This window comes from Pelophylax lessonae (genome assembly GCF_965119305.1).
Source record: "Pelophylax lessonae genome assembly, chromosome: 13".
Taxonomy (NCBI): Eukaryota; Metazoa; Chordata; class Amphibia; order Anura; family Ranidae; genus Pelophylax; species Pelophylax lessonae.
In genome coordinates, this window is record NC_138780.1 from 15,325,798 (window position 1) to 15,389,332 (window position 63,535).

At 43.7% G+C, this 63,535-nt stretch overlaps 1 protein-coding gene across 1 annotated transcript; it reads left to right on the forward strand.

Moving 5' to 3' along the window:
- Positions 1 to 17,535: 17,535 nt before the first annotated feature.
- CIART (circadian associated repressor of transcription) lies at positions 17,536 to 39,581 on the forward strand. Its single transcript, XM_082275256.1, has 6 exons — positions 17,536 to 17,577; positions 26,008 to 26,577; positions 31,101 to 31,176; positions 35,678 to 35,756; positions 36,984 to 37,116; positions 39,028 to 39,581. Exons 2-6 carry the CDS (start codon positions 26,023 to 26,025, stop codon positions 39,550 to 39,552), a joined length of 1,368 nt encoding a protein of 455 aa, XP_082131382.1. The 5' UTR covers positions 17,536 to 17,577; positions 26,008 to 26,022; the 3' UTR covers positions 39,553 to 39,581.
- The last annotated feature ends 23,954 nt before the right edge of the window (positions 39,582 to 63,535 follow it).

The following is a 63,535-nucleotide window of genomic DNA, read 5'->3' on the forward strand; positions in this document are numbered from 1 at the left end:
TTTTCTACATTCTGTTATAAAAATTTGCAAAAACATATATATATATATATATATATATATATATATAGCATACATATATGCATGCAATATATATTTTTTTCAACATTCTCAGGCTTTTTCTACTTTCTGTTATAAAAATTAGCAAAAAAAAAAAAAGAATATATATATATATATATATATATATATATATATATATATATACTGTATTTTCTGGCATATAAGACTACTTTTGAACCTCAAAAAAATCCCCCAAAAATGGGGGGTCGTCTTATACGCCGAGTATAATATCTCCAAGGTAACCTAAGTATAAGTATTACTGGTAGATCATGTAATAGGGGGGTCGTCTTATTCGCCCAGTCGTCTTATATGCCGGAAAATATGGTATATATATATATATTGCATGCAAAAGATATTTTTTTTTTCAAAATTTTTAGGCTTTTTCTACTTTCTGTTATAAAAATTTGCAAAAAAAAAAAATTATATATATATATATATGTATATTGCATGCAACACACATATATATATATATATATATATGTATATATATATTTTTTTTTTTTTTCAAAATTTTTAGGCTTTTTCTACTTTCTGTTATAAAAATTTGCAAAAAAAATTATATATATATATATATATATATATATATATATATATATATATATATATATATGTATATTGCATGCAACACATATATATATTTATATATATATATATATATATATTTTTTTTTCATAATTTTTAGGCTTTTTCTACTTTCTGTTATAAAAATTTACAAAAAAAATAATATATATATATATGTATATTGCATGCATAAATATATATATATATATATATATATATATATATATATTTATTTATTTATTTTATTTTTTTTTACTTTTCAGGCTTTTTTTGTTTGAAACCCAGTGGTGATCAAACACTACTAAAAGAAAGCTCTAATTGCGTGAAAAAAAAAATGATACAAATTTCATTTGCGTAGAGCGTTTCATGACCCAGTAATTACCAGTTAAATTAGCACAGAGCTGAATAGCAAAAATAATTGTCTGGTCACGAAGAGGGTAAAAATCTTCCGCGGGTCAAGTGGTTACGGAATCATCCACCAATCAGAAAGCAAAGAACTGGCTCAGCCACGCCCATTGACGTCATATTGACGTCATAAGCCCGCCATATCCATGCCATTTAAAATGACATAACAGGCAGACATCCCCAGTCTAAATATTAAAGTGACAGCAATCCAAGTAGCGTGTATTGCAGATATAACAGGGACAAGCAATGGTCACAAATTAGAATAAATTTTGTGCTGCAAAATTGTGGATGAGAAAGTATAAAACGGAGCCGGCGGCATTCTCTACACAGCGGGCCGGCCGCCGGTGTCATGGCAATGCATTGCGGGTAAACCAATTTGGGCGGCAATACAGGACAAGACAATGTGGCGGTTACGAGGCAGAGCACAAAAAAAAGGGAAAGAGCGATGTGTAAATGTAAAAAGTGGACAGGGTGACAAAAATAAGGAGGGCAGAAGCAAAACATCCTGGCTGCATAGAAAGGGAATAGAGAATACGTAAATTCTAAGAAAAAATAAAAAAGCACAAAAATAAAAAAGGAGGGAGGGGGGAGAGACAAAAATTAAAAAGCAGGGAAAAAAAAAAACATGAAGTAAAAACATAAAAAATAAATAAAAAAACAAAAATAAAAAAAAAATAGAAATAGATAACAAATGAAAATGAAATACAAATTAAAACAAAATAAAAACCAAAGAAAAAAAAGGGATAAAGTAAACATAAAAACAAAAATATTACAAAAAAAATAAAAATAACAAGAAAAAAAAGGGGGGGGGAACAAAAATGAAACTAGAAACAGAAAAAAACAAAAATGAAAGGGAATAGAGAATGAAAGAAAAAAAAACACGAAAATAAAAAAGGAAAGGGAGGGGGAATGAAATGACAGGAACAGAAAAAAAAAGTGGAAAAATGAAAAATAAATAAAAACAATAAAAATAAAATAAGATAATGAATGAAAATAAAACAAAAAAAATAAAAATGACAAACAAAAAGTAAAAACTGAAAATATAGAAAACATTATTCAGAAAAATGAAGAAAATAAAATAAAATGAAAAAGAAAAAAAAATTAAACAGCAGGAAACAAAAAATAAAAAGGAAATATAAAATGAAAAAAAAAAAAAAAAGCACAAAAATAAAAAAGGAGAAGGTGGAGGGGGAAGATGGAGAGACAAAAATGAAATGGCAGGAACAAAAACAAAAACATGAAGTGGAAACATGAAAAATAAATAAAAAACAAAAATTAAAGAAAAATGTACATAAAAATAGATAAATGAAAAATAAAAACAAATGAGAATAAATTAAAAACCAAAGAAAAAAAGTGATAAATTAAAAAAAAAAAAAAAAAATGATTCAAAATACAAAAAAAGTAAAATAGAAACATAAAAAGGGGGGGGGGACAAGAATTAAACAAGAAACGGAAAAAAAAAAAAAAACAAGAATGAAAAGAGAATAAAAGAATAAAAAAAAAAAAAACATGAATATAAATAAGGAGAGAATTAATGAATGAGGAGGGAAATTAAATGGCAGGAACAGAAACAAACAAACAAAAAATTAAAAATACATAAAAACAAAAATATAATATAAAATGAAAACTGAAAATAAAAATAGATAATAAATGAAAATAAAACAAAAAAATAAAAATGACAAACAAAAAGTAAAACCTGAAAATAAAAAAATATTCAGAAAAATGAAGAAAATAAAATAAAATGAAAAGGAAAAAAAAAAAATTAAACAGCAGGAAACAAAAAATAAAAAGGAAATATAAAATGAAAAAAAAAAAAAAGCACAAAAATAAAAAAGGAGAAGGTGGAGGGGGAAGATGGAGAGACAAAAATGAAATGGCAGGAACAAAAACATGAAGTGGAAACATGAAAAAGAAATAAAAAACAAAAATTAAAGAAAAATTTACATAAAAATAGATAAATGAAAATTAAATACAAATGAGAATAAATTAAAAACCAAAGAAAAAAAAGTGATAAATTAAAAAAAAAAAAATGATTCAAAATACAAAAAAAGTAAAATAGAAACATAAAAAAGGGGGGGGACAAGAATTAATCAAGAAACAGAAAAAAAACAAGAATGAAAGGGAAACGAGAATAAAAGAATAAAAAAAAAAAACCATGCATATAAATAAGGAGAGAATTAATGAATGAGGAGGGAAATGAAATGGCAGGAACAGAAACAAACAAAAAAAAAGAGTAGTAAAGTTAAAAATACATAAAAACAAAAATATAATATAAAATGAAAACTGAAAATAAAAATAGATAACATTGTTTTTTTTTTTTGTTTTTTTTTCATTTTCATTTTTGCAATTCTCTTGTTTTTTTCTACCACCTGACGTTTTAGCCCCCCCCCCCCCCCCCTCTATTTTTTTTTTTTTTAAATAATTTTTTGTGTTATTTTCAGTTTTCACTTATCTGTTTGTCATTTTTGTTTGTTTTTATTTCATTTTCATTCATCTATTTTTTTTTCTATTTTTTTTTGTTTTTTATTTCATTTTTTTCTATTACCTGCTTTTTAATTTGTGCTCTCACTCCCTTTTTTTTCCTTTTAATTTTATTTTATTTTCTTCATTTTTCTGAATATTATTTTTATTTTCAGTTTTTACTTTTTGTTTGACATTTTTATTTTTTTTGTTTTATTTTCATTTAATTAAAAATAGATAAATGAAAAATTTATTAAAAATTAAAACAATACAAAAATGACAAACAAAAAAAGTTGAAACTGAAAATAAAAACAATAAAAAAACACCAGCAATTATTAAAAAATAAAAAAATATAAATATACAAAAAAATAAAAAAATCCTTAACAGAAAGAGAAAAAAAGGATGGGGGGGGGGGGAGAAGAGTAAACAGGAGGAGTAGGGGTAGATCAGGAACAGAAGGGGAGGGGGAACAGGTTATTATATAGGATTTATATAGCGCAGCGCTTTACAACCTGAGGGTAGACAGTACAGATACAATACACTTTAATACAGGAGGAATCAGAGGGGCCTCGCTCTTTAGAGCTTACAATCTAAGGTTATAAAGAAGCAGCCACAGAGATGTGTGAATAACAGAACTGGTTTAGATTTCCTCGGATTAGGAGAGAAACTTTGTAGAAAGTTCAACTATGAAAATCCACAACCACCAAAAAGTCATTTTTCGTCAAGGAAGCATAATAAGAATAGATTGGGATTACGGCCTCCTGGTTGTGCGGTGTTAAGTGTGTATATCCAGTACGTCTCCCCGCATAACAGACACTCACAGTCATTGTTTTGCATTGTCTATTTATCACGCTTTCAAATTGCGCAGGCTTGTGAAATGGCGTCAAACTTCAGTGTTGAAAAATCTCCATAGGCAACGCTTTATAATCTCCAACCGCGCCCCTTCCGGTGACTCTCCAGCAGCAATAATCGGAGATTCAGACGAGTTGCTGTTTTCGCAGAACGTCGGCAGCGTAAATGCTACGGTACACAAAGTAACGAGTGGACATTGTTAGTCCGCCCGTTACTAACCAACAACATGGCCGCCTCCGAGGCAGCGACAACTTTTTTTCCTCTTTACCCGGTGTTTCTGATCACAGCCAACTCATCGTGTACCGGAGTGTAAACGCTGCCGACGTTCTGTGAAAACAGTGACTCATCCAAATCTCAGAATATTGCTGCAGGAGAGTCACCGGAAGGGACGTGGTTGGAGAGATTTCGGTGAGTTGGAGTTTTCGGCAGAACACCGGTGTTCCGTCAGAATGGGCGACCCGTCAGATTAGGCAACGGAAGTGACGTTCCGTCAGCTAAACACTTACTGAGCATGCGTAGCAGCTTTACTAATGTGACCGAACACCGGCAGTCAGACGGCGGCAGCAGACATCTTACTACACCCAGCTACTACACACTACTACTACACCCAGCTACTAAACACTGCTACTACACACTGCTACTACACACTGCTACTACACACTGCTACTACACACTGCTACTACACACTACTACTACACATTGCTACTACTAAAGCCAGCTACTACACCCGGCTACTACTACAGCCAGCTACTACACACTAATACTACACCCAGCTACTACTACAGCCAGCTACTACACACTAATACTACACCCAGCTACTACTACAGCCAGCTACTACACACTGCTACTACACCCAGCTACTACTACAGCCAGCTACTACACACTAATACTACACCCAGCTACTACTACAGCCAGCTACTACACACTAATACTACACCCAGCTACTACACCCAGCTACTACTTACTACAAACTACTACTACACCCAACTACTACACCCAGCTACTACTACACCCAGCTACTACACACTGCTACTACAGCCAGCTACTACACACTACTACTACACACTGCTACTACTACAGCCAGCTACTACACACAGCTACTACTACAGCCAGCTACTACACACTAATACTACACACAGCTACTACTACAGCCAGCTACTACACACTAATACTACACCCAGCTACTACTTACTACAGACTACTACTACACCCAACTACTACACCCAGCTACTACTACACCCAGCTACTACACACTACTACTACACCCAGCTACTACACACTACTACTACACCCAGCTACTACACACTACTACTACACCCAGCTACTACTTACTACACACTACTACTACTACACACTACTACACCCAGCTACTACTAAAGCCAGCTACTACACACTGCTACTACACCCAGCTACTACACACTACTACTACACCCAGCTACTACTTACTACACACTACTACTACTACACACTACTACACCCAGCTACTACTACAGCCAGCTACTACACACTAATACTACACCCAGCTACTACTACAGCCAGCTACTACACACTAATACTACACCCAGCTACTACTTACTACAGACTACTACTACACCCAACTACTACACCCAGCTACTACACACTGCTACTACAGCCAGCTACTACACACTACTACTACACACTGCTACTACTACAGCCAGCTACTACACACAGCTACTACTACAGCCAGCTACTACACACTAATACTACACACAGCTACTACTACAGCCAGCTACTACTTACTACAGACTACTACTACACCCAACTACTACACCCAGCTACTACTACACCCAGCTACTACACACTACTACTACACCCAGCTACTACACACTACTACTACTACTACAGCCAGCTACTACACACTACTACTACACCCAGCTACTACACACTACTACTACACCCAGCTACTACTTACTACACACTACTACTACTACACACTACTACACCCAGCTACTACTAAAGCCAGCTACTACACACTGCTACTACACCGAGCTACTACTACAGCCAGCTACTACACACTACTACTACACCCAGCTACTACTTACTACACACTACTACTACACCCAGCTACTACACACTACTACTACACACTGCTACTACACCCAGCTACTACTACACCCAGCTACTACTACAGCCAGCTACTACACACTACTACTACACCCAGCTACTACTTACTACACACTACTACTACTACTACTACACACTGCTACTACACACTACTACTACACACTGCTACTACACCCAGCTACTACTACAGCCAGCTACTACTACAGCCAGCTACTACTTCTACACACTACTACTACACCAAGCTACTTCTACACACTACTACTACACCCAGCTACTACACACTACTACTACTACACACTACTACACCCAGCTACTACTACAGCCAGCTACTACACACTAATACTACAGCCAGCTACTACTTACTACATACTACTACTATACCCAGCTACTACACACTACTACACCCAGCCTCATCAGCGCCTATCAGTGCAGCCTCTTCATGGCTCTTAGTGCAGCCTCATCAGAGCCCATCGCCGCAGCCTCATCAGAGCCTATCAGTGCGGCCTCATCAGAGCCTATCGGTGCAGCCTCATCAGAGCCTATCAGTGCGGCCTCATCACCAGACACAGGAAGCGAGGGGAAATCTGACAGAGGTGTCACCAGACACAGGAAGTGAGGGGAAATCTGGCAGAGGAGTCACCAGACACAGGAAGTGAGGGGAAATCTGACAGAGGAGTCACCAGACACAGGAAGTGAGGGGAAATCTGACAGAGGAGTCACCAGACACAGGAAGTGAGGGGAAATCTGGCAGAGGAGTCACCAGACACAGGAAGTGAGGGGAAATCTGACAGAGGAGTCACCAGACACAGGAAGTGAGGGGAAATCTGATAGAGGAGTCACCAGACACAGGAAGTGAGGGGAAATCTGATAGAGGAGTCACCAGACACAGGAAGTGAGGGGAAATCTGACAGAGGTGTCACCAGACACAGGAAGTGAAGGGGAATCTGACAGAGGAATCACCAGACATAGGAAGTGAAGGGAAATCTGACAGAGGAGTCACCAGACACAGGAAGCGAGGGGAATCTGACAGAGGAATCACCAGACATAGGAAGTGAAGGGAAATCTGACAGAGGAGTCACCAGACACAGGAAGTGAGGGGAAATCTGGCAGAGGAGTCACCAGACACAGGAAGTGAGGGGAAATCTGACAGAGGAGTCACCAGACACAGGAAGTGAGGGGAAATCTGACAGAGGAGTCACCAGACACAGGAAGTGAGGGGAAATCTGATAGAGGAGTCACCAGACACAGGAAGTGAGGGGAAATCTGACAGAGGTGTCACCAGACACAGGAAGTGAAGGGAAATCTGATAGAGGAGTCACCAGACACAGGAAGTGAGGGGAAATCTGATAGAGGAGTCACCAGACACAGGAAGTGAGGGGAAATCTGATAGAGGAGTCACCAGACACAGGAAGTGAGGGGAAATCTGACAAAGGAGTCACCAGACACAGGAAGTGAAGGGATATCTGACAGAGGAGTCACCAGACACAGGAAGTGAAGGGAAATCTGGCAGAGGTGTCACCAGACACAGGAAGTGAGAAGAAATCTGACAGAGGTGTCACCAGACACAGGAAGTGAGGGGGAATCTGACAGAGGAATCACCAGACATAGGAAGTGAAGGGAAATCTGACAGAGGAGTCACCAGACACAGGAAGTGAGGGGAAATCTGACAGAGGTGTCACCAGACACAGGAAGTGAGGGGAAATCTGACAGAGGAGTCACCAGACACAGGAAGTGAGGGGAAATCTGACAGAGGTGTCACCAGACACATGAAGTGAGGGGAAATCTGACAAAGGAGTCACCAGACACAGGAAGTGAAGGGATATCTGACAGAGGAGTCACCAGACACAGGAAGTGAAGGGAAATCTGGCAGAGGTGTCACCAGACACAGGAAGTGAGAAGAAATCTGACAGAGGTGTCACCAGACACAGGAAGTGAGGGGGAATCTGACAGAGGAATCACCAGACACAGGAAGTGAAGGGAAATCTGACAGAGGAGTCACCAGACACAGGAAGTGAGGGGAAATCTGATAGAGGAGTCACCAGACACAGGAAGTGAGGGGAAATCTGATAGAGGTGTCACCGGGCACAGGAAGTGAGGGGAAATCTGACAAAGGAGTCACCAGACACAGGAAGTGAAGGGATATCTGACAGAGGAGTCACCAGACACAGGAAGTGAAGGGAAATCTGGCAGAGGTGTCACCAGACACAGGAAGTGAGAAGAAATCTGACAGAGGTGTCACCAGACACAGGAAGTGAGGGGGAATCTGACAGAGGAATCACCAGACACAGGAAGTGAAGGGAAATCTGACAGAGGAGTCACCAGACACAGGAAGTGAGGGGAAATCTGACAGAGGAGTCACCAGACACAGGAAGTGAGGGGAAATCTGACAGAGGTGTCACCAGACACATGAAGTGAGGGGAAATCTGACAAAGGAGTCACCAGACACAGGAAGTGAAGGGATATCTGACAGAGGAGTCACCAGACACAGGAAGTGAGGGGAAATCTGACAGAGGAGTCACCAGACACAGGAAGTGAGGGGAAATCTGATAGAGGAGTCACCAGACACAGGAAGTGAGGGGAAATCTGATAGAGGTGTCACCGGGCACAGGAAGTGAGGGGAAATCTGATAGAGGAGTCACCAAAGGAAGTGAGGGGAAATTTGATAGAGGAGTCACCAGACACAGGAAGTGAGGGGAAATCTGACAGAGGTGTCACCAGACACAGGAAGTGAGGGGAAATCTGGCAGAGGAGTCACCAGACACAGGAAGTGAGGGGAAATCTGATAGAGGAGTCACCAGACACAGGAAGTGAAGGGATATCTGACAGAGGAGTCACCAGACACAGGAAGTGAAGGGAAATCTGGCAGAGGTGTCACCAGACACAGGAAGTGAGAAGAAATCTGACAGAGGTGTCACCAGACACAGGAAGTGAGGGGGAATCTGACAGAGGAATCACCAGACACAGGAAGTGAAGGGAAATCTGACAGAGGAGTCACCAGACACAGGAAGTGAGGGGAAATCTGACAGAGGAGTCACCAGACACAGGAAGTGAGGGGAAATCTGGCAGGGGAGTCACAAGACACAGGAAGTGAGGGGAAATCTGACAGAGGAGTCACCAGACACAGGAAGTGAGGGGAAATCTGGCAGAGGAGTCACCAGACACAGGAAGTGAGGGGAAATCTGACAGAGGAGTCACCAGACACAGGAAGTGAGGGGAAATCTGACAGAGGAGTCACCAGACAAGGAAGTGAGGGGAAATCTGACAGAGGAGTCACCAGACAAGGAAGTGAGGGGAAATCTGACAGAGGAGTCACCAGACAAGGAAGTGAGGGTAAATCTGTCAGAGGAGTCACCAACACGCAGATATAAACAGCTGAGCAGAGTCTTTCCCTCCCCCACCTGTGACAACAAGACATAAATAACCGATAATCTGGCAGAGGTGACCCCACACCGTACAATCTCCTCCAGATTTCCCATCACCGGGTGCTGCACGTTTCTCACACGTTCCGAATTCATTCACCAATCACATCGATCCCTGCTCCGGCTCCGCCCTCCTAACCCCTCCCACCTCACCCAGCAGCGCCGCCCCCTTCACATTGCATATGTTCCCCTTGCTAGTGCTACCACCGCCGAGTCCACATGTGTGGGCGGGGCGGGTTGCGCAGCCTGCCAACCAATCGGGCGCCTTCGCCTCCCACAGCTTTCCGCCGCCGACCAATCGGCGCGCAGCCCCGTGTGTTTTCCGACAGACGAGGGCGGGGGAGCGCCGGCCAATCGGCGTCCGGACACGAGTGTAAGGCGGCCGGCACGTGCTGGGGCGCACGTGTATGTGTGCGCGAGTGAATGCAAAGCTGGGCTGTGACAGGAGGAGAGACAGGCAGAGCCGACAGGAGACTGCGAGAGAGACACAGCCTGGTATACAGAGCCTGGAACACAGAGCCTGGAGCATAGAGCCTGGTACATAGAGCGGACACTGCCCGAGAGAGAGCATCCAATACAGGAGAGACATCCATATACATTGTCTGATCACAGCAACAAGGTAAGAGACTGCCAGACATCCAATGAGACCTTTATTACTGCAAGAGACTGATCATTGTACTAAGAGACTGCAAGACATGCAATCATGCAAAGAGACCTTTATTACTGCAAGAGATGGCAGAGACCCATCCACCCCCAGAGACATGCAATGGGGGTAGGAGACCTCCATTGTCTCACAGAGACTGTCAGAGACATGCAATGATGGTAAGAGACTCCCTATTGGCTCCCAGAGACATGCAATGATGGGAAGAGACTCCCTACTGTCTTCAAGAGACTGTCAGAGACATGCAATGAGGGTAAGAGACTCCCTATTGGCTCCATTAGACTGTCAGACATGCAATGAGACCTTTATTAAATGCAAGAGACTGTCAGACCCATCCACTCCCAGAGACATCTACAGATGGGAAGAGACCCCCTATTAGATCCAAGAGACTGTCAGAGACATGCAATGAGGGCAAGAGACATCTATTGTCTACAAGAGACTGTCGGAGACATGCAATGATGGTAAGAGACTCCCTATTAGCTCCATTAGACTGTCAGACATGCAATGAGACCTTTATTAACTGCAAGAGACTGTCAGACCCATCCACTCCCAGAGACATCTACAGATGGGGAAGAGACCCCCCCCCCATTTAGATCCAAGAGACTGTCAGAGACATGCAATGATAAGAGACCTCTTTTGTCCCCAAGAGACTGTCTGAGACATGCAATGAGGGCAAGAGACTGTCAGACATGCAATGAGACCTTTATTAACTAGAAGAGACTGTCAGAGACCCATCCACCCCTAGAGACATCTACAGATGGGAGGAGACCCCCCCCCCCCCCCATTTAGATCCAAGAGACTGTCAGAGACATGCAATGATGGTAAGAGAACCATATTAGCTCTAATAGACTGTTAGACATGCATTGAGACCTTTATTGCTGCAAGAGACTGTCTATGACCCATCCACCACCCGAGACGTTCCCAATAAGTTGCCTCCATTGATGGTAAGAGACCCCTATTAGCTCCAAGAGACTGTGAGAGACATGCAATGATGGTAAGAGACTCCCTATTAGCTCCATTAGACTGTCAGACATGCTATGAGACCTTTATTAACTGCAAGAGACTGTCAGAGACCCATCCACCCCCAGAGACCTCTGCAGATGGGAAGAGACCCCCTATTAGATCCAAGAGACTGTCAGAGACATGCAATGAGGGTAGGAGACCTCTATTAAAATAGTCTCCAAGAGACTGTCAGACATGCAATGAGGGCAAGAGACATCTATTGTCTACAAGAGACTGTCGGAGACATGCAATGATGGGAAGAGACTCCCTATTGTCTCCCAGAGACATGCAGAGATGGTAAGAGACATCTGTCTCCCAGAGACTGTCAGGGACAAGCAATGATGGTAAGAGACTCCCTATTGGCTCCATTAGACTGTCAGACATGCAATGAGACCTTAACTGCAAGAGACTGTCAGAGACCCATCCACTCCCAGAGACATCTACAGATGGGGAAGAGACCCCCCCCCCCCCGTTTAGATCCAAGAGACTGTCAGAGACATGCAATGAGGGTAGGAGACATCTATTGTCTCCAAGAGACTGTCGGAGACATGCAATGATAAGAGACCTCTCTTGTCCCCAAGAGACTGCCTGAGACATGCAATGAGGGCAGGAGACCTCCATTGTCTCCAAGAGACTGTCGGAGACATGCAATGAGGGCAAGAGACTTCCTATTAGCTCAATTAGACTGTCAGACATGCAATGAGACCTTTATTAACTGGAAGAGACCGTCAGAGACCCATCCACCCCCAGAGACATCCACAGATTGAAAGAGACCCATATTTAGCTCCAAGAGACTGTCAGAGGCATGCAATGAGGGTAAGAGACCCACTGTTAGTTCCAAGAGACTGCCAGACATGCAATGAGTCCTTTATTGCTGCAAGGTAGTTTCAGAGACCCATCCACCCCCAGAGACATCCACAGATTGAAAGAGACCCATATTTGCTCCAAGAGACTGTCAGACATGCAATGAGACCTTTATTGCTGCAAGGTAGTTTCAGAGACCCATCCACCCCCAGAGACATCCACAGATGGGAACATGCCCCTATTAGTTCCAAGAGACCGTCAGAGACATGCAGTGAGGGTAAGAGATATCTATTGTCTCCAAGAGACTGTCGGAGACATGCAATGAGGGTAAGAGACCCACTGTTAGTTCCAAGAGACTGTCAGAGACATGCAATGATGGTAAGCGACATCTGTTAGCTCCAAGAGACTGCCAGACATGCAATGAGACCTTTATTGCTGCAAGGTAGTTTCAGAGACCCATCCACCCCCAGAGACATCCACAGATGGGAAAATGCCCCTATTAGTTCCAAGAGACTGTCATAGACATGCAATGTGGGTAAGAGACATCTATTGTCTACAATAGACTTTCAGAGACATGCAATGAGGGTAGTAAGAGACCTCTATTGTCTCCAAGAGACTGTCAGGGACATGCAATGAGGGCAAGAGACCTCTATTGTTTACAAGAGACTGTCAGGGACATGCAATGAGGGCAAGAGACCTCTATTGTCTACAAGAGACTGTCAGGGACATGCAATGAGGGTAGGAGACCTATATTGTTTACAAGAGACTGTCAGGGACATGCAATGAGGGCAAGAGACCTCTATTGTTTACAAGAGACTGTCGGGGACATGCAATGAGGGCAAGAGACCTCTATTGTTTACAAGAGACTGTCAGGGACATGCAATGAGGGTAGGAGACCTCTATGTCTCCAAGAGACTGTCAGGGACATGCAATGAGGGTAAGAGACCTCTATTGTCTCCAAGAGACTGACAGGGACATGCAATGAGGGTAAGAGACCTCGATTGTCTCCAAGAGACTGTCAGGGACATGCAATGAGGGTAAGAGACCTCGATTGTCTCAAAGAGACTGTTAGGGACATGCAATGAGGGTAAGAGACCTATTGTGTCTAAGAGACTGTCAGACATGCAATGAGTGTAAGAGACATTCATTGGCCCTAAGGGACTGTCTGACCCATCTACCACCAGAGACATTCACATTAAGAGACCCCTATTGGCTCCAAGGGACTGTCAGACATCCAGTGATGGTAAGAGACCTCCAGTAGCACCAAAAGACTGTCAGACATGGACACATCCACTAGGCCTAGAGGGTGCTAAAGACAGTCACACTAGGAGACCTCTGCTGACAAAAGGAGACGTTTAATAGCTCAGAGAGACTGTCAGACATCCAATGATGGTAAGAGACCTCTATTAGCTCCAGGAGACTGTCATTGACACAACCACTGACTCTAGCGAGAGCCGCCAACCTCTGACTGCTGGAAACGGTCACACTAGGGGACCTCTGCTGACCCTATTAGGCTTTTAAAAGCTCTGAGACTTTCAGAGACCGATCGACATTCCCATTGAGAGGTGACCACTGATAGCCGAGACGTCACTGATGTTGAGAGACTGTCAGTGTAGGTGTGAGACGTATAGTATCACCAAGAGTCTGTCAAGGATGGATCCATTGAGAGCAAACTCTAGAGTGCCCGAGACATAAACTGACTGCTAGACATCTCCAATCAAAGCAAGAGATAGTCGGCCACATTTGAAGACACTTGGGTAGCCACTGGCACCAAGAGACTGTTTGGGACATCGAGACCTGAGACACTCCACGAACATACATCAGCTGTTCATACCTCCCCCACCGAGACACATTCCTTTGGTAACAATGGCGGTGCTCAGACAGAGCCGGCCTTCTGCTCCATAAGACAGCCATTGATCGTGAATTCACAGTAGGGGTCACCACCACTTGTACAATGATAAAGGGACATTCCGGCCTGCCTTCGAGACACCTGGGGTCACAGTGCTGCTATGACACCCTGAGACCTTAGAGTGCCGAGACCTCCTCCATGGGGGAGACTGCCTTCCCTCGAACTATATGGTCTCTCTATGAAGCCTCCACTATTGGATAAGACCTCTACTGACAGAAGTCTTTTCTATAGGACAGTGATTGTGACTCTGAGCACCCCAGATGTGTTTGAACTAAATTTCCCATGATGCTCATGCAATCTGCAGTGTAGGTGAGCATCATGGGAAATGTAGTTTTAAAACATCTGGGATGCCAAGGTTTGCCATCACTGCTATAGGATCGGTCTGAGACCTCCACTATGGGATGAGACCTTCCAGAATGGAGGTCTTCATAAAATCTCTCAAGTGACCTCTACTATGGGATGAGACCTCCACTAAGACTTCTTCCCTTTAAAATCTGTACCAGGGACCTCCACTAGGGAATGGGACCTCCAAAAAGAGATGTCTTGCCCATAGAATTGGTCGCGGAGACCTCCAGAACAAGAGGTCTTCGCCATAGGATGGCTGAGACCTCCAGAGCGAGGGGTCTTCGCCATAGGGTGGCTGAGACCTCCAGAGCGAGGGGTCTTCGCCATAGGGTGGCGGAGACCTCCAGAGCGAGGGGTCTTCACCATAGGGTGGCTGAGACCTCCAGAGCGAGGGGTCTTCACCATAGGGTGGCGGAGACCTCCAGAGCGAGGGGTCTTCACCATAGGGTGGCGGAGACCTCCAGAGCGAGGGGTCTTCACCATAGGATGGCGGAGACCTCCAGAGCGAGGGGTCTTCACCATAGGATGGCGGAGACCTCCAGAGCGAGGGGTCTTCACCATAGGATGGCGGAGACCTCCAGAGCGAGGGGTCTTCACCATAGGATGGCGGAGACCTCCAGAACAAGGGGTCTTCGCCATAGGATGGCTGAGACCTCTTGCACTGAACGAAATATGTTCCCGGTAGGCTGTGTCCGAGAGGTGTCTTCCCCCCCCATAGCAAGTCTAGTAGACCTCTACAGCATGGGTCTTCAAAACTATGGCCCTCCAGTTGTTCAGGAACTACAATTCCCATCATGCCTAGTCATGTCTGTCATGAGTTTTTCCAATGCCTCATGGGACATGTAGTTCCACAACAGCTGGAGGGCCTTAGTTTGGAGATCCATGCTGTAAAGCTTTCCAATACTTAAAGGAGTGTCTTCTCTAATGTTAGTCTTGGGTTTGCCATTTTCGGTCTTATTTACTTGTAGTATACTCTGGTTTCGTGTTTTTTCCTTCTCGTTCCATGTATATGCAACTCTATATTTACCTTGATGCCCAGTCTATGCCCACAGTCTTGGTCCCAATAGGGGTGGGCTGGTCTGAGAACCTCAAGACACCTATAAACTTAGTACTTTCCTGTGTTAAAATGAATATATCATTGTAAACCACTATTCAGCTTTTGTATTGTTACCTTTAATAAAAAAATGAATGTTAAACAAAAAAAGAATCGTGCGAGGTCTCCCTTAGTGCGAGGTCTCCCTTAGTGCGAGGTCTCCCTTAGTGCGAGGTCTCCCTTAGTGCGAGGTCTCCCTGAGTAAAGCTTCCTAATCCTTAGAGTGTCTTCTCTAATGTTAGTCTTGGGTTTGCCATTTTCTGTCTTATTTACTCGTATTATACTCTGTTTCATGTTTTTCCTTCTCGCTCCATGTATGTGCAACTCTATATTTACCTTGATGCCCAGTCTATGCCCACAGTCTTGGTCCCAATAGGGGTGGGCTGGTCTGAGAACCTCAAGACACCTATAAACTTAGTACTTTCCTGTGTTAAAATGAATATATCATTGTAAACCACTATTCAGCTTTTGTATTGTTACCTTTAATAAAAAAATGAATGTTAAACAAAAAAAGAATAGTGCGAGGTCTCCCTCCCTTAGTGCGAGGTCTCCCTCCCTTAGTGCGAGGTCTCCCTCCCTTAGTGCGAGGTCTCCCTCCCTTAGTGCGAGGTCTCCCTCCCTTAGTGCGAGGTCTCCCTCCCTTAGTGCGAGGTCTCCCTCCCTTAGTGCGAGGTCTCCCTCCCTTAGTGCGAGGTCTCCCTCCCTTAGTGCGAGGTCTCCCTCCCTTAGTGCGAGGTCTCCCTCCCTTAGTGCGAGGTCTCCCTCCCTTAGTGCGAGGTCTCCCTCCCTTAGTGCGAGGTCTCCCTCCCTTAGTGCGAGGTCTCCCTCATCCCTAAAGGAGTGTCTTCTCTAGTGTTAGTCTTGGGTTTGCCATTTTCTGTCTTATTTACTCGTAGTCTACTCTGGTTTGCCATTTTCTGTCTTATTTACTCGTAGTCTACTCTGGTTTGCCATTTTCTGTCTTATTTACTCGTAGTCTACTCTGGTTTGCCATTTTCTGTCTTATTTACTCGTAGTCTACTCTGGTTTGCCATTTTCTGTCTTATTTACTCGTAGTCTACTCTGGTTTGCCATTTTCTGTCTTATTTACTCGTAGTCTACTCTGGTTTGCCATTTTCTGTCTTATTTACTCGTATTCTACTCTGGTTTGCCATTTTCTGTCTTATTTACTCGTATTCTACTCTGGTTTGCCATTTTCTGTCTTATTTACTCGTATTCTACTCTGTTTTCGTGTTTCTCGCTCCATGTATGTGCAACTCTATATTCACCTTGATGCCCAGTCTATGCCCACAGTCTTGGTCCCAATTGGGGTGGGGCTTGTCTGAGAACATCAAGACACCTATAAACTTAGTACTTGTGTTGAAATGAATATATCATTGGAAAGCACTATTCATAGTTTTTGTATTATCTTTAATAAAAAAAATGAATGTTAAACAAAAAAAAGATTGAGATGAGGTCTCCCGTAGCGCGAGGTCTCCCGTAGCGCGAGGTCTCCAAACTATGGCCCTCCAGCTGTTCAGGAACTAAAATTCCCATCATGCCTAGTCGTGTCTGTGATTTGCCACAAAAATGCCTTATGGGATGTGTAGTTCTGCAACAGCTGGAGAGCCGTAGTTTGAGAACCCCTGTCCTAGACAGATCCTATATGAGGAGACCCCCAAAAGGAGACATGCTATGGGATGAGACCTCCAGAATAAGAGGTCTTCCCCCTAGGATTGTTGAGACCTCCATTAGAGGTGAGACCATCCCTTACAGAGACTTCCAGTTTTACTGAGACCCCTGTCCTATATTAGACATCCACACATTGTCTTCTCCACCCCAAGCTCTCGAGATCAAACCCCCTCCTCCTAAATATTCCAGCCGCCCCCCCCTTTCCCCAAAGACCTCTGTGCTTTGCGGAGATGGGTGTACGTTCAGCACAAAGGTAAGGGATGGTCGATCATTTTTTTGGGGTTGTCCAAAGAGACCGAGCCGGCGTTTCAGAGGCAGTGGGTGGCTGGGAGGAGACTGTGGCACGAGCTGCAGCCTGGGACTCCACCCGAAATAGAGACAGGCAGAACAAAGACTTCCAGACAGACAGGCAGACGGTGGCGGCAGGCTGACGGGGGGAGGTGAGTGTACTGATGATCACTCGTGGTGTTCTAATCTGCTGGGTCACCATACCCCATCCGCTGTTTTTATGGCATTTTATTGTACATGTGGGGCGATGTACAAAGTGCGACCCATCGTATTTTATTCTGTAGCCATCCATGAAAGTTGAATTCCGACAGACAATCGACTCAACCACCCAGCGATGGGATGAGCCGGTACTCGCAAGTCTAGTGTCGTTTTGCCTATAGGACGGCAATAATCGACCAATCGTAAAGCTTTTTACCAGGTAGCGCACTCTCCCGAACCATTAGGAACATCAAGTCCACATTTTAATGTAGAACAATGTCTATAGGGGCTTATTTACACCGATCCCGTGCATTTCTGTGCCACTTGGAAGGTGCAGGCGTCTCTCTTTTGATTCGTTTCTGGCCTCCTAGACTTCAATGGGAACGCAATAATAAAAAAAGCTGCATGAGAATGTAAGACACGCAAGTGGGAACAAAACCTTAGTCTATGGCAGTCATGGAAGTTTAATTCTGATTGGTCGGTATGAGTGACTGAAGGCTGCATCAGGGAGCAGCTCATCAACTCAGCCATGGGGTGAGGCAGTACTTGCAAGTAGTGAGTGGGTGTCACCTTGCTTATAGGACGCCGGTTCTCCGCCGTTCCTAACAGCCCAAAACCAACTAACCCACCGACCCACTGGTAGCAGCAATATGTCCATGTTCACACCTGTGCAACCAGAGGAATCCCATTACTGTCTATGGGGCCCATTCACACATATGCATGCTTCTGGGAAAGTGGTGCAGGCACTTTTTTGGTGTTTTTCTGCATTAGGTTCAGTAGGGGTGCAAAAAATTAAAATACAGATGCACAAGAGTGAATCTAGCCGGACAGAAATTTTGTAAGCATTTTTATTTGAGGAAATGCATAGGTTGCGTTCTGTTTTGTGTGGTGTGCATTATTTATTATTATATTTTTAATGACCCATTTTTTATTTTATTGCATAGGTTCTGTTCTGTTTCTGTTTTGTGTGTGGTGTGCAATTTTATTATTATTAGCTTATATATTTTTAATGATTAACGCATTTTTTTATTGCATAGGTTTTTTGTTGTGTGTGTGTGGTGTGCAATTTTATTATTATATTATATTATTAGCTTATGCATTTTTTTTTTTTTTTTTATTGCATAGGTTTTTTTTTGTTTTTTTTTTTGTGTGGTGTGCAATTTTAATAATAATCTTAATATTAATAAAATTGCACACCACACACAACAAAAAACAGAACCTATGCAATAAAAAAATGCGTTAATCATTTATAATATTTATTAGTAGTAGTATTAGCTTATATATTTTTAATGATTAATGCATTTTTTATTTTATTGCATAGGTTCTGTTCTGTTTGTTTTGTGTGGTGTGCAATTTTATTATTTTATTATTAATAATAATATTGGCTTATATATTTTTAATGATTAACGCATTTTTTATTGCATAAGTTCTTTTGTTTTTTTTTTGTTTTTTTTTTGTGTGGTGTGCAATTTTAATAATAATCTTAATATTAATAAAATTGCACACCACACACAACAAAAAACAGAACCTATGCAATAAAAAAAATGCGTTAATCATTTATAATATACAAGATTATTATTATTATTATTATTATTATTATTATTATCTTATATATTTTTAATTAATGCATTTTTTATTTTATTGCATAGGTTCTGCTCTGTGTGTGGTGTGCAATTTATTAATAATAATAATTATATTTTTTAGTAGTGGTATTAAGATAGATTTTTCATTATGAATTTTTTATTGCATATTTTTCATTGTACATTGATTATAAAGAAAATTATGATTTTTATATATATATAGATAGATATATATATATATATATATATATATATATATATATATATATATATATATATATATTATATATATTTTTTTTTTTTTTTTATTATGAATTTTTAATAGGATTATAAAAAAAATGTATAATTTAAAAAATTCATAATCACCAATATGATCATAAAGTTTTTAGTTTGATCTTGTATTATGATTATAATTTTCATTATGAATTTTGTAAATATATATATATATATATATATATATATATATATATATATATATATATATATATATATATATATATATATATATATATATATATTTATATATATATATATATATATATATATTATATATTTTTTTTTTTTTTTTTATTGTAAATGAAACACAATGAAAAATTTACAAAAGAGAATTTTTATTTGTATTTTGAATTATATTTTTAATGAAAAAAAAAAATTCTTGAATGCTAGTTTTCTGTCCTTCACATTATTTGAAAGGCTTGAGTGCTTTGAATCCCTCATTGGGAATGAGTTGGAAGCCCCTCAGGCTCCTGACTTTCCTTTTTTGCTGCATGTTGGCTCAGGTTTAAGGAAAAGGAAAGCCCCCCCCAGCCCCCCCCCCCCCCCCCCGGTGGCGGGTGACGGTTCAGCTGCAGGGTTGGCAGTGGTTAGATGGATGGTGCCCTCTGTTGGCTGATCACCGGAACACCAAACGTAGTCATTATTGTAAGTAAAGTCAGCATTGGAAGTGACCGTCAGGCCCTCTTTCACACTTGTGCGACTGCAGAGTCGCAGGACAAGTCGTATTTTCCCCTCCCCCCCCCTGATCACACGTACTTGATGGTGGGTCTATAGGAGATTGTACAATCAGATTGTATAGTGTATGGCCAGCCTAATAACTTGCCTAATCGGGCATTTGCACCCCGTTCTTTCCCAGGCCAATTCTCAGATTTGAGCTCTATTGCACTTTGAGTGACAGTTACGTGGACATGCAACACTGCACCCATCTGAAATTATTTTTTTTTATAGGCCAAAAAAATGCGACAATTCTGTGAAGCAAAACAATATATTTTTTTTTTTTTACTTTTCTGCTATATGAAATTCCCAATAAAAATTAATCAATTTTTTTTTTCATAATTTTAGGCCAATTTGTATTCTGCTACATATTTTTGGTTTAAAAAAAAAAAAATCCCAATAAGCGTATTTTGATTGGTGGTTTGCGCAAAAGCCATCATGTCCACAAAACTAGGAAGGATTTTCATTTTTTTTTACTAGTAATGGCAGTGATCTGCGGTTTTTATTTTTTGTGCTATAAACAAAGAGCGACAATTCTGTAAAAAAAAAAAAAAAAATTCACTTTCTGCTATAGAACATTCCCAATAAAAAAAAAAAAAAAATAAAAATCAAATTTTTTTTATTCTGCTATATATTTTTGGTTAAACTTTCTTCATATAGAAAATTATTTTTTGGTGTTGAAGCCACAAGCATTAGGAAAATCCTGGGGATCAGTAGAGTTTCTTATAATGCACTAAGGAATGTTCTAAGAAGACTGCCCATAGGGGGGGGGGGGGGGGGGGAGGTTAGCAAGTGAAAGTATGTGGTTTGGACGGGGAATTTTTTCCTTGCTACACTGTATGGATCGGATGGAAATGGTTTTATTTCAGAGAAATGGTCAGATACCGTATAAGCCGAGTTTTTCAGCATTGTTTTTTTATGCTAAAAAAGCCCCCCCCCCCCTCGGCTTATACTCCAGGCACTGGCTGACTTTTTAAAAATGGCACCACCCGGCGCCAACATGTCACCGCGCATGCGCCACATGCCTGGGAATAGCCAAACGCGTATGGGCTTTCCTGAGCATGGGCGGCGCATGCGCGGTGACGTGTTGGCGTCAGGCGGTGCCATTTACAAGTCTTAAGGCGCCTCACAGGTAAGTGAGATCCCTCCGCAGCCCCTGCATTTCCTCATGCAGTGCTGCGGGCATGGTACTGTGCCGTCTCTTGTGCGCTTTGGGGTTTGTTTGGTTTTTTTTTTTTTTTTTGGTGAACCAAGAGTGAATTTTTGAAGTGGGGGGGTTCTTAGTTTCACATAGAAAATATGTATTTTTTATTTTTCTCTTCACTGATGTGCGCTGATGAGGCAACGCCGTTGGGGGCGACGCTGATGACCCGTCCTCTGCTCATCGGTGTAAATGTCCCGTCACACTTGCCGATTACCGGCTCTCCTCTTATTCGCACTGTGGCAACGTATGGGGAAAGGAATGCCGATAATCGGCAAGTTTGTGATTGGACACAGCTGATCACATGGTAAACGGCTGCTGTGACTGCCCTCTACCCCGATTTGTGATCAGCTGTGTCCAAAGGACACATCGCCTGCAGAGCCCGCCCAGTCGGCACACGGGGAGGGGGAATGTCCATGGACGCCCTCTCAGAACCTTGACGACCACGCTGTAGCCATCCTTCCAGCTATAGTGTGGTCGGGAAGAGGTTAAGGGGCTCCTACATTGATGATTCACCGTTCATCAATGTGTGTTCAGGTGACCCATTTCGTCTTCTCTATATAAAGAGCATCAGCCCTCCGTTTTTGTGTTAATAGTCTACACCCCGCCGCTCTTCGATGACGTCACCCACCACTTTGGACTCCCATCAAAGGAAATCTTAACAATGGAAGATTGTACGGGATTGGCTGTTGGCTGCTGGTTAATGATAAGCCCGCCGTTCCCTGGCTTTTGTGATGCGGTTGTGGTGTGGTTGCCACGAGGACGGCTGAGTGACTTCAAGGCTGCATCCGTCAATTGCATAGACTTGGACCCATGGTGCCTAATAATAATACAAGGTCTATTTCAAAACCGTGACTGTGCTGGGTGTAGGTGGTGCTAGGAAGAGACGCATCGCACGTGTCTGATAGACCTGGTAGTGGTTTCCATTGCATTACAGATTTATCAATGAAAAGTAATTTTAGTGGCAGCTGGAGCATGGTGGGAAGTCGGCCCCTGATGACTTGGATATGTCATGATGGTGGGAACCCCTCATAATGGGCACAGCAGGTGTAGAGACCCGGGAACTCAGCACAGGGATGGTGGGAACCCCTCATAATGGGCACAGCAGGTGTACAGGGATGGTGGCAACCCCGTCATAATGGGCACAGCAGGTGTACAGGACCTGGGAACTTGGCACAGGGATGGTGGAACTCCTCATAATGGGCACAGCAGGTGTACAGACCCAGGGACTCAGTACAGGGATGGTGGCAACCCCGTCATAATGGGCACAGCAGGTGTACAGGACCTGGGAACTTGGCACAGGGATGGTGGAACTCCTCATAATGGGCACAGCAGGTGTACAGGGATGGTGGCAACCCCGTCATAATGGGCACAGCAGGTGTACAGGACCTGGGAACTTGGCACAGGGATGGTGGAACTCCTCATAATGGGCACAGCAGGTGTACAGACCCAGGGACTCAGTACAGGGATGGTGGCAACCCCTCATAATGGGCACAGCAGGTGTACAGACCTGGGAACTCAGCACAGGGATGGTGGCAACCACTCATAATGGGCACAGGTGTACAGACCTGGGTACTGAGCACAGGGATGGTGGGAACCCCTCATAATGGGCACAGCAGGTGTACAGACCTGGGAACTGAGCACAGGGATGGTGGGAACCCCTCATAATGGGCACAACAGGGGTACAGACCCTGGAACTCTGCACAGGGATGGTGGGAGCCCCTCATAATGGGCACAGTAGGTGTACAGACCCAGGAACTCAACACAGGGATGGTGGGAACCCCTCATGGGTACAGCAGCTGTACAGACCTGGGAACTTGGCACAGGGATGGTGGGAACCCCTTATAATGGGCACAGCAGGTGTACAGACCTGGCAACTTGGCACAGGGATGATGAGAACCCCTCATAATGGGCACAGCTAGTGTACAGACCTGGAAACTTGGCTCAGGGATGGTGGGAACCCCTCATAATGGGCACAGCAGGTGTACAGCCCTGGAAACTTGGCTCAGGGATGGTGGGAACTCCTCATACTGCGCTTAGCTGATGTACAGACACTGGAGCTTCTGGTCTTCATGTGCAATGGCTGCTTGGCATTTCTAAGGTTTTCTGATGGCGACCATAGTGGGCCATGCTCGGATGTGTGCCGAAATGGTCACTTTCCATTTAGGGCCAATGTGGCAACCCAGGAGTACAGTTTGGAGACGGCAGAGTGTTGTCACCCTAGAACAGGAAGAGCCAAAACCAAGTCTAGGAGCTCCTTTATTTGGCCTTGAGCTACCCATCTGGTAGACTTAGTAGGCAATCCTACAGCCAACCAAAAGAGCAAACCTGGCGGAGTGTCAATGCTATTACTAACTCTTATCACCTGGGCTTGGTGTTGTCAGCTTACAACAAGAAGTTCTGTTAGTGGCAGGGTCTCCAGGGAAGAGACTTTACCATTGGTTTCCAACAAATGCTAAATACAGAGTCCACGTCCGATATACAGAAATATAAATGTGGGGTTTTCTATAAAAAGTCCTGTTTTCCGAAAAATTTAATATCTGGAACCTGGGAAACTTTTTGCATGATGTCGCTCGTTGTGTTTTTTTGTTTTTCGTACAAATCCATGTGCAGTTTTTCGGGCTTGGATCAGGCTGTGTGTGTTCCAGCTGGATAATGTATCTGACGCCCATGGCACATGGCAGTGCCGTCCCAGCTGCGCCGGTTGCAAAATCTTTGTCAGGTGTTCTGAGCAGCTGATTGGAGCAAAAGGGTAACTTCGGCCAAGTGCACACTCCTCTCCAGGCTGCCACCCCCCTCCCTCTGTACACTCCAGCTCCCAGCCCTTCCCAACCGCAAAGATTTTTCACGGCGTCCTCTCGAGTAATGTGATTGCTGGGTTACATAATGCAGATGTGTTTACTCTTCGTACATTGCTGAGCCGTGCCGTAATCATGTATCATTTCCCATCTGCAGCACATGTCGGGACACTATGTTCAGTGGAAGTGATTACCTGGAAGGTGTTGCATTTCAGCAATCAGGGTTGGCCCCGAGGCTCGGGATAATTGGATATGTAATGGTAGCCATGCTTTTGAGTCCACACAGGAAAGCACCATAGAAATCGAAAGGAGTTAAATACGGGATTGATTATTTGAAAATGCAATCTAGAAGTGTTATTTAATTGTTCTATATTGTCAGTTCTCGACTGATCAGAAGCGATTAGCAAAGTGCCGTCATTCACTTGCCAGTCTAAGGCTTCGTTGACCTTTCCGCCCTAGGAACAAGTGTTACTGCAAAGATTGAAGACTATGTAGTTTATCATTATTAATTATAGTTGCATCAAATGATCGGTGTATCTGAATCGACCTTTTCTCAAACTTTTTAACTCTAGAGGAACTTTTCAGGATTTAGGTACTCCTAAAATGAGCTCATTGGTAGTCTGTGGGTAGACTGTTCCTTATATTGGTGGTCAGTTGGAAGAATGTTCCTTAGGTTGGTGGTTGGAAGAATGTTCCTTAGATTGGGGGTGGTCCTTGGCTAGACTGTTCCTTAGGTTGGTGGAAGAATGTTCCTTAGGTTGGGGGTGGTCCTTGGCTAGACTGTTCCTTGGGTTGGTGGAAGAATGCTCCTTGGGTTGGGTTGGTGGAAGAATGCTCCTTGGGTTGGGTTGGTGGAAGAATGCTCCTTGGGTTGGGGGTGGTCCTTGGCTAGACTGTTCCTTGGGTTGGTGGAAGAATGTTCCTTGGGTTGGGGGTGGTCCTTGGCTAGACTGTTCCTTGGGTTGGTGGAAGAATGCTCCTTAGGTTGGGGGTGGTCCTTGGGTTGACTGTTCCTTAGATTGGGCATGAACAATGCCCCCCTTACAGACAGCTGAGATGTGCCACGTGGTGCAACTGGGATCATGTAGGCATCAGACGGGAGGTCAGCCAGTGGCAGCTCAAGGAACCTCTAGCATCCTCTCTATAGCAAGGATCTCCAAACTACGGCCCTCCAGCTGTTGCAGAACTACACGTCTCATGAGGCATTGTAAAACTGACTTGGCATGATGGGAATTACAGTTCCTAAACGACTGGAGGGCCATAGTTTGGAGAACCATGCTCCAGAGGAACCTTGGTTGATAATGGCTGATCTAAACCAAAGAGCAAATATGTAAAACATTGCAGCTTACAAAACCTTGACCGTTCATTTTCGCCTACTCGAATGCAGATAATTTCTCTCCCACTCTACTTGAAAGTAAAGAAATATTTGTTCAGTTATTCATTTTGACTTTAGTTGGCCAGAAGATTATTCATACCATGACAGAATTGTTTTCTATACTTTTGTTCACTGTGCCCTAACTCCAAAGATAAGTATGTTGGCATTGGTTGACTTCTAAAATGAAAATCATGGGGCAGCCAACCAGTCATTGTTGTGCCTAGCTAAAAAGGTTTTTGTTTTCTGCCTACAGGCCACTGACTCGCCCATGGAAGACACGGAGTCCTCGGATTTTCTGTCCTCCTCAGACTCGCTTTTCTCTTCAGTCAGCACCACCACCTCGACCAACCAGGAGGATCCAATCTATGTTGGTTTTGACGTCTTCCTCTCTGAAGGTTTGACTAAGCCCACCAAAGGCCAGAAGGACTTTGAAGATGTACGAATGATCCCAAACTCTCAGCTGACCAGTGCCAGCCACCCAGTCCTAATCCATCTAGAGAATGAGTACCAAGCCAGGAGGTCCTTTTGGCATCAACATACGGGAAAGAATTGCAGGTATTCGGGAGAGGTCGAAGGATGGTCATCCTATCCAAGTAGGAGCAAACTTGCGAGTAGAGTATCGCCGATTAGTCGAAAGCAAGACAAGCAGCTAAAAGACAAGCAGCTAAAAGACTTGGTGTTCCCAGACGGATCAAATTGTGAGGCCCATCAAGGACTCAAAAGGCAGCGTCTACAGGATGCCATATCACTTGCCAACCGATGGAAGGAGAGAAAAGAGAAGAACCTTCCAATATCGGATGGGGATCGCATCTTTGCTGAAAAGGTAAGTGCTGGTGACTTTTTTTTTTTTCTTGTGATCCCAAGGGGAATGTGTCTGAGAGATTTACCACCATATCCTGTACTCCTATCCCCCCCCCCCCCCCCCCTCCTATTTAAAGTAGATGTTAACTAAATTGCTAAACTCCCATAGAAGCTTTAACATTTTTAATGTAATTCCAACTGATTTCCAATACTTTAAATCTGCAACGATCGTCAAAATAATCTCTAGCAATCCTTCCATTAAGGTCCTTTTTCAGGCACTTCCAGTTATAGGGTGACAACAATCTGCTTCTGTTTTCCCAGTTGTGCTTCAGAGTAGTTGCACAGGAATCCAATGGAGTGGCCTAGGAATTGTGCCAAAAGGACCTCTTTAGTCTTGGACTTCTGTTATGGGGTAGTTGCACAGGAATCCAGTGGAGTGGCCTAGGAATCGTGCCAAAAGGACCTCCTTAGTCTGGGACTTCTGTTATGGGGTGACAACACTCTGCCCCTGTTTTCCCAACTGTGCACGTGCGTTGTCACATGGGCTTCCAACGGAGACTACAAGTGGCCATTTCAACAAGTTTTAGGCCCCCTTTCACATGGACATGTCGGCATGGTAAATCTAGGTGGTTGAGATCTCTGCTGCCTGCCAAAACCCAGCATTGGCCAGCCTTGACGTAATTCAGGTCTATACGCAGTTTTCGCTTTACAACGAAGGGCATGTCCTGTTTGGCAGGCAATCTAGAAGTGAACGATGCCACAGTTCGACTGCTTTCAATGGGGCATAGTTGTGGCATGGTGATTTCAGTCTTCAAACTGCCTGCTAACCACTGGTTTTGGCCACAGAGCAGCCCAATCGACAAAGTTTAGGTCATGACTTCCATGTCCGTAGGCGGTAGACAAGTGCACAAGGCTGAGGTGCAACCGCATCCAGTAGGATAGTTGCAGCACTTCCAGAAGTCTTCAAATGGCCTCCTTGACTGCCTGCTAACCACTGGTATTTGCCACAGAGCAGCCCAATCGACAACGTTTAGGTCATGACATGTCCGCAGGCGGTAGAGAAGTGAACGCAGCTGCGGCGCAACCGCATCCTATAGGATAGTTGCGGCACTTCCAGAACCAGAAGCCTTCAAACTGCCTCATTGACTGCCTGCTAACCACTCGTATTGGCCACAGAGCAGCCCTATTGGCAACGTTTAGGTCATGACTTCCATGTCCGTAGGCGGTAGAGAAGTGAACGAGGCTGCGGTGCAACCGCATCATATAGGATGGTTGCGGCACTTCCGTAAGTCTTCAAACTGCCTCCTTGATCACCTGCTAACCGCTGGCACTGGCCATCAAACAACCCAATCTCCAATGTCTGTCATGATCTGCTGTTCTCCAGCATGGCATTAAAACGATGGTCATGTTCGGGTGCTGGATGACCTTGTCCTGGCACTGGTTGCGGCACGATGATTTCAGTCTTCAAGCGGCCTCCTTGATTACCTGCTAACCGTGGGCTCACAGTGCTCCACTGTGGAGTTGACCGCTATGCCCATATGAAAGGAGCCTTACCCAGGGATGGTCCACTGTTGTCACCATCGGAAATTCCGCCCTAAGAAATGCCATTCGGCTTTTTCTGAAGTGCATGTAGATCGGAAGAGGCTGCAGGAGATGCAAAAAAGAAAAGACGGTTGTGTATGATAGTGTTTTATCAAACGGTCATTCAGTTGATGGTCTACACCTACTTTAAAGGGTAATGGAGATGGTTATCCACACTCGGGGTAACGTGACCAATCTTGGGGGGCCTCTGAGTGGGAAATTGAGTTTAGGGCAAAATAAGTAAAGCTCTGGAAGGGGACGTGCATCATTCAATTTGCATGAAATTCTGTCATGGGTCCCATCACAGGAGCTTATGTATAATTGGCTCTCAGTAATGGGAGCGAGTCTCCAGTGGTAATGCGGTTGACACTGTGTGGGCAGTATTAGTTAAGGAGCTGATGCCGCCTCGGCCGCAGACCTGTGTATCAGACACGAGTATGAAGCTGTCATGTACAGCTGGATTGTGCTCTATCCTCTCGGCATTACATTAATCCTGCTGGCTGATACAGCCGCCCTGGCCCAGTGAGGGAGTTAGTGCTTGCGTCGTGATCCTCTGAAATTTTCCGTTTATGCAGCAGAGGAATCGCATACAGAAAGCTGCCAGCTTTTTAAAAGGTCGTTTTATATTAATACTTTTAAAGAGGACCGGTCACCTACCTGCAGCAGCCAATAAGGAGACTGGCCTAATACAGAAATCTTTTTACAGTTGCAACCAAAACAGGATGACTTGTAGTTTGAAAATTAGAAAAAGGGTTACGGCTTGGTGCTGCATTTCTCATGTAGCCACTTCTGTCTATAGGTACTCTGTAATGGCTGCAGGGCGAGTTGCCTAATGGTGAAAACAGTGGACCATGCCTGTGAGGTTAAACAGCCACTTGGAAACCCATGCACCAGAAGCCCAGTTGGTAGACTGGGACAGAGCGTTGTCACCCTGTAACAGGAAGTTTCTGAACAAGGACCTCATGGCAGGATTACCAGGGATTAATGCAGATTTAAAGACCTTGAATGTTTACTTTTTATAGAACATCAATGATGGCTTCCCCTAGTGTTGGAGGTTACACAGGGTGATGTCACAGCATCATGGGAGTGAGGTCACATCAGTACATAATTGTGCATAGTCTCCTTCAGTCTGGTCCAGTGGGCCGTGGACTCCTTCTTCAGTCTGGTCCAGTGGGCCGTGGACTCCTTCTTCAGTCTGGTCCAGTGGGCCGTGGACTCCTTCTTCAGTCTGGTCCAGTGGGCCGTGGACTCCTTCTTCAGTCTGGTCCAGTGGGCCGTGGACTCCTTCTTCAGTCTGGTCCAGTGGGCCGTACATGTTTCCTATTCTTTAGCCCTGAGGAAGGGGTTAGTTTTGATCCCAGAAACGTGTTGGATTTCTTAATAGCCCTTCCACCTGATTTTACACTAGTCTATTCAAGCTATATTATATAACCAGGTGTCTGGACACCTGGCCAACACGCCTTCTTGGACATCACTTAAAATGTCTATGGTTTTGGAATGGGGAGTTGGCTACCCAATGTGCTATGCCTGCTCTTCTGAGAAGACTTTCCACAAGATTTTGGAGTGTTGTAATGTGTGCCAATTTAGCCAAACATTTTGTGAGGTCAGGCACTGGTGTGTTGGGTGAAAGGCCCTGGCTCACAATTGGTGTTCCAATTCATCCCATATATGTTCAAAGCGGTTGAGGTCAGGGCTTTATGTAGATCACTTGAGTTCCCCCACACCATAATGTTAAAACCATGTCTTTGAGGATGGCCACCATTTGAGACCAGGTACTGATTTTGGATGAAACCTGGCTCACACTGTTCCGGTTCATCCCAAATGTGTTCAGTAGGGTTGAGGTCAGGGCTCTATAGAGGACACTTGAATTCCGCCATAACTAACTGGTCAAACCATGTCTTTATGGAGCTGGCCACCATTTAGGAAACCGATCTTGTATGGGAAGACCTGGCTCACCCTCTTTGTTCCAGTTCATCTCAAAGGTGTTCAGTAGGGTTGAGGGCTCTATGGAGGACACTTGAATTCCTCCATAACTGGTCAAACCAGGTATTTATGGAGCCGGGCCACCATTTAGGAAACCGATCTTGTATGGGAAGACCTGGCTTACCCTTTTTGTTCCAGTTCCTCTCAAAGGTGTTCAGTAGGGTTGAGGTCGGGGCTCTATGGAGGACACTTGAATTCCGCCATAACTGGTCAAACCATGTCTTTATGGAGCTGGCCACCATTTAGGAAACCGATTGTTGTATGGGAAGACCTGGCTCACCCTCTTTGTTCGGTTCATCTCAAAGGTGTTCAGTATGGTTGAGGGCTCTATGGAGGACACTTGAATTCCGCCATAACTAACTGGTCAAACCATGTCTTTATGGAGCTGGCCACCATTTTAGGAAACCGATCTTGAATGGGAAGACCTGGCTCACCCTCTTTTTTCCGGTTCATCTCAAATGTGTTCAGTAGGGTTGAGGTCAGGGCTCTATGGAGGACACTTGAATTCCTCCACACCGAACTGTCTTTATGGAGCTGGAATTGTACACAGGGGGCCCAGTCAACGTAGAGAAGAATGGAAAATGGCCTTCACCAAACTTATTTACGAGGTTGGAGGCACCCAACTGTCAAGTCTTTGTATGCTGTAGCATTAACAGTACCGATCGTTGAAAACCACATGAAATTAGTGGTTTTGGAAGGGGGAGGTTTACACACACATTTGCCCATAGAGTGCATCACTCAGTGCCCCCCCCCCCCATACTACACAACTGTAAGGTAATGATTGATAACTTGACATGGAACGCTTATCGGTTGTCTTTATACTTCGTGCCATGAGAGGAAAGTGTAGATCCATAGAATGTTGTGTCTACTAATATACTCCAAATTAAATTTTTTGAGTAAACCGGTTAGATAACTAATAAAAATATACAGATGGTCTGTCTGCTGATTGGTATTTTATTTATTTATTTTTTCTCTTTTCAGTGCCGGGAACTCCAGGGCTTTATCAGACCTCTGACTGAACTTCTGAATGGATTAAAAAGGGGCCGATACGACCGAGGTAGGTGTTTAGAGAATCATTGATGGTTCTGAGTGTGCTTTTTATTTTTTGTTTTTTAACTTGTTTTTGTCTGTCAAGTAATTGTATAATACTTTAAATAAAAAAATAAAAAAAATTCCAGAGCACCATGGGTTATCTAAAAAGACAACCTAGCAGAGGCTGCCTGCTTGTAGGCTTTCTCTGACACCTGAGACAAAGGGAGGGGGAGAGGTCACTGCTTTTGGTATGTAAATTGCAGCTTGAGCTACTGAGCTCTGTAAATTCCAGTGTAGTCCATACTTGCCTTCATCCTCCAGCTCCTCTGGGTTTTTCACTGCTCAAAACTACATGGCCTTTGCAAGGAAGCCACCCTGACCGGGTTATTTGCCTAATGTGCATTAGCGTGCCATGACCCTGTTTATTCACATTGATGGTCCATACTCTACTGGATTTGTCAGGCTGTAGGGTTACAGCTTGGGGGTTCACTGTTGGGATAGTTAGCCTTATGAGGACCCTGGCCGGCTTTGCTCCTGGGATTATTTGGCTGGGCACTGGTTCCTCAGGCTGGTAGTTTTGTTTGAGTGTGGAGGGTCTCAAGTGAAGTAATTTTGTAGTCTAATAAAGATATCCCCAACACGTTTTGGGAATGTGAACTCCTTCAGGGCTTCTTGTGATAATGTTTGGGGTTGTCAGACATTTGCCACACTAAGTAGCAACGTCTCTGTTACAACCTGTAGACTATAACAGTCTCAAAGTGGCTCTACAGCAACAGCGGACATCGCCAAAATCCCTGAAGGGGCGATCAATGTCCCCAAAACAAGTATTCTTTATCCCTTTTATTGAATTACTAATCAGTTACCTGCTGCCCCCCCCCAGTGGGAGATGGGAGGACGTTCTTCCCGCTGGGGCCCCCCCCCAGTGGGAGATGGGAGGATGTTCTTCCTGCTGCCCCCCCCAAATCTCTTGACGTCCTCCCAGAACCCCGTGCCTCCATGGCGCTCTTTGTGGTCAAGGTAGAGGGCCAGTCACAGTGGCCCTTTACCATGTGATTAGCTATATCCAATCACAGCTGATCCCATGTAAGCAGATGCTGGTTATTGGCATTTCTTTTCCTCAGCGCTCTCACTGTGCGAGGAAAGGAAAGCCGATAACTGGCCAGCCTGTGACTGCACACATTTTACACCGATTGTCGTTGGAGCGCGCCCAGCAGTGCAGCGTGTCGGTGGCGCGTGCCCAGCAGATCAATGAAGAAAAATTACTTATTTGCAAAATGCCAATGTCTTATTTTGTTTTGGCAATTACTACCAAAAAAAATTCTATCTGTCTCAAAAAATGATAATGTCATGGGTACAGTGCTACATGACCGCGCATTTGTCATTCAAAAGTAGGACAGCAAAAAAATTGTCCTGGTCAAAAAGGGGGTGAAAGTGCCTGGTAGATAAGTGGTTAAGGTATGACTAAGGCACTTCCAAGCGTGACAGGTCCTCTTTAAGACAGACGTCAGGCACATGTGCCTCGGGCAGTGTAGTCTTGGCCGGAGTCTTGTGTCCTCTTTGAGTTTTCTGCATTCCCGTTGCATGACGTACCGTCACGCCGCCGCCGCGCCTTTAACCTTTTCACTTTCTCCCTCGCCATCCCACCCACCTTACGTTGCGTCTCCCTTCAGAGCGTGGGAAATGTAAATAGCGTACGTTCTTCCCTCCTGTCTGTTACCAGTACGTGTCATTATTATCTCGTTCCGTAGAACAGGCCACTCCTAATTTGTGCTGCGATTGATTTTTTTTATTTTTTTATTTTATTTTTTTTTTCTTCTTCTCTCTTCCCCCTTCCACCTTGGCACAGGGGTGCTTTGCAAGGCTTCCATTAGAAAGGGATGACGGATCAAAGTAAAACTGGTACACCGGCAGAAAAGAGCGGGGGGGGGGGGGTGGAGAAAGTCAATTACTAAGAACAAACGTGCTGGGAGCGTAAAGTTGTAGCTTAAAAATAAACCAAAAATGTTGCCCGGGGCGGCTCAGAGGATCGGCGTGATCTGTAATTAAAGTAGATATAACTCAGTCGGTAAAGAATTTGATCAATGGATTGAATATCGGAGGAATGGAATTTGGGTATTGTGATCCCCTCCTATTTTAGCACCAATGGATTCAGTTTGGACATTGCGAGGTTAATTGTCCGTCCAATCATGTGACTCCTGGGGAACGAATGTTTGTTCATCTCGCTGTGTTTGCACATACCACGTGTATCTACAACGCCATTTTCCTCCTATTTATGCATCTTTCTTTGCATTGCAATTGGATTGCTTTACATCGGCGTCTCCTCGGATAACCTCTCTGCCTGTCCCCGTGTGCCCCTCCCCCTCCCTCTGTACGCGATTTTTATAATGTTCATGGCAATGAGTTGATTTGTGAGTCATCCTGCAGATCCTCGGCGCTCTCATATTACCCAATTAGCAATCCTCTCCATGTCTTCATTTAGATTACATTATTACTGTCTGCTAATTAATTGCATCACTGCTGTTAAAGAATCATTTCCCCGAGGATATCAGGAGAGCTCGCTTCTCATTGGACGGGGACGTAGAGGAGATTTTCCTTTTCTCTCCATGCAGTTTAGGAATTCATGTCAGCGAGTGTTCCTATCGGATGCTGCGTTTTTCTATTTCAATGCAAAAATGTGTTGCCTGGCAGTGCGCTGTCTGTATCCCTCCACCTCCTCCTCCCGCCAACCCCGGGTGTGGCCCCCTCCCTATCTGCCCCACTTCTCTATTTATAAAAATAGCAGTTTTTTTAATATTTCTGTGTATGAGATACTAAAAAAATAAGTGTGTATATGTATGTATAACATTTCAATAAAAATATATATTATATTTTTATTTTATTAAGATTAAAAAAATATATAGAAATTTTAATAAAAAAATATATATTTATATATTAAAAGAAAATATATATTTATTAAAATATAAATTTTCTTTTATTAAAATATATAAACATTTTCTTAATGTATAAATATATATTTTCTTATTAAAATTCATATATAAATATACATTTTCTTTTATAAAAAAACATATATAAATATACTTTAAATATACATTTTCTTTTATTAAAATATATAAAGTATATTTATATATGAATTTTAATAAGAGTGTATATTTATATAAATAAAAGAGAATATATATTTTAATAAAGTATATTTGTATATGATTTTTAATAAGAGAAAATATATATATATAAATTTTAATAAGAAAATATATATTTATATATTTTAATAAAAGAAAATATATATTATATTAAAGTATATTTATATATGAATTTTAATAAAAGAAAATATACATTTTCTTAAGAAAATATATATTTATATATTTTAATATTAAAATTCATATATAAATATACTTTATTAAAATTCATATATAAATATACTTTAATATAATATATATTTTCTTTTATTAAAATATATAAATATATATTTTCTTATTAAAATTTATAAAGTATATTTATATATGAATTTTAATAAAAGAAAATATACATTTTCTTAAGAAAATATATATTTATATATTTTAATATTAAAATTCATATATAAATATACTTAAAATGTATAAAGTATATTTATATATGAATTTTAATAAAAAAATATATATTTATATATATTTTAATAAAAAAATATATTTTAATAAAGTATATTTATATATGAATTTTAAGAGAAAATATATATTTATAAATTTTAAAAAATGTTATATTTTTCACCAAAAATATTTAGTAGACTACGTGTAGTTGGCCTAATTTTTTTTTTTTATTTTTTTTTTTTTTTTTTTTTAATTTGGAGAAAGGGGGGAAAAAATAAACTCAAAACCACACAGTATTTTTATATGCGTGAACACACACAAAAAAAAAAATTCTGTGTGTTCACGCATATAAAAACACTGGTTTTTATTTTTTTTTTTTTATTTTTTTTTTTTTCTCCAAATTAAAAAAAAAAAAAAAAAAAAAAAAATTAGGCCAACGTGTATTCTACTACATATTTTTGGTTGGAAAAAATAAATAAATTCAGTAGCTATATTGATCTGTGTAACTGTTAAGGCATCTATAAACTGGTTTGTGTGTGTGTGTGTGTGTGTGTGTGTGTGTGTACTGGAAATTAACGATTGGCTGTAACCGCTGGCCCTAGATGTACGTTGTCTAGATCCAAGGTTGGGTCAGAGTGTCTCAATGCCTGCAATAGTTTGGATGAGCGGTTGCATGCAAATCCGTTTAACGATGCTGCCCATTGGTTTGTACAGGGTGCCAATCTGTTGGCAGCTGTTCGCGCTCAATGTGTGAACTGGGCTATTTTTTTTTTTTTTTTTTTTTTTGGTTAGCAGTTCTTGGCGCGGTGGCTAATCTAAATGAGCCCAAAGTGATAAAAAGGGGGGAGGCTGTTAAATAAATTGTAACTACAGTATAAGGGCAGTAATGCCTTAGCACCTTGTTTGTGGTTTGCGTAGCAGATTGCTATAGTCGCTATAATGAATGTTTTTTTATTCTGATTGCAGGCCTGAGCAGTTTCCAGCAGAGCGTGGCTATGGATCGGATACAGAGGATTGTTGGCGTTCTACAGAAACCGGAGATGGGGTAAGTTATTAAGATGCTTGTCACGTTGGGTCTCCCATTAATGACCCGTCTGTTCTTCTGCTTATCAGACCTAAATCTGCTGATAGCTATATTTATAGTAAATGGACGAATGTTTGTGACCATCCGACCATCACACCTATTGCCAAGTATATGGACGCTCCTCCCCAATGATTTGAGTTCAAATGTTTTCAGTGAAGGCTACGGTTAATGCTACATCATACAAAGACATTTTAGACCAGGGGTCTTCAAACTATGGCCCTCCAGTTGTTCAGGAACTACAATTCCCATCATGCCTAGTCATGTCTGGAAATGTCAAGAGTTTTACAATGCCTCATGGGATGTGTAGTGCCGTAACAGCTGGAGGGCCGTAGTTTGAGGATCCCTGTTTTAGACCATTGTGAACTTACACCCTTTGGTTAAGGCCTTTTTCTTCCATTATTATGCCCTGTGTACAAAGCCAGATCTATAAAGACATGGTTTAACCAATATGGTGTGGAGGAACCCTACTCGGTGCCTTTGGGCTGAATTGAAACCTTGCATTTAAGCAAAGTCTTCTGATCCACCATCATAAATGGTGGCCAGCTCCATGAAGACATGGTTTGACCAGTATGGGGTGGAGGAACCCTACTCAATGCCTTTGGGGTGAATTGAAACCTTGCATTTAAGCAAAGTCTTCTCAGCCACCATCATAAATGGTGGCCAGCTCCATGAAGACATGGTTTGACCAGTATGGTGTGGAGGAACCCTACTCAATGCCTTTTGGGGTGAATTGGAACCTTTCATTTAAGCCAAGTCTTAGCCAACATCATAAATGGTGGCCAGCTCCATGAAGACATGGTTTGACCACTTTGGGAGGAACTCGTGTCCGGTATGAAGACCAATCTTACTGAACACCCTTAACATAAGTTGTGGTGACCTTTTGTGAGCCAGATATTCTCTTCCTGGACCTCACAAATGTCCTTTTGGCTAAATGAGCTCAAATTCCCCCGACGCCCTCGCTTAAAGTCTTCCCTGAAGAGTAAAGGATGTTATGGCCACAAAACCACTCCATGGTGGTAATGGCTATGGTTCTGGAATTGGATGTCCAACAAGCTCCTGTAGGTGTGTGGTGGTCAGGTGTCCAAAAACCTTCAGCCATATAGTGGATTTCTATCCAATTGTACCTTGATAATATTATATAGCCGTCTTCTGTCAACTTTATCTCACCTCAACCCATTTATATTCCAGTGAGCGTTACTTGAGCACCTTACTACAAGTGGAAATGATGCTGAAGATTTGGTTCCCCGGAGTCGGCAGCTCCTCTTCCTCTTCTTCGTCCTCGGACTTTGACATGGAAGAACCTCAGCACAAAATGGCCAAGGTAAGGACCTCTACAGGCAGATCTTGAAGACCAAAAAGATTGAGCCTCTTGCGTTTTTTATTTTTTTTTTATTTTTTTTATCGGGGATATTTACTCCCAGATTTGTACTGGTGGCCATTGTCATTGAGGAAGAAAAAGGGAGGGGGGGGTTCTTAAAGTCCTAAAATGTATTTTTTCCAAAATTCGAAGCCTGGTGAATTGGCTAAATCAAAACAAGGAGTTTTAAAGTAGAGAAGCCTGTCCCCCAAGGTGGGAGGGGGGGGGGGGGTGGAGAATCTTCCATTGTGGACAACTGTCTAACTTTGGAAGACTTCTTCTAACTTTGGTTCTTTTTAAAGTCCTAAAATTTCTTTTTCCCAAAATTTGAAGCCTGGTTAAATTGGCTAAACTGCAGGTGAATCAAAACAAGGAGCTTTGAAGTAGAAAAGCCTGCGCACCCCCCCCCCCCAAGGTGGGTTTGGGGTGGTGGGGGGAGAGAATCTTCCATTGTGGACAACTGTCTAACTTTGGGAGACTTCTAACTTTTGTATTTAAGTCTGTGGGACAGAAAGTCGAGGGACATTTACCCAATGGTACACCAACCTGGCAGGGGTTTAAACCTTCACTACACTAGCCAACTTGCCTTATAGACTCCCTTAAATTTTGTCTTGGTCGCAGCCTCTTGCAGTTCCATGTATATTAAAGTGCTTAGCTTGGGAGAAGGGGAAACCGCACAAAGTCCATTGTACTGCAGTGCTGACCTCCTAAGATGGTGGCCAGGTCCATAAAGACATGGTCTGACCAGTTTGGTGTGGAGGAACCCTGACTTTAACTGTACTCGGAACAAAAATGTGCAAGAGTGGAGTGCAAGAGTGGAGTGCAAGAGTGGAGTGCAAGAGTGGAGTGCAAGAGTGGAGTGCAAGAGTGGAGTGCAAGAGTGGAGTGCAAGAGTGGAGTGCAAGAGTGGAGTGCAAGAGTGGAGTGCAAGAGTGGAGTGCAAGAGTGGAGTGCAAGAGTGGAGTGCAAGAGTGGAGTGCAAGAGTGGAGTGCAAGAGTGGAGTGCAAGAGTGGAGTGCAAGAGTGGAGTGCAAGAGTGGAGTGCAAGAGTGGAGTGCAAGAGTGGAGTGCAAGAGTGGAGTGCAAGAGTGGAGTGCAAGAGTGGAGTGCAAGAGTGGAGTGCAAGAGTGGAGTGCAAGAGTGGAGTGCAAGAGTGGAGTGCAAGAGTGGAGTGCAAGAGTGGAGTGCAAGAGTGGAGTGCAAGAGTGGAGTGCAAGAGTGGAGTGCAAGAGTGGAGTGCAAGAGTGGAGTGCAAGAGTGGAGTGCAAGAGTGGAGTGCAAGAGTGGAGTGCAAGAGTGGAGTGCAAGAGTGGAGTGCAAGAGTGGAGTGCAAGAGTGGAGTGCAAGAGTGGAGTGCAAGAGTGGAGTGCAAGAGTGGAGTGCAAGAGTGGAGTGCAAGAGTGGAGTGCAAGAGTGGAGTGCAAGAGTGGAGTGCAAGAGTGGAGTGCAAGAGTGGAGTGCAAGAGTGGAGTGCAAGAGTGGAGTGCAAGAGTGGAGTGCAAGAGTGGAGTGCAAGAGTGGAGTGCAAGAGTGGAGTGCAAGAGTGGAGTGCAAGAGTGGAGTGCAAGAGTGGAGTGCAAGAGTGGAGTGCAAGAGTGGAGTGCAAGAGTGGAGTGCAAGAGTGGAGTGCAAGAGTGGAGTGCAAGAGTGGAGTGCAAGAGTGGAGTGCAAGAGTGGAGTGCAAGAGTCTGGGGCTTCCTCCTTTACTGTCCAATCACAGGCTGGGCAAAGGGACAAGACCTGTAGTTAACTGCAGCAGAGAGAAATTGGGCAGGTAGAAAAGCTCCTAGAAGTATTTTCTCTGTACTTGAACTTTAAATTACTAATCTCTTCCACCACCTTTTTAGTTAAACTTATCTGATTTTTCTTTTGCAGCACCCAAATGTATCTACAGGACATAAAAAATGCCCTTTAAAACCAACGTTTTCTTCTTCGAGCAGTCAGACTATGAGTAAATCATCAGAATGTCCCACTTTAACCCAAGTTAATACAGACTATATGTGCCGCAAGGAAGTCTCGGCAGAGTGGCCGGCCATGAACTTGACCTGGATGCACACCGCGCCCATCTGCAACCCTCCTCTAAGCCAGGTGGACCTCCATCATCTCAACACAGCTCTAGGCCAGGATTTGCTCTTGCCGAACGGCAACAGCTGTGGCATCATTTTCTTGATACAGAACAGTCAGGCCTCCATGTCCTCTACCGTGGAGTCTGTAGACAGTGAAGATAAGCCTCTAGACCTTCGCTGTTACGGAGAAGGATCACAAGAGCAACCATCTTCCCGGAGTCGCAGTGCCCCAGCCGTCTTGGACCTCAATGACCAAACTGATCTTGGGCAGTTGAAGACTCGTTCACTTTCCTTCACAACATGCAAGTTGACCTTCGGTGGTGAAAATACATAAACTTCCCCATAGATCGTCTCCCAGTCAGTTCAAACTCTCTATCGCAATCACATGGGCCGCCAGCCTTGCAAACTGGGGGAGACCCAGTCGAGAACAGGGGAAACAAAAGAGCGGACAATGTTGCATTGTATTGTTCCACGTGAAGCCTTTTTATTAAGGCTTTTAAGATTTTGTTCCGTTACACTGAGCTGAATTCCAAAGAGATGCGCACAAATAAAACACGATGGACGCACTGCGCCCGGAAAAGGCATCTTGAAGGGGAGCGAACAGCAATATCTGTTGTCTTTAAGTGTACTGTTATCATAAAGGCATTTTTGGCATGTTATCTATATATTTATGCAAACTATAGCTTGTGGCCAAAATGTTTTCTTCATCCATCCTTTTTTTTTTTTTGTAGTGGTAAATACATATTCAGCACTGCTTGAAATAGAGACCAAACCATTCAAATTTAAAAAAGTGTCCTCCAAGGGATAATTTTGGAAGGGACGAAGGATCCCTCTCGGTCAGTTGGTTCCAAAGAGGTTCACTGGTTATCCCTCTCCTCCAATAGAATGGACTGCTTTCTTTGTTGGGTCACTTTTTCATCCTTTAGGAAATGGCAAATATTTGCTGGATCAGAGGCACATTCGCTAAACATTCCCTGCAAACCATTTGCATATCCATTTCTAATGGCCGTGTCACCTCTTGATGTTGGCCAAGTACATTGTCCGTCTTGAGGTTCCTGAGGGTTCTACGTTCCAGGAATGTTTTCAGCCAATGTGCAGCAGATCCAAGTGAATATTGAGACGTGAATTCCCTTGACTTGACATGGCCTTCATAAATGGGTCCTCCATTGTCCTCACTGTGCAAACCATTTGCATATCCATAATTTCTAATGGCTGTGTCTTGTCTTGATGTTGGCCAAGTACATTGTCCATCTTGAGGTTCTGAGGGTTCTACCTTCCAGGAACATTGTCAGCCAATGTGCAGCAGATCCAAGTGAATATTGAGATGTGAATACCCTTGACTTGACATGGCCTTCAGAAATGGGTCCTCCATTGTCCACATTGTTGCAAACCATTTGCATATCCATTTCTAATGGCCGTGTCTTCTCTTGATGTTGGCCAAGTACATTGTACGTGTTGAGGGTTCTACGTTCCAGGAACGTTGTCAGCCAATGTACAGCAGATCCAAGTGAATATTGAGACGTGAATACCCTTGACTTGACATGGCCTTCATAAATGGGTCCTCCATTGTCCTCACTGTTGCGAACCATTTACATATCCATTTCTAATAGCCATGTCTTCTCTTGATGTTGGCCAAGTACATTGTCCGTCTTGAGGTTCCTGAGGGTTCTACGTTCCAGGAATGTTTTCAGCTAATGTGCAGCAGATCCAAGTGAATATTGAGATGTGAATACCCTTGACTTGACATGGCCTTCATAAATGGGTCCTCCATTGTCCTCACTGTTGCAATCCATTTGCATATCCATCATTTCTAATGGCTGTGTCTTCTCTTGATGTTGGCCAAGTACATTGTCCTTCTTGAGGTTCCTACGTTCCAGGAATGTTTTCAGCCAATGTGCAGCAGATCCAAGTGAATATTGAGACGTGAATACCCTTGACTTGACATGGCCTTCATAAATTGGTCCTCCATTGTCCTCAATTTTGGCCATTTTGGGGTTGATTTTAGGGCAAATTGGCTGTTCACATTCCAAGGGAATTTTTACTTGACTTGGTGAATGGAGTGAAACTTTTTGTTTTCAAAGAATACTACCAATCGCATGCAAAAAAAGATTTTGCTTGCCCATGATTGGATGATGGAAGTCAACAGAGCTTCACCTCATTTGCTAAGCGAAGGGCAAATTCCCCTACAAGGTTAACAGCCTGTAGTAAATCCCTTTGTCTCACCGAACTGAAATTGTAGGCAAACTATTAACATTTGATTACTGAAATATTCGAAGTGGAACAGCCAATTTACTTTGGATAGAGCAAAAGAAAGGGTTAAAATTGCTGTCGTGTCTCTGCAGGAAATTTCCCTTCACTTCCTGTCAACCTGGACAGTGTGGGGGAGGAGGGTTCTTGTCTTTTCAAAGTCCTAAAATTTCTTTGCTCCAAGATTGAAGCCTGGTTAAATCGGCTAAACTGCAGGTGAATCAAAAGTTTTAAAGTAGTAAAGCCTGTCCCCTGCCAGAATTCTGCAGTGAAGGACTTATCTATGGAAGCAGTGGTCTCTCTGCAGAAGTCAACACCCCCCTGCCATGTTAGGCCTATAATGCTGCCATCAGCAAGGACCAAGAGCCTACTGACTGGAGCTAGCCAGCTCTCACTCGGCAGGGGTGGGGGGGTTGAGCCGACCTCTACAGAGAGGACCACTGTCTCGAGATCTTGTGCAAAATGCTGTCAAAGGATAGACTTTCCTACTCAGGCTGTGGCTGCTTTCTAAGGAAAACCAATGGATGCACCTGGAATGTTTAGTGGATTGCAACTGAAAGTTCATTTGGGTTTCAAAAAACATTGTAGGTTTCCAGACCCGCCATGTTTTTGGTTGGGTGGGTGTTTTTGGAATTCTGTTTAAAAAGGTTCATCTGTGTATGACGAAGCACAATTATGTTGGACATTGTTGCCTTAGTTAAACATTTATGCTGCCATTTTGTGCTCTAAAGCAATAGCTGTGATCCTGCAGCCTCGGTGTTCACAACAGACCCATGATGGTGGTGGTTTCTAGAGGGCTAAATCTAAGTCTTCTACACAGTAGTAGCTTCAGTTGAGTGTATAGCAATGGGGTTCACGAAAAGCAAGGGTTGTCTGTATGCATTTCCTCCCCCGGCTGTGACTGATGTGTGGGAGTCCCATGGATGGTGGTACTTTGGGTTCCTATGGTTCTACTCATAGGTGTTAGTATTGTCCCTATAGATTGTTAGTAAAGAACGATCCAATTTTAGCTAAACATGAAAGCTTCCAGGGAGACTATAGCAGTTGGATAGGGCTATTTTTGCTGCCAGCATCCCGAAATCCATAACTTTTCCACTTTGCATAAAGAAGAAATGGATATATAGTATATAGATCAAGTAGAAATGGATATAGAATGTATAGATCAGCCTTTCTCAACCCTATTACCCCAGAGGAACCCTTGAAATTTTCAGGCGTCAGGGAACTCATGTCAAGACTAGGCTATTCGGGGGGGCATTAGGCAAATGCCCTTACATTGAGTAGTCAGTGGGAGGAGAGCCCTGTTATGTTGGTGGTTATTGGGAACAATGGCCCTTAAATTGTGGTCAATGGGGGGGGGGGGGGGGGAGTCCTATTAGTGGTAAGTGAGGTAAATGCCCATTATGTTGGTGGCCAGTGGGAAGAATGCCCTCTCCTATTAGAGGTCATTGGGAATAATGACCCTTAATTGGTGATCATTGGGAAGAATGCCCTCTTCTGGTGTTTGCTATTGGGAACATTGACCCTTAATTGGTGGCCAGTGGGGAGAATGCCCTTTTCCGGTGTCTGCTATTGGGGAACATTGACCCTTAATTGGTGGCCAGTGGGGAGAATACCCTCTTCTGGTGTTTTGCTATTGGGAACATTGACCCTTAACCTTAATTGGAGGCCAGTGGGAAGAATGCCCTCTTCCGGTGTTTGCTATTGGGAGCTTTAACCCTTAATTGGTGGCCAGTGGGGAGAATTCCTTCTGGTGTTTGCTATTGGGAACATTGACCCTTAATTGGTGGCCATTGGGTAGAATACCCTCCTCTGGTCGTTGCTATTGGGAACAATGACCCTTAATTTCTGGCTAGTGGGGAGAATACCTTCTTCTGGTGTTGGTCATTGGGGAACACTGACCCTTAATTGGTGGTCGGTGGGAAGAATGCCCTCTTCTGGTCGTTGCTATTGGGAACATTGACCCTTAATTGGTGGCCATTGGGTAGAATACCCTCCTCTGGTCGTTGCTATTGGGAACATTGACCCTTAATTGGTGGCCATTGGGTAGAATACCCTCCTCTGGTCGTTGCTATTGGGAACATTGACCCTTAATTGGTGGCCATTGGGTAGAATACCCTCCTCTGGTCGTTGCTATTGGGAACATTGACCCTTAATTGGTGGCCATTGGGTAGAATACCCTCCTCTGGTCGTTGCTATTGGGAACAATGACCCTTAATTTCTGGCTAGTGGGGAGAATACCTTCTTCTGGTGTTGCTCATTGGGGAACACTGACCCTTAATTGGTGGTCGGTGGGAAGAATGCCCTCTTCTGGTCGTTGCTATTGGGAACATTGACCCTTAATTGGTGGCCATTGGGTAGAATACCCTCCTCTGGTCGTTGCTATTGGGAACATTGACCCTTAATTGGTGGCCATTGGGTAGAATACACTCCTGGTCGTTGCTATTGGGAACAATGACCCTTAATTTCTGGCTAGTGGGGAGAATACCTTCTTCTGGTGTTGCTCATTGGGGAACAATGACCCTTAATTGGTGGTCAGTGGGAACAATGTCAAAAGATCATTGGGGTCATGGGAGGTCAATTGGCTACAACTCAAGTAACCCATGGCAATCTCTGGAGAAACTCTGGTTGAGAATGGCCGATCTAGGCTCATAAGATGGGTTTGCTGGGTCACCCTACAGTAGCTGCATGAAATCGGAAGTCCTTGCCCACAAGTCTGCCACTTTGTGGGAACTGGCTAACTGCCACTGACACTAATACGGTGATCAGGGCTAATGATATACACTGTACTAATGACACTGGCTGAGAAGAGGTTAACATCTAAGGGCAATCAAAGGGTTAAATGTGTGCCTAACAATGTTTACCATGTAATTTGTGCTGATGGTGATGCGTGTGGTGGACTTCCCTGCTTCTCATTTCCTTCTCCGCTTTGAGGAAATCCAATGTGTGTTTAGTGCGTTTAGAAGCCAATGCATTAAAAAGTCAAATAACCCTTTGGATGTGTTGGCAACCTCATCTGGGTCATTAGCTAGTGACACTCTAATTCCTAAATTCAAAAATGCCCTGGAAAAGCATGCCATTGATGCATGGCAACGCACCTCTGCACATGCATAAGTCTAAATGGGCCTCAATAGCGGAGAAAATATGAAGGCAAGAATAAAGGTTAGATGTTGGTGGCTCCATGACCATGCCAACTGGGCACAGTCCATCTCCCAAATAACCAGGCCTGACCCTACTTGGCTGCCGAGATCAGGCGCACTTAGGGTGGTGTGGCCGTAGGCAAGGGCACAGTCCATCATGCTGGTCGAGCTGCCACCAGGAAAACTAATACAAACCCCCCCCCCCCCCCCCCCCCAACCGAGGTCTCTCGTCCCCTATGGGTGTCTGATCCAGTCTATGGACATGAGATTTTTGCTTGAGCTGGATGGAAGGGGCCAGATAGGACCACTGTAATCTCTCATCTATGGGTACCTTTAGCCTGTAGCAACGCGTTTTAAAGCTTTTGGGAGGCTTTTTTTTTCATTTTTTGTTTTTAACATTCTCTTCTGTGAATGGACAACAATGCAGGGCGCATTGCCACAGGTGGGGAATGGGCAGCCGCATTTAATGCTGTTTGGGGTAATTGAAGTTACTCTATGCACTGAAGAGTTCTATGCAGTTTTGCAGCATTTGTAAGATTTGGGTGGCGGGGGGTAAAAAAAAGTGAAGTATTATAAAAGAATGACGTCTCAATGGTTTCAGTGTATTTATGATTTGTATAACAATAAAAGAAGGGCATTTTGTGCCAAGTAATTACTCCTTTTGTGACTCCTTTATTCTGCCACTCCTGTTTGTCTTTAGTAGATGCGGAGCCCCGATGGTAGGCTGCTTTTTATTGCCTGTATAGGAGGACCGTTCATTTTTACCAGTAAATGAACCTTTTATACCAACCTTCTTACTAGGGATCCACTGATGCCAAATTATTATTTTTTATTTTTTTTCTTCACTACTCGCTTTGGTTTACACTTCAGCTGTCAGTAATGGTAAAATGCATCAATTATTTACAAATGAAATACTTTACCTTGATATAATATAATTTTTTTTGCTCATTTCTATTACAAGGGATGTTTACATTCCTTTTCAGAGGAATAAAAGTGGAAAGGTCCTCTTTAACCACTTTACCACCGGAGGATTTTGCTGTCTTACGTCTGGGCCACTTTTTGCGATTCGGCGCTGTGCAACTTTAACTGACAATTGCGCGGTCGTGCAACGCCGTACCCAAACAAAATTTTTGGTCCTTTTTTTCCCACAAACAGAGCTTTCTTTTGGTTGTATTTGATCACCTGTGCGATTTTTACTTTTTACGCTATAAACAAAAAAAGAGCGTTTATTTTGAAAAAATAACTTTATATGAAATCCCCCCCCCCCCCCCCCAAAAAAATGTAAAAATCTAAATTTTTTTAAATTTTTGGCCAATTTGTTTTCTGCTACCTATGTTTGGTAAAAAAAATCACAATAAGCATATTTTGATTGGTTTGCGCAAAAGTTATTGTGCTTACTAACTAAGGGAAAGATTTCTGTCATTTTTGGTGTTTTTTTTAGCAAGTAATGACGGCGATCTGCGATTTTTTTTTTTTTTGCGGTACTGCGACATTGCGGCGGACAGATCGGACCCTTGACTGACATTTCTGACACTTTTGGGGGTACCAGTGACATTACTACAGTAATCAGTGCTATATATATATATATATATAATGTGTATGTATGTATGTATGTATGTATATGTGTGTGTATATATATATATATATATATATATATATATATATGTGTGTGTGTGTGTGTGTGTGTGTGTGTGTGTGTGTGTATGTGTATATATATATATATATATATATATATATACGCACTGTTACTGTAAAAATGACACTGGCAGGGAAGGGGTTAATTTTATTGGAGAGGGAGGGGTTAATGTATGCCTGGTGCTTACTGATGTGTGTGGGGAGGGGAGGGGACTGAGTGACACAGGGACAGATCGGATGTTCAGCTATGCTGAATCCTGCAATCTGTCACTCCTTGTCACTGAGGAGATCAAAGCGGGCGGATCTCCAAACTAGATTCCCCGACGATCGGGGAAGAGCAGCGGCGATCGCCGCCGCTCCTCCCCTGGCCCGACTCCCGCTGTGAATGAAAACAGCGGGAGCGCGCTTCCTACAGGGGGAGGAGTCTAGCGACGTACTATGTCGCTGGACGATAACGAACCACTTTGCTGCAGTACGGTCAACGTGACCGGTCGGCAAGTGGTTAATGTGCGACCTGGGGTCAAAAAGACCACAGATCTCAACATCTACACTTAAAAGCAAAAACTTTTTTTTTTTTTTTTGCAAGAAAAATAATGGGCCGTTGGGCAGAAGTAACTTATGTCACTCCGGTCCTCCAAGGCCATAGAGTGGAGTGGGGGGGCCATCTATCCCTCTCTCGACTTCCCTGTCTGGGACTGCAACAGACCAGGTAAGTTTTCCCCGCTACAGACGCCTCCCGTAAGTGGGGGCAAGCGGTGGGAGAGGGGGCATCTCTCCCGCTGCCCATAATGGTGATCACGTGGTAAATCCACCACTGGGACCGCTTTTATGTGAAAGAGGACGGCCGGCCGTGTAAGAAAATACCGGGGTTATGACCGCTATCTGCTGCCATAACTCCAGTAATTACCGTCAAAGTACCGACCTAAAACTGCAGGGGGCGGTCCTGAAGTTAGAGTAAACTCCCATGGATGACTTTTGCCTATAGTAAGACTTTCCTATTGCTACAGTAAATATCTCCTAAACTACTACTTTTAAAATTCATTTGTTTTTTTTTTTTTCCAACAAAATTGTCACTTCAGGTCACACGTCACTCCTCTTCTGTCATTGGGCAGCTATTGATGATGTAACTCCCGCACTGCCCCTGGCTACCGTGTCTGCATTTGGCATTTCAAGAATGAGCCGGGGTGTGCCCTACATCCAAAATAAATTGCTAGGTGTGTGGTGGGAACATTGTTTGACCCAAAAAAAAAAGACTGCACAGTTTTTTTAATGAAAGGACCTGAGCTGGTCTTTTTTTGTTTTCAGAATGTTGGTTCAATTTTCTAATTGTTAGTGGGGCCAAATCCTTGTTTGTGTTCGACCACCGTGCCAAGAAAATTTGAGGGAGCGGAGCGGAGCGGGGATAGTAAATTTTCTCAAAGTGACGAATGTCTAACGGTGTATGTGGTTTCCATTCGGGAAACTTCATTCTCTCCAAAGGTGAATTCAATTCCAAAGTAGTTTTGAACAAAAGTTAATCGTCGGCATTGGAGGCGTATTCACTTGTATTGGCAGCTGTACGTGGCACCTACTGCTGCCCGGGCACTGGGGATTTTACACGCCATACTAGAAGTGCGGAGCACCCATATGCATGAGGCCTATCAGTTGGAAAATAGAGGTGCACGTTGAGTTCACATCTAGGCAGGTTGCAGTCAATGCGTTTTCTGGAGCGTTTTGAGTTTTTGAGCATGCTTTTTTGCTAATAGTAAAGCATGACAGTTCTGTTCATGTAGTGTGACTTTAATGCAACTTTACACTCTGGTACTCAAATAGCATTAAAGGGTTAGCGGTATTTGTTATAGCAGCCCATTACCGCTAACTCCATCAACTACTGCTAACCCCAACTCTATCTCTATCCCTATCAATTACCACTAACCTTACCCCTACCAATGACCGCTAACCCTATCAATTACTGCTAACTCTAACCCTACCAATTACCGCTAACCCAAACCCTTATCAAATACCGCTATCAATGACCGCTAACCCTATCAATTACCGTTAGCCCTATACTTACCAATTACCACTAACCTTAACCCTATCAATTACGGCTAACTCTAACCCTACCAATTACCGCTAACACTATCCCTATCAATTACTGCTAACCCAAACCCTTATCAAATACCACTAACACTATCAGTTACCGCTAACCCTATCCCTACCAATTACCGCTAACCCTATCCCTACCAATTACCGCTAACCCAAACCCTACCAATGACCGCTAGCCCTACCCCTATCAATTACCGCTAACCCTATACTTACCAATTACCACTAACCTTAACCCTATCAATTACTGCTAACCCTACCAATTACCGCTAACCCAAACCCTTATCAAATACCACTAACACTATCAGTTACCGCTAACCCGATACCTATCAATTACCGCTAACCCTATCCCTACCAATTACCGCTAACCCAAACCCTACCAATGACCGCTAGCCCTATCTCTATCAATTACCGCTAACTCTACCAATTACCGCTAGCCCTATCCCTACCAATTACCGCTAGCCCTATCCCTATCAATTACCGCTAACCCTATACTTACCAATTACCACTAACCTTAACCCTATCAATTACTGCTAACCCTACCAATTACCGCTAACCCAAACCCTTATCAAATACCACTAACACTATCAGTTACCGCTAACCGATCCCTATCAATTACCGCTAACCCGATCCCTATCAATTACCGCTAACCCAAACCCTACCAATTACAGCTAACCCAAACCCTACCAATGACCACTAGCCCTATCCCTACCAATTACCGCTAGCCCTATCCCTACCAATTACCGCTAACCCGATCCCTATCAATTACCGCTAACCCTATCCCTATCAATGACCACTAACCCAAACCCTACCAATTACCGCTAACCCTACCAATTACCGCTAGCCCTATCCCTACCAATTACCGCTATCCCTATCCCTACCAATTACCACTAACCCTATCAATTACCGCTAACCCTATCAGTTATTGCTAACCCTATCCCTGTCAATTACCGCCAACCCTAACAATTACTGGTAACTCTATCTCTAACCCTAGCTACTTTAGCGCAATTTCAAAGCCGCACATCAGTGCGATTTGTATATCACTGCGCCTTCTTTTAGCAGAAATCACTGCAAATCGCAGTGAAATCGGGGGAAAAAGTACTGCAGGAACCTTTTTCAAAGTTGTTGTGGCTATTTGAATGGTTCCATTGTCAGCAATGAGGTGTGACTGGTCATGCGATTAGGAACTGACAATTCACACTGGTGTGAACGAGGGCTTAACCCTAACATGCGACTTTGGACACATAATTTTGATTTTTTGATCATGCGCTATAAACAAAAAAAGAGCGTCAATTTTGCAAAAATAACAATATTTTTCACATTTTTTTTTAAATGAAATTCCCCCCCAAAAAAATGTAAAAATCTAAATTTTTTAACATTTTCGGCCAATTTGTTTCATGCTACATATGTTGGGTAAAAAAAAATCCCTCTGGATGAAAAAAAAATAACCTCTGGATATGACGCTGAGCACGTGCACTCAACTTCTTTGGTTGACCATGGTGAGGCCTGTTCTGAGTGGAACCTGTCCTGTTAAACCGCTGTGTGGTTTTGGCCACAGTGCTGCAGCTCAGTTTCAAGGTCTTGGCAATCTTCTTATAGCCTAGGCCAAGGGCCTTCAAACTATGGCCCTCCAGCTGTTCAGAAACTACAATTCCCATCATGCCTAGTCATGTCTGTGAATTTCAGAGTTTTACAATGCCTCATGGGATGTGTATTTCTGCAACAGCTGGAGGGCCGTAGTTTGAGGATCCCTGGCCTAGGCCATCTTTATTATTATTATACAGGATTTATATAGCGCCAACAGTTTGCGCAGTGCTTTACAATTTGAGGGAAGACAATACAGTTACAATACAGTTCAGAATAGGAGGAAATAGAGGGCCCTGCTCGTTAGAGCTTACAATCTAGAAGGGAGGGTAAAGTGAAACAAAAAGGCAATAACCGTGGGGGATGGGTTGATGGAGAAAATGGAGGTACATTTATTAGGGGCTGGTAGGATAGGCTTCTTTGAAAAGGAGGGTTTTCAGAGATCGCCTAAAAGCTAAAAGGGTGGGAGATAATCGCACAGATAGGGGTAAGGAGTTCCATAGGATTGGAGAGGTTCTGGAAAAGTCCTGGAGGCGAGCATGGGAGGAGGTGATGAGGGGTCTAGAGAGCAGGAGGTTTTGAGAGGAACGAAGAGAGCGATTAGGTTGGTATTTTGAGACTAGGCTAGTGATGTAGCAAAACAATTCTTTTTTTCAGATCCTCAGAGAGTTCTTTGCCATGAGGTGCCATGTTGAACTTCCAGTGACCAGTATGAGAGAGTGAGAGCGATAACACCAAATGTAATACACCTGCTCCCCATTCACACCTGAGTCCTTGTAACACTAAGGAGTCACATGACACCGGGGAGGGAAAATGGCTAATTGGGCCCAATTTGGACATTTGCACTTAGGGGTGTACTCACTTTTGTTACCAGCGGTTTAGACCTTTATGGCTGTGTGTTGTTATTTTGAGGGGACAGCAAATTTACACTGTTAAAGTCTCCATTCACACTAGTACGACTTGTCAGGCGACTTGGTCAGCCTGACAAGTCACGCACCGTCGCGGTCCATTGACTGCTACAGGAACCGTTCTAATAGGAGCGACAGAAGTCGCTCCGACTTAGAAAAAGGGTCCTGTACTACTTTGGGGCGACCTCGGAACGACTTGCATAGACATTCATTTTATGAAGTCCGTGCAAGTCGTGCCGCTTCAGTGTGAACCGGCACTTATACAAGCTGTACACTCACTACTTTACATTGTAGCAAAGTGTAATTTCTTCAGTGTTGTCACATGAAAAGATAGAATAAAATATTTACAAAAATGTGAGGGGTGTACTCACTTTTGTGATGCGGTGTGAATGGGACCACATCACTAACACATGGGTGGTGGGGGTCTTAAAAGTGGGAAATACATTTTAACCACTTGCCGACCGCCGCAAGTAGATATACTGCGGCGGTCAGCCTCTCACAGGCAGAGTGACGTACCGGTACGTCACTAGCCTGTGAGGCTCTGGGGAGCGAGCGTGCGCCGCCGGAGGCGCGCTCCCGCGTGGTCACGGGCCCCCCCCCCCCCCCCCCGCACACGTGTGACCGGCGGACCCGATGTCCGCCGGTCACTCAGCGATCGTCGGGGGAGAGGGAGAAAGGCAGGCGGCTAATGTAAACAAGCCGCCTGTCATTCTCCCCTGTGTAGAAACTGTGATCACACGGTTCTACTATGTAGGACCGTTGATCACTGTTTCTACAGCTCAAGCCACAGCCAATCACAGTTAGAAGCACGCCCCTAGGGACACACACAGCCCCTCCCTCTCAAATAAAGTTAACCCCTTCACTGCCAGTGTATTTTTACAGTAACAGTGCATATGTATAGCACTGATTACTGTAGAAATGTCACTGGTAACCCCAAAAGTGTCAAAAATGTCAGTCAAGGGTCCGATCTGTCCGCCGCAATGTCGCAGTACCGCAAAAAAAATCGCAGATCGCCGCCATTACGCGTTAAAAAAAAAAAACAACAAAAATGACAAAAATCTTTCCCTTTGTTAGTAAACGCGATAACTTTTGCGCAAACCAATCAAAATACGCTTTTTGCGATTTTTTTTTACCAAACATATGTAGCATAAAACAAATTGGCCGAAAATGTTAAAAAATTTTGATTTTTACATTTTTTTGGGGGGGAATTTCATATAAAAAAAAATGTGAAAAATATTGTTATTTTTGCAAAATTGATGCTCTTTTTTTGTTTATAGCGCGTGATCAAAAAATCGCACAGGTGATCAAATACCACCAAAAGAAAGCTCTGTTTGTGGGAAAAAAAGGATGTCAAATTCGTTTAGGTACAGCTTCGCACGACCGCGCAATTGTCCGTTAAAGTCACGCAGTGCCGAATCGCAAAATACCCCCTGGTCTTTTAGCAGCCAAATCCTCCGGGGCTTAAAGCGGAGTTCCACCCTGGAATTTTTTTTTTTTTTTAAAAATACCCCCAGGACAGTCAGGGCAGTGCATTCCACAATGGCTAGCCCCTGATCTGTCCCGGGTTGCACTTACCTGTTAGGACAAATACTTACCTTGAAAACGTCTTGTCCAGCGCTGCCATCTCAGATGTGGGCAGCTTGAAGCCAGCGAGATCCCCTTCGGGGTCCTCTTCCGCCTTCTTCGGTCCCACGATGCCCTGCGCCGGCCCCGACGTCACTTCCGGGTCGCGCGCGTCATCCCTCCACAGCTTCTGGGCATGCCCAGAAGAAGGGGATGACGCGCGCGCCCCGGAACTGACGTCGGGGCCGGTGCAGGCGCAATGATTCCTGGGAGCTATGACGTTCAGCTCCCAGGAATCATTGCAGAGCCAGGAAGTGACGACGGGCCGCGGCCGAGGAAGAAGGAAGTAAGGTAAGTATATTTTCTTCGCTACGAGGTAAGTAAAAAAAAAAATGCGATTATCCATTTGTTTTTCAGGTGACCCGGAGCGAGAAGATGGAGGTAAGTATAAAATTAGGGTGGAACTCCACTTTAAGTGGTTAAGTTCTGCTATAAGGAACAATGCAGATGTAAAGGACACAATATTTTTTATCTACTGGAGCTCTGATAGTGTCACATTGCATGCACTGGTAACGGATGGGGCAGATCAGTCGGATAGATTTTAGACAGGAGGAGAAAAGTCTCCCAGTATTTGAGGTCTCCAAGAATGGGAGTCCCAGGTGAAAAATCAAGAAAACAAACCAAGGACGGGCTGCACAGGAAAGATATTGTAAAGCGTCACAATGTTGCATTTATGCAACTGCGATTATGCAGATCTACAGAGCAGGTCGGTGTTCTGTAAGAGGAAAGGAGAAAGCGGCAGACAAAGGAACAATGGCTTGGCTCGGCTTTCATTTCTGTGTGCGGCTCCACGTGTTGTAAGGTGAGAGAGTGCTTGATGCGGGCGGAGCCGGGGAGTGCCTTGCGGTTGTACCTTGCGAATCCACGTGACAGGACATCCCTCCAAACTTGCAAAACAATGCGATTAACCCAACAGTGCCTGATTATTTTTTCTTGCATATGGCCCAATTCATGGGAAAAAAAAACTCAGCAAAGCAACGTGACACAAAGGGAACACAAAACATAGGCTACAGGTGGAGGAGGAACTCTTGTGTCCTGAGCTCAACCCTACTGAACACCTTTTATAGTGAATTGGAAAACTGATTGCAAGCCAAGTCTTCTCATCCAACATCAGTACCTGGCCTGATAAATGTGGACTGACCCCATAAAGGCGTAGTTTGATCAGTTTGGTGTGGAGGAACTTGAGTGTCCTGCTTCAACCCCACTCGACACTTTAGGGTGAATTGCAACACTGATTGCAAGCCAGGTCTTCTCATCCATGAGGAAGTAGAATGGAGAGCCGGCAGCTCGTTCTTCAAACTTAGTTACTTTATTGTAGCAGGCAGAGTATAAATTACAGCAGCTTGCGCTTTTAATCAATAATTCTTAATCATAGCCATCATGGCTATGATCAGGGCCCATTGCCGAAATGCGTAAACTGGCTATGATTAAGGCATATTGCCGAAACGCGTGAACTTCTGTCAAATGTATATTCTGCCCGCTACAATAAAGTAATTCATTTGGAAGAAGGAGCTGCTGGCTCTCCTTTCTACTTTCTAATGCAATGCTTTGATGTTAGGAAGACACTATGAGCTAGAACACCATTTGTCCTCCTTGGGGAATTCTTCTGGGCGTTGTTTTCTTTTCCTGTATGGGTCTTCTCATCCAACTTCAGTACTTGATCTCATAAATGGATGGCAGCTCCATAAAGACATGGTTAGACCAGTCTGGTGTGGAGAAACTTGTGTTCTGTACTCAGCCCTGACCCCAACCCTACTCAACACCTTTGGCTTTACCTGGAACCCTATTTGTGAGCTATGTCTTCTCCTCCAACATCAATTGGGCACAAATTCCCACAGGCATACCTCAAAATCTTGTGGAAAGCCTACCCAGAAGAGTGGAATAACCACAAATTTGGCAACATCTTCATATGAATGGCTATCATTTTAGAACAGTGGTCTCCAAACTGCTGTCCGGGGGGCATGATGCAGCCCTTTGCTTGGTTTTATCGAGTCCTTGGGGCATTAGTCCCTCCACTGTCAGCAACAGTGAGGCATAGTTCCTGCCACTGACACCAACAACGGGGCATAGTTCCTGCCACTGACACCAACAACGGGGCACTATTCCTCCCACTAATATCAATGACAGGGCGCTATTCCTCCCATTGACACAATGATGGGGCACTATTCCTTCAACTGATACCAATGATCGGACACTATTCCTCCCACTGATACCAATGATAGGACACTATTCCTCCCACTGATACCAATGATAGGACACTATGCCTCCCACTGACACCAATGGTGGGACACTATTCCTCCCACTGACACCAATGATGGGGCACTATTCCTCCCACTGACACCAATGGTGGGACACTATTCCTCCCACTGACACCAATGATGGGGCACTATTCCTCCCACTGACACCAATGATGGGACACTATTCCTCCCACTGACACCAATGATGGGGCACTATTCCTCCCACTGACACCAATGATGGGACACTATGCCTCCCACTGACACCAATGGTGGGACACTATTCCTCCCACTGACACCAATGATGGGGCACTATTCCTCCCACTGACACCAATGGTGGGACACTATTCCTCCCACTGACACCAATGATGGGGCACTATTCCTTCCACTGATACCAATGATGGGGCACTATTCCTCCCATTGACACAATGATGGGGCACTATTCCTTCAACTGATACCAATGATCGGACACTATTCCTCCCACTGATACCAATGATAGGACACTATTCCTCCCACTGATACCCATGATAGGACACTATGCCTCCCACTGACACCAATGGTGGGACACTATTCCTCCCACTGACACCAATGATGGGGCACTATTCCTCCCACTGACACCAATGGTGGGACACTATTCCTCCCACTGACACCAATGATGGGGCACTATTCCTCCCACTGACACCAATGATGGGGCACTATTCCTCCCACTGATACCAATGATGTGGCACTATTCCTCCCACTGACACCAATGATGGGGCACTATTCCTCCCATTGACACCAATGATGTTTAGTGACCTGGCAACTGGTTGCGGGCCACAATGAGCGGAGTGGGCAGATGACAGGTCCATGTCCACTCAGCATATGCAGAGCAGACATGGACATAGCCCGCTCTACTCTATGAGCACTCCAATCCGATCTGCCCAGGCAGAAGGGAATGGATCCCCTTTTGTTTTCTTAAGTGTGTCGGATTGGAGATAGGCGGCGGGTGGAAAGGGGCACAAGTCCGTTTACATCTGCCGCTCTATAGAGGTGAATGGAGGGTCATATTGGGTCCACCTGAAAAACAAACAGGCGGACTTGATCAGATTGATTGTGTGAGGCTGCTTTCACAAGGATGCACTGTGGTTTACCTGAACCTCAACTAACCTCAATCTTCACTTCTTCCTCAGGATTCCTGAAGGTATCGCTGGCTGCTGTGGTCCCCCAGGGGGATATGGCCGGTGGCTGCTGCTGGCTGTCCTCCAGGGCTGGTACTGCTGGCGGGTACTTCTGGCTGGTACTGCTGGCTGGGACAGCTGGCTCCTCTGAGACACAAACAGAGTGTGACAGGAGCGGCGCTGGAGGAAGCATGCGGCTGCAGTAGAGAGCAGAGCCAATGCTTCCTGTATCCCTCCTGTCACAGGTGGAGTACATTTGATATCACTCCGCCTGTGACAGGAGCCGGCGCTATACAGGAAGCATCGGCTCTGCTTCCTCTAGTGCGCCTCCGTTCTTCACAATAATGCTCGGGGATGGCAGGTTGGGAACCCGCAATCTGGGCTTACCAGCCCGCCATTCCAGAGCAGGAGGTGGCATCCTGTTGGGGGGGCACAGCATAGGGGGCCCCTCTGACCCCCCCCAGTAACGCCACTCGGTGATGGACAGCTCTTGCATATTTAGAGGTGGGGTCTGGGCTGGAGCAACGAATGAATTAGGTGTAACAGGCAGTTTCTGAATATTTAATAGTGGGTGTCTGGGTGAAACCAACACATAAAATGGGCATAATTTAGACACGCCCACCAGGAAAGGGGGTGGATGGAATGCAGAAACTGTGGGCGGGGCTAACAGTGTCTCTTCCTCAACTCATACTCAAAGCAGATCTAAACTTAACCTCTAAAATCTCATCTAGCTTTACAACGTTCATTGCGTTTCAAAAGTTGTTTTCAAAGTTTTTGTTCTGTAGCTTTCTTTATAATAAAGCCGTGATCCTGCCATGAAGGTCTTTGTTCAGGCACTTCCTGTTATAGGGTGACAACTGTCTTCCAGTTGTGGTCCTGTGTCGTCACGCTGTCACACGTCCTCCTGGTGCCAACGCACTTGGCCCACCTTTGTCACCATCAGGGAGCCGGTCCAGAGCAATGACATGCAGCCAGCCAACACAGGAGCGAGTGCATATAGCCACGAAGTGGCTAAAAGAGGCCACAGGAGATCAGCAACAACTAAGACACAAAAAATGGATGAAAAACACGTTTATGGGAAAAGAAAGCATGGCAATTGTTTATAATACGGAGTGCTTTACAATGAACGTTCCAAAAGCAAATTTGTTCAAACAAACGTCTACTGGTGTATGCCCGGCTAAAGTAAAAGCAAATTGGGAAAATAATTTTAAATGTTGCATAGGTAAGCTTAAAATAAATCAACACTAAACCTTCAGATTCTTGCCTGAGCCCCAGGTTGACAGGTCCGGCTAAATAAAATTCTGACTTCCTGTCTGCTAATCCAACAGAAAAAACTGCCAGCTGTCTCTAGTCTTAAAGTAGAACTGAAGGCAAAGCTTTTACTGTTGAAAGTGCAACAGCATGTACTATGCACTCTGAGCTATAGATGGCGCTGTAGTGATATACTGTCTGTGTTTTCTCTGCTCTCACCTGTTATGCTGTTCTCACACAGGTATGCTGTTCTCCTATGCAAGTAAAGTTAAATTCTACATTCCTCAAGATCTCAGTGCCTCATCTTATTACACAACCAACACTTATGTCATGTTGGGTTGGAGTTTGTTGCCATCTGTGTCCCCCATTGGGGAGATTTTCCCTCACTTCCAGTCCCATAGCCAAAACAGGAAGTGAGAGGAAATTCCTCCAAAATTAGGGTAATCCCTGGTAGCCACCAGAACTAGTTCCCCAGTTTGAAAGATTTCCCATCTTCTCCTGTTCTGGTGGCAAACCATAATTTAGTCTCTTCTTTCCCTTCCAGTGATAACAGTCATCAGGACACTTCCCGTCCCATAGCCAAAACAGGAAGTAGGAGAAAATCCCTGGTAGTAACCAAAACAAGTTCCTCAATTTAAAAGATTTCCCCTCTATTCCTGTTCTGGTGGCAAGCCGAAAATTCCATCTCTTTTATTCCCTTTTAATGGTAACAGTCACCAGGACGCTTCCTGTCCCACAACCAAAACAGGAAGTAGGAGAAAATCCCTGGTAGCCACCAAAACAAGTTCCTCAATTTAAAAGATTTCACCTCTATTCCTGTTCTGGTGGCAAGCCGAAAATTCCATCTCTTTTATTCCCTTCCAGTGATAACAGTCACCAGGACACTTCCTGTCCCACAGCCAATACAGGAAGTAGAAGAAAATCACTCCAAAGTGAAGGAATTCTCACTAGAACTAGTATTCCCAGTGGAAGATTTCCACTCTATTCCTGTTCTGGTGACAACTGAAAATTTGGGATGTTCTTACATTCTGCACAAAAATAATTTTTTTCCTCTGCTCTCCCCTGTTATGCTGTTCTCACGCAAATATGCATTTCTCCTATGCAAGGAAGCTGAATTCTACATTCTTCAAGATCTCAGGGCCTCATCTACACCTATCACATAACCAACATGTATTTCATGTTGAATACAGTTTGTTGACATCTGTGTTCCCATATGGGAGATTTCCCTTCACTTCCTGTCCCAAAGCCAAAACAGGAAGTGAGAGGAAATTCCCCAAGCATGAGGGAAATCCCTGGTAGCAACCAGAACTAGTTCCCCAATTTGGAAGATTTCCCATCTTCTCCTGTTCTGATGGCAAACCATAATTTAGTCTCTTCTTTCTCTTCCAGTGATAACAGTCATTAGGACACTTCCTGTCCCATAGCCAAAACAGGAAGTAGGAGAAAATCCTTCCAAAGTGAAGGAATTCTCACTAGAACTAATATTCCAAGTGGAAGAGTTCCACTCTATTCCTGTTCTGGTGACTACTCAAAATTTGTGATGTTCTTACATTCTGCACAAAAATACATTTTTTTTCCTCTGCTCTCACCTGTTATGCTGTTCTCACACAGATATGCTTTTCTCCTATGCAAGGGAAGCTGAATTCTACATTCCTCAAGATCTCAGGGCCTCATCTACACCTATCACATAACCAACATGTATTTCATGTTGAATACAGTTTGTTGACATCTGTGTTCCCATATGGGAGATTTCCCTACACTTCCTGTCCCAAAGCCAAAACAGGAAGTGAGAGGAAATTCCCCAAGCACCAGAACTAGTTCCCCAGTTTGAAAGATTTCCCATCTTCTCCTGTTCTGGTGGCAAACCATAATTTAGTCTCTTCTTTCCCTCCCAGTGATAACAGTCATCAGGACACTTCCTGTCCCATAGCCAAAACAGGAAGTAGGAGAAAATCCCTGGTAGCCATCAAAACAAGTTCCTCAATTTAAAAGATTTCCCCTCTATTCCTGTTCTGGTGGCAAGCCGAAAATTCCATCTCTTTTATTCCCTTCCAGTGATACCAGTCACCAGGTCACCATGACATTTCCTGTCCCAAAACTAATACAGGAAGTAGGAGAAAATACCTCCAAAGTGAAGGAATCCTCACTAGAACTAGTATCCCCCGTGGAAGATTTCCTCTCTATTTATGTTCTGGTGACAACTCAAAATGTGGGATCTTCTTACATTCTGCACAGGAAGGAAGGTTTTTTTTCTCTGCTCTCATCTGTTATGCTGTTCTCACACAGATATGCTGTTCTCCTATGCAAATAAAGCTGAATTCTACATTCCTCATGATCTCAGTGCCTCATCTTATTACATAACCAACATTTATTTCATGTTGGATAGAGTTTGTTGCCATCTGTGTCCCCATTAGGGAGATTTTCCTTCACTCCCAGTCCCATAGCCAAAACAGGAAGTGAGAGGAAATTGTTCCAACATGAGAGAACTCCCTGGTAGCCACCAGAACTAGTTCCCCAGTTTGAAAGATTTCCCATCTTCTCCTGTTCTGGTGGCAAACCATAATTTAGTCTCTTCTTTCCCTTCCAGTGATAACAGTCATTAGGACACTTCCTGTCCCATAGCCAAAACAGGAAGTAGGAGAAAATCCCTGGTAGTAACCAAAACAAGTTCCTCAATTTAAAAGATTTCCCCTCTATTCCTGTTCTGGTGGCAAGCCGAAAATTCCATCTCTTTTATTCCCTTTTAATGGTAACAGTCACCAGGACGCTTCCTGTCCCACAACCAAAACAGGAAGTAGGAGAAAATCCCTGGTAGCCACCAAAACAAGTTCCTCAATTTAAAAGATTTCACCTCTATTCCTGTTCTGGTGGCAAGCCGAAAATTCCATCTCTTTTATTCCCTTCCAGTGATAACAGTCACCAGGACACTTCCTGTCCCACAGCCAATACAGGAAGTAGAAGAAAATCACTCCAAAGTGAAGGAATTCTCACTAGAACTAGTATTCCCAGTGGAAGATTTCCACTCTATTCCTGTTCTGGTGACAACTGAAAATTTGGGATGTTCTTACATTCTGCACAAAAATAATTTTTTTCCTCTGCTCTCCCCTGTTATGCTGTTCTCACGCAAATATGCATTTCTCCTATGCAAGGAAGCTGAATTCTACATTCTTCAAGATCTCAGGGCCTCATCTACACCTATCACATAACCAACATGTATTTCATGTTGAATACAGTTTGTTGACATCTGTGTTCCCATATGGGAGATTTCCCTTCACTTCCTGTCCCAAAGCCAAAACAGGAAGTGAGAGGAAATTCCCCAAGCATGAGGGAAATCCCTGGTAGCAACCAGAACTAGTTCCCCAATTTGGAAGATTTCCCATCTTCTCCTGTTCTGATGGCAAACCATAATTTAGTCTCTTCTTTCTCTTCCAGTGATAACAGTCATTAGGACACTTCCTGTCCCATAGCCAAAACAGGAAGTAGGAGAAAATCCTTCCAAAGTGAAGGAATTCTCACTAGAACTAATATTCCAAGTGGAAGAGTTCCACTCTATTCCTGTTCTGGTGACTACTCAAAATTTGTGATGTTCTTACATTCTGCACAAAAATACATTTTTTTTCCTCTGCTCTCACCTGTTATGCTGTTCTCACACAGATATGCTTTTCTCCTATGCAAGGGAAGCTGAATTCTACATTCCTCAAGATCTCAGGGCCTCATCTACACCTATCACATAACCAACATGTATTTCATGTTGAATACAGTTTGTTGACATCTGTGTTCCCATATGGGAGATTTCCCTACACTTCCTGTCCCAAAGCCAAAACAGGAAGTGAGAGGAAATTCCCCAAGCACCAGAACTAGTTCCCCAGTTTGAAAGATTTCCCATCTTCTCCTGTTCTGGTGGCAAACCATAATTTAGTCTCTTCTTTCCCTCCCAGTGATAACAGTCATCAGGACACTTCCTGTCCCATAGCCAAAACAGGAAGTAGGAGAAAATCCCTGGTAGCCATCAAAACAAGTTCCTCAATTTAAAAGATTTCCCCTCTATTCCTGTTCTGGTGGCAAGCCGAAAATTCCATCTCTTTTATTCCCTTCCAGTGATACCAGTCACCAGGTCACCATGACATTTCCTGTCCCAAAACTAATACAGGAAGTAGGAGAAAATACCTCCAAAGTGAAGGAATCCTCACTAGAACTAGTATCCCCCGTGGAAGATTTCCTCTCTATTTATGTTCTGGTGACAACTCAAAATGTGGGATCTTCTTACATTCTGCACAGGAAGGAAGGTTTTTTTTCTCTGCTCTCATCTGTTATGCTGTTCTCACACAGATATGCTGTTCTCCTATGCAAATAAAGCTGAATTCTACATTCCTCATGATCTCAGTGCCTCATCTTATTACATAACCAACATTTATTTCATGTTGGATAGAGTTTGTTGCCATCTGTGTCCCCATTAGGGAGATTTTCCTTCACTCCCAGTCCCATAGCCAAAACAGGAAGTGAGAGGAAATTGTTCCAACATGAGAGAACTCCCTGGTAGCCACCAGAACTAGTTCCCCAGTTTGAAAGATTTCCCATCTTCTCCTGTTCTGGTGGCAAACCATAATTTAGTCTCTTCTTTCCCTTCCAGTGATAACAGTCATTAGGACACTTCCTGTCCCATAGCCAAAACAGGAAGTAGGAGAAAATCCCTGGTAGCCACCAAAACAAGTTCCTCAATTTAAAAGATTTCCCCTCTATTCCTGTTCTGGTGGCAAGCCGAAAATTCCATCTCTTTTATTCCCTTTTAATGGTAACAGTCACCAGGACGCTTCTTGTCCCACAACCAAAACAGGAAGTAGGAGAAAATCCCTGGTAGCCACCAAAACAAGTTCCTCAATTTAAAAGATTTCACCTCTATTCCTGTTCTGGTGGCAAGCCGAAATTCCATCTCTTTTATTCCCTTCCAGTGATAACAGTCACCAGGACACTTCCTGTCCCACAGCCAATACAGGAAGTAGAAGAAAATCACTCCAAAGTGAAGGAATTCTCACTAGAACTAGTATTCCCAGTGGAAGATTTCCACTCTATTCCTGTTCTGGTGACAACTGAAAATTTGGGATGTTCTTACATTCTGCACAAAAATAATTTTTTTCCTCTGCTCTCCCCTGTTATGCTGTTCTCACGCAAATATGCATTTCTCCTATGCAAGGAAGCTGAATTCTACATTCTTCAAGATCTCAGGGCCTCATCTACACCTATCACATAACCAACATGTATTTCATGTTGAATACAGTTTGTTGGCATCTATGTTCCCATAGGGGAGATATCCCTTCATTTCCTGTTGCAAAGCCAAAACAGGAAATGAGAGGAAATTCCCTAAGCATGAGGGAAATCCCTGGTAGCCACCAGAACTAGTTCCCCAATTTGGAAGATTTCCCATCTTCTCCTGTTCTGGTGGCAAACCATAATTTAGTCTTGTTTTTCCCTTTCAGTGATAACAGTCATCAGGACACTTTCTGTTCCATAGCCAAAACAGGAAGTAGGAGAAAATCCTTCTAAAGTGAAGGAGTCCTCATTAGAACTAGCATCCCCAGTGGAAGATTTCCACTCTATTACTGTTCTGATGACAACTCAAAATTTGGGATGTTCTTACATTCTGCACAGAAATAAGTTGTTTTCCTCTGCTCTCACCTGTTATGCTGTTCTCACACAGATATGCTTTTCTCCTATGCAAGGAAGCTGAATTCTACATTCTTCAAGATCTCAGGGCCTCATCTACACCTATCACATAACCAACATGTATTTCATGTCGAATACAGTTTGTTGACATTTGTGTTTCCATATGGGAGATTTCCCTTCACTTCCTGTCCCAAAGCCAAAACAGGAAGTGAGAGGAAATTCCCCAAGCATGAGGGAAATCCCTGGTAGCCACCAGAACTAGTTCCCCTATTTGAAAGATTTCCCATCTTCTCCTGTTCTAGTGGCAAACCATAATTTAGTCTCTTCTTCCCTTCCAGTGATAACAGTCATCAGGACACTTCCTGTCCCATAGCCAAAACAGGAAGTAGGAGAAAATCCTTCCAAAGTGAAGGAGTTCTCATTAGAACTAGCATCCCCAGTGGAAGGGTTTTACCTTTATTCCTGTTTCGGTGATAACCCAAAATTTGGCATCTTTTTACACTTGCGTTGATAAGATAACAGTCACCAGGACACTTCCTGTTCCATAGCCAATGCAGGAAGTGAGAGGAAATCTCTCCCAAGTGAAGGATATTCCTGATAGTCAACAGAACTAGTGTCCTCATTGTAAGGGTATCTCTTCTATTCCTGTTTTGGTGACAACCCAAAATTTGGGATCTTCCTTCACTTCCAGTGAATAACAGTCATTAGGATCCCTACTGTCCCCTAGCCACAGCAGGAAACGAGAGGAAATTCTTCCAAAGTGCGGGAAATCCCTGGTTGTCATCAGAATTAGTGTTC

Coding starts and splice junctions, on each gene's coding strand:
- CIART (XM_082275256.1), top strand. CDS start 26,023: ATGGAAGACACGGAGTCCTCGGATTTTCTGTCCTCCTCAGACTCGCTT. Junction 35,757..36,983: donor CTACAGAAACCGGAGATGGG/GTAAGTTATTAA, acceptor TTTATATTCCAG/TGAGCGTTACTTGAGCACCT. Junction 37,117..39,027: donor CTCAGCACAAAATGGCCAAG/GTAAGGACCTCT, acceptor TTTCTTTTGCAG/CACCCAAATGTATCTACAGG.